The 72,089-nt window shown below is 40.5% G+C and overlaps 2 protein-coding genes across 2 annotated transcripts; one reads left to right on the forward strand and one right to left on the reverse strand.

Annotated features, from left to right (window-relative positions):
- Nucleotides 1-3,935: 3,935 nt before the first annotated feature.
- Nucleotides 3,936-46,692, reverse strand: LOC113299946 (polygalacturonase inhibitor-like). The gene is made up of 2 exons (XM_026549077.1): nt 46,073-46,692; nt 3,936-4,544 (listed from the first exon to the last, which is right to left on the reverse strand). The coding sequence occupies exons 1-2, from the start codon at nt 46,620-46,622 to the stop codon at nt 4,210-4,212; spliced, it is 885 nt and encodes a 294-aa protein (XP_026404862.1). The 5' UTR covers nt 46,623-46,692; the 3' UTR covers nt 3,936-4,209.
- Nucleotides 46,693-55,430: 8,738 nt separating this feature from the next.
- On the forward strand, nt 55,431-56,882 carry LOC113299947 (polygalacturonase inhibitor-like). Its single transcript, XM_026549079.1, has one exon. It carries the CDS (start codon nt 55,522-55,524, stop codon nt 56,545-56,547), a length of 1,026 nt encoding a protein of 341 aa, XP_026404864.1. The 5' UTR covers nt 55,431-55,521; the 3' UTR covers nt 56,548-56,882.
- The last annotated feature ends 15,207 nt before the right edge of the window (nt 56,883-72,089 follow it).

A 72,089-nucleotide genomic window follows, 5' to 3' on the forward strand; every position in this document is an offset into this window, starting at 1 on the left:
ATTAAGGTGACAAGGTCTCTCCTAAGGAGTGCAGAAACTCGATCAAGGCGCCGAGGTACATGGTTGAGCCAAGGGTGCCTGGGGCGTCAGGAGCGTACCTGGCCGCTCTTGACAAGTCTTGACTATGATGCACTCGGTCCGAAGAAACCCCACTTAGGGTGCGGTCTTGTAACCATAAGACATATCGGTGGAGGGATAAGAGGCCAAGAAAACAACTGGTTGTTGTATTACTGGATGGGAGGAGCCCACCCTAACTCGGTAGGGGTACGCCTCCTTGAAGGGGAAATCATGGGGAATATAGGACGACACCCTCCATTAGGGAGCTGAATTGTGTCAAAAGATGTAAATGTTATGAGGATTTTTACTCACGGGATCATTAGGACTTGTCATATTCGCGCAATAATAAAACCTAAAGAGGCAATAATACAAGAAGATGATAAGGCGAGATCAATGGGTCATTGCGCGAAAACGTAAAGACGTCTTGCGATCTCGTCGCACACAAGAATTTAATACACTAGGAAAAATAAGACCTTTACTTAAGAAGGCACGATAAGACCTCATGAGAAAATACAAACTCACGCTAATATTATTTTGCATGTTACATAAGAGATGTTCAAAATTGCTTCACGTTTCTTTCCAGAAAAATAATACGAGGCAAGTATGGAGATTGAAAGAAAAGACATATTATCTTCCTTATAAAGAAAAAAATATGTAAAGTAAGCGAATGTTTGAAGTACCCCAAAATACATTTGCGAAAAGACAAGAAATTAAGAAAAGAAAAAAGTGAAGTATGATTAGAAGGCGAATCTTGAACATCTGCAGAAGTTTCGATGTTGACTTCACTCTCAGGATCTTTGGATAAAAATTCACCAAATTTGTCTTCCCCAAGTTGAATCTCTTGATGCGGAATGTTAAGAGATTCTTCCTCATCACTTACATGATCATAGTCACTATCAGGCTCAGGGAGCTTTTCATCATCACTTATCTCAAGAGGAGGAACAATAACCGGAAGAAGTGATTTGCTTAGAAGAATCTTATTGACAAGATTATGAGTTTTAGTGTGAGCTTGGAGAGCGATATTGTTTTCATCATTCCTTCTATCAACCTCCATAAAATCTTAAAGAAACGAAAACCTCCTTTCAGCTCGGTCACGAGAAGAACTGAGTGCAACTGAAAGATCTTTGGATATTTTTGTTTGCTTCGCAAGCTCTTTTCGAACCTTGGAAAGATCAGATCTTAGCTGGGAGATGGTAGACTGGTGCGACTTTTCAGAATCTGCATGAAGAAATTCAGAGTTATATAAAAGAAGAGAAGTTCTCGCAACGACAGAATTTAAGTAATAGCTAAAAAAGATAAGTAAATTAAGGCAGTCATCTCCATGTGACTACCTTCCCTTTGAGAAATGAGATATTGAGCTAAACCAAGACCATTATTCTTCATTTCTCCAAGCCTTATGAAAATTTTCAATCTGGTCAAGTGAATACGAGTGTTCATTGTTTAGTTGAGTTATCCGATTCTGTAACTTCTCATTATCAGAGCGAGCATCTTCAACAGAAAATTGAAACTCATATAACTCGATAACGCGTTTATGATTTAAATCTTAATGTGCATGCGAAGAAATTCAAAAAAGATAGATAGGAAAAGCAGATTACAATAAGAGAAAAGTATAAAGGAAAAAAGAAAGGCACCTCTTAGGTCTTGATTCCTCTTACGAAGATCATTAGATTCAAGAGTTGCGGTCTGAAGCTCTTCTTTCAATTTGTTAATTTCATTTCTTAGGATGGTGTTTTGATGAGAAAGTTCCATTGTGGAATTATGGAATTCAAAATAGCATTCAGCTAAAATCATGCGACGACGAGCTTCCTAAAAGGGGAATAAAAAACAGGAATAAATACGAAGTAATATAAGGAGAATAAAAAGATGTGCGAAAAATGTTTACCATGACATCCAAAAGAATATGTACGCTTGGATCGATTTCAGAGAAGATTTCGCTCCTGGTTGGTTTGTTGGGTGGAGAATCGCACACCAATTTCTTCAGAGCACTACAGATATGAAGCTTAAAGGGGTCATCAGAAGATGAGAGAGCAGAGGCTATAAGCTCAGGTAAAGCTTGAGAAGTGGAACTCATATCTCCTAAAATCTCCTTATCAATAGAAAGGGATTCTAGAGAAAGGGGAGAAAATTTAGAAGAAAGGGAAGAAAAGTCCGTTAATATTGAGGGAGATTTGCCCATTACTGAAGGAGAGGTAATTTTCGCAGACAAAGGAATATTGACGAAGGTAGAAACAATGTGGACCACGGGTGGTGCGGATACTGAAGGAGAAAAGGGAATGTTCTTCGCTACTTCATCAGTAGGAGCATTCTCCTGAGAAGCGATAGTCTCATTTGGAGAAGTAGTTGAATCCAAAGAAATAGGAGCAGTCAAGTCTGGTGCAGGAGCGCCAGTATTGACGCGGGAAGAAGCATCAACCTCCTGGCAATCGAAGTCAGAAATTAAGAGATTCTTGCTGAGTGGAGTTGCTTTGCGAATTCTTCTCATCTTAGGTTTCTTACCACCATCAATCTCGCATTCAGACTCCTGGGAAATAACAAATAAGATAAGAAACATAGGCAACAATATTGTTTATACAAAAGAAAGTATTTCTTACTCCTTTGTTATGCGATGGCTTCCTCTTGAGAGATTCTTTATCCTTCAAGCTTGAAGAAGAATTAGGGTTTGGAATTATGAATTTGATACTCCTAAAAGAAGAATTTTTGCTGAAACAGAATAAGTATGGAGATTAATATGACGACAAATCGATAACATAAAGAAATATCAGATCAGTTCCAACAAAAGATCAGATCAGTTCCAGCAAAATATACAAACCTTTGATCAGGATCCATGGGAACAACCGTAAATTTAAAGATGAAGCCTTGAAAGAATGATGGAGGAATCTGGAGAAGATAAAGATTTGCAGAGAATTTGCAGAGAAAAGAAGGGAAGATGAAATGGAGAGAAAAGATTATCTCTCCTCAAATTTGGTTAATAAATAGATGAAAAAAGAGACCGGTTAAATTCGAACGTGCCGGTAAAAAGGGAGAAAAACAGTACGTGTAGAAGGTTACACTCAAATCACGGAAACTTGTCGGCTGATAAGAATATGAAGAGGTGAATGAGTGCGGCATTGTAAATTGGAGTTTCTCATATCGCTCCCTTTCCAAAGAAACGACATGAGAATAGGTAAAATGTAGATACTAAATACCGCACATCTATTACGTATGCGAAGAAATGGTTCGATGAATGAGCAAAGGCTATCGCGTACAATATATTTAAGATGACGCATCAGATGAAGTCAGAAGAATCACGAGAAAAGTGTGATGATCGTGCGAAGTTATAGAGTATGTGCGAGAAGAGTCAGAGTAAGCGTGCGTTAATTACGCACGCCAGATCCGAAAATAAGGGCTTTATTAGCTGTCATCCACTATGTAAAATCCCTATATAAGGGATAGAGCGACCACATAAAGGGATAGATCTTTTTGAGAGTTTAGACTTGGAATTTAGGAGAGAGAAAAATATTGTTTGTTCTCCAAGTTAGAGTTCATCTCAAATCTTGTAACCATATTGAAGATTCTATGAATAAATGCATGAATTTAAGATGATTACTTGAGTTGATATTATGATTATATTAAGGGTGTGGTTGTAGGATTTCCTGCAACTACAAGTGTCCAATTCCGTTTCACCAGAACCACAACGGCAAGGTTCCGACCAAAAGTTTATTTTGCGTCTCCATAACTGCTCACGGTCTGACATGACGTCGGACTACATACCTCATCAATGGGCATATTTTTGGTTTAAGATGCTAGACTATACTAAGATTGATTTGTTAGGAGCACACTAAACACACTTACAATCATTATCTGATATGTTTTCTAATTCAAAGATTAACCCTTGAAAATGAAGAACATTGCACAACCTCGGCATAATATGATCATTAAACAAAATAAAATTACTAATAGATTAACCCCATGACAGGAAATATTACATGACAACACAACAGTCCAAGATCATCTCCGAAAATCCTTTCTAGGACAACTTATTCTACATTCCGAGCTACTAAACAGACTTAAATTACCGAAACATTCATAATCATAATCTTGCAACATCTTCTTCCATCATTCATTACAAACGTACTAAGACATCAATTCAAAATGTTACTCCAACCAGTCACTTCATGCATTCAATTTCTTACAGCCCGTCATTGGTGGTCCGCACAAGCACTTGTTATGGAAATAAGCAGTGTTTTGGAAACTCTGCATCTTCCCTCCATATGGTATTTTTCCACACAAGTTATTGTAACTCACATTCAGCATATGCAAATCCAAACCCTTCATTTCTTCAGGGATTGTACCGAAGATTTTGTTATCTGATAAATCCAACCAAGTTAAACTCTTTGGAAACTTGACTTTTGCCAGATCAAACTCGAGCTGATTAGCAGAGAGGTCAAGGTAGTTGAGATTAGTAAGCTGGTTCAGGAAGTTGGGAACGGGACCAGAGAGGCTCAAATGTGTTGAGAATAATACTAATAAAGTAACTGAGAAGAAGATACTTAGCACAAAATAATGTTGCTGATGTTGCTGCACAGAGAATGTAGAGGCACGTAGACTACGCTGTCCTAAAGGCAATATCGCCTGCCACTCCTCTGAGATGCTACAGCAGTTGGCGAGTCACCTCCAGGATACAACTACAGTTAGTACCCCTCAATGTAGCATACAATGAGGGTACCCTTAGAGCTTGGCAGAACTTAAAACAATAGAAGAGATGTTTATAGAAAAACTGAGGGAGAGTAGAAGAGATATTTCTCTGTGGTATGTCTTATGAGATTACAACTACTCTCTTATATAGTGTTTGTGTAGTTACAAACAAGAAAGAAAACCCATGCGTATGACAGGAAAAACTGGTTATGTTGGGTTAAAGATAGTGCAAGAAAAGTTGTTTTGACAGGCATGGAGCAGTGTGTTGCTGCCAAGCCAAATACGTACATACAAGAGAGCCAGGACAAAACACGTACAGACAAAGAAGCCAAGACAAGCACGTTCAGACAAAGAAGTCAGGAGAAAACTCGTGCAGACAAAGAAGCCAAGACAAGCACGTTCAGACAAAGAAAAGATTCTTCTACTTGTGTGGAAAACACGTACCAAAAATTTCAGCAAAAAGATAGGATCTAATGAACCCACACCCACACCCGAACCCGAACCCGAACCCGAGCCCGAGCCCGACCCGACCGACCGACCGGACGGACGGCGGCGGCGTGCGTGCTTCTGTGCGAAGCACCGCGCGTACGGGAAAGGCAACCTTGCCCTAGTCTAAGCCTCCCCCCCAAGCACAAAAGTCTAATGACCCAAGGGCCATGCCCTTATAGCCAACTCTATGGTATTTATGTCTAAAACTCTTTAGATTTTAGTCAATGTGGGACTATTGTTTTATCTATTCAAAAGAAAAAACAACTAATGGGAAATAGGTCTAGGGATCAAAACACATTCCATGGAAAAATTGGTAATTTTAAAGCGTTTTTTCTAACAATCCCCCACATGAATGATAAAACATATCGACGAAATACGAGAAAACATAATACATCAATATTAGGCTAAGGTGTCCCAGAGATTGAACCTTAACATAGTGAGAGGTTACCGGAACTGCTTGTTGTTTCGGTGAACACAATGTCTTGAACCGTCAACAGTGAGTGCAATTCAGAAATAACAACCACACTTTGATGTCTCAAAGAAAAAGAAAGCTGCCAAGCTCTTGCCGTTGTGCCCGTTTTGGCCGTGGGCTAAATCCCGGACTTAATGAATGTCTCTAGAGAAAAAGCTCAAATTCTCATAGGAAGCGGCCCCACTTCCAACATCCACATAGGTGAGTCCATTAAGAGTGTCCTGCCACACTCCGCTTTAAGTAAAGCCATGGAACTCATTAAGATCCTGACAGATCATCCTAAAACATGCAGGCAACACTATCATACGGTTACACCATAGGGAGGGACAAAGATAGTGCTTTCTCTCGACATCACCAAAAATTAGTTATCTCATTGAACCTTGATCTTGGAGCTCCATTCACAAGGTTGAGTGTCCTTCATGGCGATTTATTCTATGAGCTTGAGTCCCATCCCCTTCGATGTGGATCTAACTACCTCTCTAGATAACCCTTTCGTCAAAGGATCTGCAATATTCTCTTTAGACCTTACAAAGTCTATAGAGATGATGCCAGTAGAGAGTAGTTGTTTCACTGTCTTGTGTCTTCTTCGAAGATGTATAGACTTTCCGTTGTATACACTATTCTTTGCGCATCCAATAGCAGCTTGACTGTCACTGTGGATTGCGATCGAAGACACAGGCTTGGGCCAGAGTGGAATTCCACCCAGGAAACCTCGTATCCATTCAGCTTCCTCTCCAGCTTTCTCCAAGGCTATAAACTCAGACTCCATGGTGGATCGGGCTATACATGTCTGTTTGGTAGACTTCCATGACACAGACGCACCACCAAGTGTGAAGATGTACCCGCTAGTGGATTTGCACTCATCTGAGTCTGATATCCAGTTAGCATCACAATACCCTTCTAGCACAGCAGGATACTTCCCAAAACTTAGGCAATAGTTTGAAGTTCCTCTCAGGTACCGTAGAACTCTGTAGAGAGCATTCCAGTGATCCTGCCTAGGGTTGCAAGTGTACCTGCTTAATCTACTCACAGTATAAGCAATATCAGGTCTTGTACAGTTCATTAAATACATAAGACTGCCAATAACACGAGAATACTCAAGTTGATCAATACCCTCACCCTTGTTCTTTTTCAATTTGCAATTGGGATCATAAGGAGTAGTTGCAGGTTTAGCATTTTCATGATTAAATCTCTTAAGAACAGTTTCAACATAATGAGATTGACTAAGACTATATCCATCAGACATCTTTCTGATTTTCATCCCTAAGATTACATCAGCAGGCCCTAAGTCTTTCATGTCAAAGTTTTCGTTAAGCATGATTTTAGTGGTATTGATACTATCAAGGTTACTTCCTAATATGAGCATATCATCAACATATAGGCACACAATAACATGAGAATCATCCACAGATTTAATGTACACACATTTATCAGATTCATTAACCTTGAAGTCATTAGATATCATTACATGATTAAATTTGTCATGCCACTGTTAGGTGCTTGTTTTAAACCATACAAAGATTTTTTCAGTTTGCATACTTTATCTTCAAAACCTTTCACAACAAAACCTTCCGGTTGGTCCATATAAATTTCTTCATTCAAATCACCATATAAAAAAGCAGTTTTAACATCCATCTGATGTATATGCAAATCATAAATAGAAGCAATAGCAATCAGCATCCGGATAGAAGTGATTCTAGTGACCGGTGAATAGGTATCAAAGAAATCTAATCCTTCCTGTTGTTTGTACCCCTTAGCTACCAACCTAGCTTTGTGTTTTTCTATAGTTCCATCTGTTCTAAGTTTCCTTTTGAAGACCCACTTGCAACCTATGGTTTTACTACCAGGAGGTAAGTCTACAAGCTCCCAAGTTTCATTTTGTTGAATGGAATCCCACTCATTATTTGAAGCTTCTTCCCAGAAGGGAGCTTCCGTAGAAGTCATAGCTTCCTTATAGGTTTGGGGTTCAGACTCTACCGTAAGAGTCACAAAATCTGGACCGAAACCTTTCTCGGTTCTGACCCTCTTACTTCTTCTAGGTTCGGTTTCAGCATCTAGAGACGGGGGTTGACTAGTCGAAGGAACATCTGAGAGATCATCGCGGACCCTTTTATGAGGTCCAGACCCTAAAGGGAAAATGTGTTCGAAAAACACTGCATCTCTGGATTCCATTATGGTGTTCTCACCAATTACCATGAACCTATAAGCACTAGTGTGCTCAGGATATCCTAGGAAAACACAATCTACAGTTTTAGGTCCTATTTTGGTTTTCTTGGAACGAGGAGTGGCCACCTTGGCCAAACACCCCCACACTTTAAAGTATGCATAGGACGGTTGTCTTCCTTTCCATAACTCATATGGAGTTTTGTCGGATTTCTTAAATGGAACTCGGTTCAAGATATAGCAAGCAGAGAGAATTGCTTCCCCCCACAGGTTCGAAGGTAGCCCTGAACTAGCTAACATAGCGTTCACCATATCTATGAGTGTTCGGTTTTTCCTTTCAGCTACTCCATTCGACTCAGGTGAATAAGGTGCAGTAGATTCATGAATGATGCCATTAAGTTTGCAGAATTCTCATATAGGTATCACATACTCACCGCCTCGGTCCGACCTAAGAGTTTTAATAGTAACACCTCTTTGGTTTTCTACTTCAAGTTTATATAATTTGAAAGCGTCTAGGGCTTCATCTTTACTTCTAAGAAGATAAACCTGACAGTATCTTGAGTGATCATCTATAAAAGTGATGTACCATTTTTTCCCACCTCTAGTTGGTGTTGATTTCAAATCTCCCAAATCGGAGTGGATTAGTTCTAGGGGAGTTGTACTACGTTCAACCTTTTTGTTAAAGGGTTTTCTAGCATATTTAGATTCAACACAAATTTCACATTTATGACCTCTGTCAAAGTTTATTTTAGGAATGCAGCCTAATTTAGCAAGTCTTTCAATAGATTTGAAATTAACATGTCCTAGTCTATCATGCCAAACATGTGAGGAGTCACAAACATAAGCAGAAGAAGATGCATTATCATTCAAGTTCAAAGAAAGTACACTAAGCTTAATCATGTTATCAGTGACATATCCTTTTCCTACGAAGTCACCACCTTTAGAGATTACAACTTTGTTAGACTCAGCTACAAATTTAAAACCTTTTCCAAGTAAGATGGTTTCTGAGATAAGATTCTTGCATATGTCCGGGACGTGATACACACCCACACCCACACCCACACCCGAACCCGAGCCCGACCCGACCCGACCCGACCGACCGACCGGACGGACGGTGGCGGCGGCGTGCGTGCTTCTGTGCGAAGCACCGCGCGTACGGGAAAGGCAACCTTGCCCTAGTCTAAGCCTCCCCCCCAAGCACAAAAGTCTAATGACCCAAGGGCCATGCCCTTATAGCCAACTCTATGGTATTTATGTCTAAAACTCTTTAGATTTTAGTCAATGTGGGACTATTGTTTTATCTATTCAAAAGAAAAAACAATTAATGGGTAATAGGTCTAGGGATCAAAACATAGTCCATGGAAAAATTGGTAATTTTAAAGCGTTTTTTCTAACAATCCCCCACATGAATGATAAAACATATCGACGAAATACGAGAAAACATAATACATCAATATTAGGCTAAGGTGTCCCAGAGATTGAACCTTAACATAGTGAGAGGTTACCGGAACTGCTTGTTGTTTCGGTGAACACAATGTCTTGAACCGTCAACAGTGAGTGCAATTCAGAAATAACAACCACACTTTGATGTCTCAAAGAAAAAGAAAGCTGCCAAGCTCTTGCCGTTGTGCCCGTTTTGGCCGTGGGCTAAATCCCGGACTTAATGAATGTCTCTAGAAAAAAAGCTCAAATTCTCATAGGAAGCGGCCCCACTTCCAACATCCACATAGGTGAGTCCATTAAGAGTGTCCTGCCACACTCCGCTGTAAGCAAAGCCATGGAACTCATTAAGATCCTGACAGATCATCCTAAAACATGCAGGCAGCACTATCATACGGTTACACCATAGGGAGGGACAAAGATAGTGCTTTCTCTCGACATCACCAAAAATTAGTTATCTCATTGAACCTTGATCTTGGAGCTCCATTCACAAGGTTGAGTGTCCTTCATGGCGATTTATTCTATGAGCTTGAGTCCCATCCCCTTCGATGTGGATCTAACTACCTCTCTAGATAACCCTTTCGTCAAAGGATCTGCAATATTCTCTTTAGACCTTACAAAGTCTATAGAGATGATGCCAGTAGAGAGTAGTTGTTTCACTGTCTTGTGTCTTCTTCGAAGATGTATAGACTTTCCGTTGTATACACTATTCTTTGCGCATCCAATAGCAGCTTGACTGTCACAGTGGATTGCGATCGAAGACACAGGCTTGTGCCAGAGTGGAATTCCACCCAGGAAACCTCGTATCCATTCAGCTTCCTCTCCAGCTTTCTCCAAGGCTATAAACTCAGACTCCATGGTGGATCGAGCTATACATGTCTGTTTGGTAGACTTCCATGACACAGACGCACCACCAAGTGTGAAGATGTACCCGCTAGTGGATTTGCACTCATCTGAGTCTGATATCCAGTTAGCATCACAATACCCTTCTAGCACAGCAGGATACTTCCCAAAACTTAGGCAATAGTTTGAAGTTCCTCTCAGGTACCGTAGAACTCTGTAGAGAGCATTCCAGTGATCCTGCCCAGGGTTGCAAGTGTACCTGCTTAATCTACTCACAGTATAAGCAATATCAGGTCTTGTACAGTTCATTAAATACATAAGACTGCCAATAACACGAGAATACTCAAGTTGATAAATACCCTCACCCTTGTTCTTTTTCAATTTGCAATTGGGATCATAAGGAGTAGTTGCAGGTTTAGCTTTTTCATGATTAAATCTCTTAAGCACAGTTTCAACATAATGAGATTGACTAAGACTATATCCATCAGACATCTTTTTGATTTTCATCCCTAAGATTACATCAGCAGGGCCTAAGTCTTTCATGTCAAAGTTTTCGTTAAGCATGCTTTTAGTGGTATTGATACTATCAAGGTTACTTCCTAATATGAGCATATCATCAACATATAGGCACACAATAACATGAGAATCGTCCACAGATTTAATGTAAACACATTTATCAGATTCATTAACCTTGAAGCCATTAGATATCATTACATGATTAAATTTTTCATGCCACTGTTTAGGTGCTTGTTTTAAACCATACAAAGATTTTTTCAGTTTGCATACTTTATCTTCAAAACCTTTCACAACAAAACCTTCCGGTTGGTCCATATAAATTTCTTCATTCAATTCACCATATAAAAAAGCAGTTTTAACATCCATCTGATGTATATGCAAATCATAAATAGAAGCAATAGCAATCAACATCCGGATAAAAGTGATTCTAGTGACCGGTGAATAGGTGTCAAAGAAATCTAATCCTTCCTGTTGTCTGTACCCCTTAGCTACCAACCTAGCTTTGTGTTTTTCTATAGTTCCATCTGTTCTAAGTTTCCTTTTGAAGACCCACTTGCAACCTATGGTTTTACTACCAGGAGGTAAGTCTACAAGCTCCCAAGTTTCATTTTGTTGAATGGAATCCCACTCATTATTTGAAGCTTCTTCCCAGAAGGGAGCTTCCGGAGAAGTCATAGCTTCCTTATAGGTTTGGGGTTCAGACTCTACCGTAAGAGTCACAAAATCTGGACCGAAACCTTTCTCGGTTCTGACCCTCTTACTTCTTCTAGGTTCGGTTTCAGCATCTAGAGACGGGGGTTGACTAGTCGAAGGAACATCTGAGAGATCATCGCGGACCCTTTTATGAGGTCCATACCCTAAAGGGAAAATGTGTTCGAAAAACACTGCATCTCTGGATTCCATTATGGTGTTCTCACCAATTACCATGAACCTATAAGCACTAGTGTGCTCAGGATATCCTAGGAAAACACAATCTACAGTTTTTGGTCCTATTTTGGTTTTCTTGGAACGAGGAGTGGCCACCTTGGCCAAACACCCCCACACTTTAAAGTATGCATAGGACGGTTGTCTTCCTTTCCACAACTCATATGGAGTTTTGTCGGATTTCTTAAATGGAACTCGGTTCAAGATATAGCAAGCAGAGAGAATTGCTTCCCCCCACAGGTTCGAAGGTAGCCCTGAACTAGCTAACATAGCGTTCACCATATCTATGAGTGTTCGGTTTTCTTTCAGCTACTCCATTCGACTCAGGTGAATAAGGTGCAGTAGTTTCATGAATGATGCCATTAAGTTTGCAGAATTCTCCTATAGGTATCACATACTCACCGCCTCGGTCCGACCTAAGAGTTTTAATAGTAACACCTCTTTGGTTTTCTACTTCAAGTTTATATAATTTGAAAGCGTCTAGGGCTTCATCTTTACTTCTAAGAAGATAAACCTGACAGTATCTTGAGTGATCATCTATAAAAGTGATGTACCATTTTTTCCCACCTCTAGTTGGTGTTGATTTCAAATCTCCCAAATCGGAGTGGATTAGTTCTAGGGGAGTTGTACTACGTTCAACCTTTTTGTTAAAGGGTTTTCTAGCAAATTTAGATTCAACACAAATTTCACATTTATGACCTCTGTCAAAGTTTATTTTAGGAATGCATCCTAATTTAGCAAGTCTTTCAATAGATTTGAAATTAACATGTCCTAGTCTATCAAGCCAAACATGTGAGGAGTCACAAACATAAGCAGAAGAAGATGCATTATCATTCAAGTTCAAAGAAAGTACACTAAGCTTAATCATGTTATCAGTGACATATCCTTTTCCTACGAAGTCACCACCTTTAGAGATTACAACTTTGTTAGACTCAGCTACAAATTTAAAACCTTTTCCAAGTAAGATGGTTTCTGAGATAAGATTCTTGCATATGTCCGGGACGTGATACACGTCATTCAATGCGAGAGTTTTTCCTGAAGTGAGATTCAATTCAACCTTGCCTTTTCCTACCACTTTAGAGGTAGAAGAGTTTCCCATAAACAATTTCTCATCGTCTCCTACTTTGTTATAGGAGGAGAAAGCATTTCTGAACTTACAGACATGCCTAGTGGCTCCAGAATCAAGCCACCAGTCTCTCACATTGGTCACATTAGAGACAAGGTTGACTTCAGACACCATGCCAGTAAAATATCCAGAATCATCTACTACGTTTGCCTTATTTTTCTGTTTAGGATCATTTTTGGTCTTTTTAGGTGCCCTACAGTCCTTGGCCATATGACCAGTTTTCCCACAGTTATAGCAGTCGCCTTTGATGGTGTTTTTGGAGACACCACCCTTTGGCTTAAGATGGTTACCTTTGGAGTTACGCTGTTTGTTACGTTTACCATTTTTGCTGGATTCTCCGTGCCTTTTCTTTGACGCAGCATTATCGTCCAGGACACGAGCTTTGTTTGACATGTCTTTGCTCAGCATCAGGCTCTTGTCTTTGCAGCACAGAAGTTCCTCCACCTGGATCTTTTTCCCCAGCTCCACCATGGTGATTTCACGATTCTTGTGTCGCAGCCTCCTCTTGTACTCGTTCCATGAGGGTGGTAGCTTTTCAATCACTGCAGATACTTGTAGAGATTCATCAATATGCATGCCTTCAGCAAGAATTTCGTTGATGAGTAGCTGGAGTTCGACGAATTGTTCTACAACAGGCTTTTCATCAGTCATCTTATATTCCAGGAACCTAGCCACCAAGAACTTCTTTCTTCCAGCAGCTTCAGCAAGATATTTTTCTTCTAGGGCTTCCCATAAATCAAAAGCAGTAAAATTCTCTTTTGCATTATAAAAGTCGTACAAGGAGTCATCCAGACAGTTAAGAATATGGTTTTTGCACATGTAATTTTTCCTAGTCCACCTATCCAGTCTATCTTCATAACCACGGTCATGAAGCCTTCTTGAGGGTCTTTCTAAGGCAACTTCATCTAGCCTTTGGTCTTTTAAGAAGAATAACATTTTGGACTGCCATCGTTTAAAGTCTTTGCCACTAAACTTTGGGGGTTTTTCTACAGTACTCTTTCCCATGTTGTTACAAAATATAGTAAAGAGGATATTGCCTTTAGATTGTTGGGTATATTACTAATAAAGTAACTGAGAAGAAGATACTTAGCTCAAAATAATGTTGCTGATGTTGCTGCACAGAAAATGTAGAGGCATGTAGACTACGCTGTCCTAAAGGCAATATCGCCTGCCACTCCTCTGAGATGCTACAGCAGTTGGCGAGTCACCTCCAGGATACAACTACAGTTAGTACCCCTCAATGTAGCATACAATGAGGGTACCCTTAGAGCTTGGCGTAGAAGAGATGTTTACAGAAAAACTGAGGGAGAGTAGAAGAGATATTTCTCTGTGGTGTGTATTTTCTGAGATTACAACTACTCTCTTATATAGTGTTTGTGTAGTTACAAACAAGAAAGAAAACCCATGCGTATGACAGAAAAAACTGGTTATGTTGGGTTAAAGATAGTGCAACAAAAGTTGTTTTGTCAGGCATGGAGCAGTGTGTTGCTGCCAAGCCAAATACGTACATACAAGGGAGCCAGGACAAAACACGTACAAACAAAGAAGCCAAGACAAGCACGTTCAGACAAAGAAGTCAGGACAAAAATCGTGCAGACAAAGAAGCCAAGACAAGCACGTTCAGACAAAGAAGTCAGGACAAAAGAAAAGATTCTTCTACTTGTGTGGAAAACACGTACCAAAAATTTCAGCAAAAAGATAGGATCTAACACACCCACACCCACACCCGAGCCCGACCGCCCGACCAGACGGACGGCGGCGGCGGCGTGCGTGCTTCTGTGCGAAGCACCACGCGTACGGGAAAGGCAACCTTGCCCTAGTCCAAGCCTCCCCCCCAAGCACAAAAGTCTAATGACCCAAGGGCCATGCCCTTATAGCCAACTCTATGGTATTTATGTCTAAAACTCTTTAGATTTTAGTCAATGTGGGACTATTGTTTTATCTATTCAAAAGAAAAAACAATTAATGGGCAATAGGTCTAGGGATCAAAACATAGTCCATGGAAAAATTGGTAATTTTAAAGCGTTTTTCTAACAATCCCCCACATGAATGATAAAACATATCGACGAAATACGAGAAAACATAATACATCAATATTAGGCTAAGGTGTCCCAGAGATTGAACCTTAACATAGTGAGAGGTTACCGGAACTGCTTGTTGTTTCGGTGAACACAATGTCTTGAACCGTCAACAGTGAGTGCAATTCAGAAATAACAACCACACTTTGATGTCTCAAAGAAAAAGAAAGCTGCCAAGCTCTTGCCGTTGTGCCCGTTTTGGCCGTGGGCTAAATCCCGGACTTAATGAATGTCTTTAGAGAAAAAGCTCAAATTCTCATAGGAAGCGGCCCCACTTCCAACATCCACATAGGTGAGTCCATTAAGAGTGTCCTGCCACACTCCGCTTTAAGTAAATCCATGGAACTCATTAAGATCCTGACAGATCATCCTAAAACATGCAGGCAGCACTATCATATGGTTACACCATAGGGAGGGACAAAGATAGTGCTTTCTCTCGACATCACCAAAAATTAGTTATCTCATTGAACCTTGATCTTGGAGCTCCATTCACAAGGTTGAGTGTCCTTCATGGCGATTTATTCTATGAGCTTGAGTCCCATCCCCTTCGATGTGGATCTAACTACCTCTCTAGATAACCCTTTCGTCAAAGGATCTGCAATATTCTCTTTAGACCTTACAAAGTCTATAGAGATGATTCCAGTAGAGAGTAGTTGTTTCACTGTCTTGTGTCTTCTTCGAAGATGTATAGACTTTCCGTTGTATACACTATTCTTTGCGCATCCAATAGCAGCTTGACTGTCACAGTGGATTGCGATCGAAGACACAGGCTTGGGCCAGAGTGGAATTCCACCCAGGAAACCTCGTATCCATTCAGCTTCCTCTCCAGCTTTCTCCAAGGCTATAAACTCAGACTCCATGGTGGATCGGGCTATACATGTCTGTTTGGTAGACTTCCATGACACAGACGCACCACCAAGTGTGAAGATGTACCCGCTAGTGGATTTGCACTCATCTGAGTCTGATATCCAGTTAGCATCACAATACCCTTCTAGCACAGCAGGATACTTCCCAAAACTTAGGCAATAGTTTGAAGTTCCTCTCAGGTACCGTAGAACTCTGTAGAGAGCATTCCAGTGATCCTGCCCAGGGTTGCAAGTGTACCTGCTTAATCTACTCACAGTATAGGCAATATCAGGTCTTGTACAGTTCATTAAATACATAAGACTGCCAATAACACGAGAATACTCAAGTTGATAAATACCCCCACCCTTGTTCTTTTTCAATTTGCAATTGGGATCATAAGGAGTAGTTGCAGGTTTAGCATTTTCATGATTAAATCTCTTAAGCACAGTTTCAACATAATGAGATTGACTAAGACTATATCCATCAGACATCTTTCTGATTTTCATCCCTAAGATTACATCAGCAGGGCCTAAGTCTTTCATGTCAAAGTTTTCGTTAAGCATGCTTTTAGTGGTATTGATACTTTCAAGGTTACTACCTAATATGAGCATATCATCAACATATAGGCACACAATAACATGAGAATCATCCACAGATTTAATGTAAACACATTTATCAGATTCATTAACCTTGAAGCCATTAGATATCATTACATGATTAAATTTTTCATGCCACTGTTTAGGTGCTTGTTTTAAACCATACAAAGATTTTTTCAGTTTGCATACTTTATCTTCAAAACCTTTCACAACAAAACCTTCTGGTTGGTCCATATAAATTTCTTCATTCAATTCACCATATAAAAAAGCAGTTTTAACATCCATCTGATGTATATGCAAATCATAAATAGAAGCAATAGCAATCAGCATCCGGATAGAAGTGATTCTAGTGACCGGTGAATAGGTATCAAAGAAATATAATCCTTCCTGTTGTCTGTACCCCTTAGCTACCAACCTAGCTTTGTGTTTTTCTATAGTTCCATCTGTTCTAAGTTTCCTTTTGAAGACCCACTTGCAACCTATGGTTTTACTACCAGGAGGTAAGTCTACAAGCTCCCAAGTTTCATTTTGTTGAATGGAATCCCACTCATTATTTGAAGCTTCTTCCCAGAAGGGAGCTTCCGTAGAAGTCATAGCTTCCTTATAGGTTTGGGGTTCAGACTCTACCGTAAGAGTCACAAAATCTGGACCGAAACCTTTCTCGGTTCTGACCCTCTTACTTCTTCTAGGTTCGGTTTCAGCATCTAGAGACGGGGGTTGACTAGTCGAAGGAACATCTGAGAGATCATCGCGGACCCTTTTATGAGGTCCAGACCCTAAAGGGAAAATGTGTTCGAAAAACACTGCATCTCTGGATTCCATTATGGTGTTCTCACCAATTACCATGAACCTATAAGCACTAGTGTGCTCAGGATATCCTAGGAAAACACAATCTACAGTTTTAGGTCCTATTTTGGTTTTCTTGGAACGAGGAGTGGCCACCTTGGCCAAACACCCCCACACTTTAAAGTATGCATAGGACGGTTGTCTTCCTTTCCATAACTCATATGGAGTTTTGTCGGATTTCTTAAATGGAACTCGGTTCAAGATATAGCAAGCAGAGAGAATTGCTTCCCCCCACAGGTTCGAAGGTAGCCCTGAACTAGCTAACATAGCGTTCACCATATCTATGAGTGTTCGGTTTTTCCTTTCAGCTACTTCATTCGACTCAGGTGAATAAGGTGCAGTAGTTTCATGAATGATGCCATTAAGTTTGCAGAATTCTCCTATAGGTATCACATACTCACCGCCTCGGTCCGACCTAAGAGTTTTAATAGTAACACCTCTTTGGTTTTCTACTTCAAGTTTATATAATTTGAAAGCGTCTAGGGCTTCATCTTTACTTCTAAGAAGATAAACCTGACAGTATCTTGAGTGATCATCTATAAAAGTGATGTACCATTTTTTCCCACCTCTAGTTGGTGTTGATTTCAAATCTCCCAAATCGGAGTGGATTAGTTCTAGGGGAGTTGTACTACGTTCAACCTTTTTGTTAAAGGGTTTTCTAGCATATTTAGATTCAACACAAATTTCACATTTATGACCTCTGTCAAAGTTTATTTTAGGAATGCAGCCTAATTTAGCAAGTCTTTCAATAGATTTGAAATTAACATGTCCTAGTCTATCATGCCAAACATGTGAGGAGTCACAAACATAAGCAGAAGAAGATGCATTATCATTCAAGTTCAAAGAAAGTACACTAAGCTTAATCATGTTATCAGTGACATATCCTTTTCCTACGAAGTCACCACCTTTAGAGATTACAACTTTGTTAGACTCAGCTACAAATTTAAAACCTTTTCCAAGTAAGATGGTTTCTGAGATAAGATTCTTGCATATGTCCGGGACGTGATACACACCCACACCCACACCCACACCCGAACCCGAGCCCGACCCGACCCGACCCGACCGACCGACCGGACGGACGGTGGCGGCGGCGTGCGTGCTTCTGTGCGAAGCACCGCGCGTACGGGAAAGGCAACCTTGCCCTAGTCTAAGCCTCCCCCCCAAGCACAAAAGTCTAATGACCCAAGGGCCATGCCCTTATAGCCAACTCTATGGTATTTATGTCTAAAACTCTTTAGATTTTAGTCAATGTGGGACTATTGTTTTATCTATTCAAAAGAAAAAACAATTAATGGGTAATAGGTCTAGGGATCAAAACATAGTCCATGGAAAAATTGGTAATTTTAAAGCGTTTTTTCTAACAATCCCCCACATGAATGATAAAACATATCGACGAAATACGAGAAAACATAATACATCAATATTAGGCTAAGGTGTCCCAGAGATTGAACCTTAACATAGTGAGAGGTTACCGGAACTGCTTGTTGTTTCGGTGAACACAATGTCTTGAACCGTCAACAGTGAGTGCAATTCAGAAATAACAACCACACTTTGATGTCTCAAAGAAAAAGAAAGCTGCCAAGCTCTTGCCGTTGTGCCCGTTTTGGCCGTGGGCTAAATCCCGGACTTAATGAATGTCTCTAGAAAAAAAGCTCAAATTCTCATAGGAAGCGGCCCCACTTCCAACATCCACATAGGTGAGTCCATTAAGAGTGTCCTGCCACACTCCGCTGTAAGCAAAGCCATGGAACTCATTAAGATCCTGACAGATCATCCTAAAACATGCAGGCAGCACTATCATACGGTTACACCATAGGGAGGGACAAAGATAGTGCTTTCTCTCGACATCACCAAAAATTAGTTATCTCATTGAACCTTGATCTTGGAGCTCCATTCACAAGGTTGAGTGTCCTTCATGGCGATTTATTCTATGAGCTTGAGTCCCATCCCCTTCGATGTGGATCTAACTACCTCTCTAGATAACCCTTTCGTCAAAGGATCTGCAATATTCTCTTTAGACCTTACAAAGTCTATAGAGATGATGCCAGTAGAGAGTAGTTGTTTCACTGTCTTGTGTCTTCTTCGAAGATGTATAGACTTTCCGTTGTATACACTATTCTTTGCGCATCCAATAGCAGCTTGACTGTCACTGTGGATTGCGATCGAAGACACAGGCTTGGGCCAGAGTGGAATTCCACCCAGGAAACCTCGTATCCATTCAGCTTCCTCTCCAGCTTTCTCCAAGGCTATAAACTCAGACTCCATGGTGGATCGGGCTATACATGTCTGTTTGGTAGACTTCCATGACACAGACGCACCACCAAGTGTGAAGATGTACCCGCTAGTGGATTTGCACTCATCTGAGTCTGATATCCAGTTAGCATCACAATACCCTTCTAGCACAGCAGGATACTTCCCAAAACTTAGGCAATAGTTTGAAGTTCCTCTCAGGTACCGTAGAACTCTGTAGAGAGCATTCCAGTGATCCTGCCTAGGGTTGCAAGTGTACCTGCTTAATCTACTCACAGTATAAGCAATATCAGGTCTTGTACAGTTCATTAAATACATAAGACTGCCAATAACACGAGAATACTCAAGTTGATCAATACCCTCACCCTTGTTCTTTTTCAATTTGCAATTGGGATCATAAGGAGTAGTTGCAGGTTTAGCATTTTCATGATTAAATCTCTTAAGAACAGTTTCAACATAATGAGATTGACTAAGACTATATCCATCAGACATCTTTCTGATTTTCATCCCTAAGATTACATCAGCAGGCCCTAAGTCTTTCATGTCAAAGTTTTCGTTAAGCATGATTTTAGTGGTATTGATACTATCAAGGTTACTTCCTAATATGAGCATATCATCAACATATAGGCACACAATAACATGAGAATCATCCACAGATTTAATGTACACACATTTATCAGATTCATTAACCTTGAAGTCATTAGATATCATTACATGATTAAATTTGTCATGCCACTGTTAGGTGCTTGTTTTAAACCATACAAAGATTTTTTCAGTTTGCATACTTTATCTTCAAAACCTTTCACAACAAAACCTTCCGGTTGGTCCATATAAATTTCTTCATTCAAATCACCATATAAAAAAGCAGTTTTAACATCCATCTGATGTATATGCAAATCATAAATAGAAGCAATAGCAATCAGCATCCGGATAGAAGTGATTCTAGTGACCGGTGAATAGGTATCAAAGAAATCTAATCCTTCCTGTTGTTTGTACCCCTTAGCTACCAACCTAGCTTTGTGTTTTTCTATAGTTCCATCTGTTCTAAGTTTCCTTTTGAAGACCCACTTGCAACCTATGGTTTTACTACCAGGAGGTAAGTCTACAAGCTCCCAAGTTTCATTTTGTTGAATGGAATCCCACTCATTATTTGAAGCTTCTTCCCAGAAGGGAGCTTCCGGAGAAGTCATAGCTTCCTTATAGGTTTGGGGTTCAGACTCTACCGTAAGAGTCACAAAATCTGGACCGAAATCTTTCTCGGTTCTGACCCTCTTACTTCTTCTAGGTTCGGTTTCAGCATCTAGAGACGGGGGTTGACTAGTCGAAGGAACATCTGAGAGATCATCGCGGACCCTTTTATGAGGTCCAGACCCTAAAGGGAAAATGTGTTCGAAAAACACTGCATCTCTGGATTCCATTATGGTGTTCTCACCAATTACCATGAACCTATAAGCACTAGTGTGCTCAGGATATCCTAGGAAAACACAATCTACAGTTTTAGGTCCTATTTTGGTTTTCTTGGAACGAGGAGTGGCCACCTTGGCCAAACACCCCCACACTTTAAAGTATGCATAGGACGGTTGTCTTCCTTTCCATAACTCATATGGAGTTTTGTCGGATTTCTTAAATGGAACTCGGTTCAAGATATAGCAAGCAGAGAGAATTGCTTCCCCCCACAGGTTCGAAGGTAGCCCTGAACTAGCTAACATAGCGTTCACCATATCTATGAGTGTTCGGTTTTTCCTTTCAGCTACTCCATTCGACTCAGGTGAATAAGGTGCAGTAGTTTCATGAATGATGCCATTAAGTTTGCAGAATTCTCCTATAGGTATCACATACTCACCGCCTCGGTCCGACCTAAGAGGTTTAATAGTAACACCTCTTTGGTTTTCTACTTCAAGTTTATATAATTTGAAAGCGTCTAGGGCTTCATCTTTACTTCTAAGAAGATAAACCTGACAGTATCTTGAGTGATCATCTATAAAAGTGATGTACCATTTTTTCCCACCTCTAGTTGGTGTTGATTTCAAATCTCCCAAATCGGAGTGGATTAGTTCTAGGGGAGTTGTACTACGTTCAACCTTTTTGTTAAAGGGTTTTCTAGCATATTTAGATTCAACACAAATTTCACATTTATGACCTCTGTCAAAGTTTATTTTAGGAATGCAGCCTAATTTAGCAAGTCTTTCAATAGATTTGAAATTAACATGTCCTAGTCTATCATGCCAAACATGTGAGGAGTCACAAACATAAGCAGAAGAAGATGCATTATCATTCAAGTTCAAAGAAAGTACACTAAGCTTAATCATGTTATCAGTGACATATCCTTTTCCTACGAAGTCACCACCTTTAGAGATTACAACTTTGTTAGACTCAGCTACAAATTTAAAACCTTTTCCAAGTAAGATGGTTTCTGAGATAAGATTCTTGCATATGTCCGGGACGTGATACACATCATTCAATGCGAGAGTTTTTCCTGAAGTGAGCTTCAATTCAACCTTGCCTTTTCCTACCACTTTAGAGGTAGAAGAGTTTCCCATAAACAATTTCTCATCGTCTCCTACTTTGTTATAGGAGGAGAAAGCATTTCTGAACTTACAGACATGCCTAGTGGCTCCAGAATCAAGCCACCAGTCTCTCACATTGGTCACATTAGAGACAAGGTTGACTTCAGACACCATGCCAGTAAAATATCCAGAATCATCTACTACGTTTGCCTTATTTTTCTGTTTAGGATCATTTTTGGTCTTTTTAGGTGCCCTACAGTCCTTGGCCATATGACCAGTTTTCCCACAGTTATAGCAGTCGCCTTTGATGGTGTTTTTGGAGACACCACCCTTTGGCTTAGGATGGTTACCTTTGGAGTTACGCTGTTTGTTACGTTTACCATTTTTGCTGGATTCTCCGTGCTTTTTCTTTGACGCAGCATTATCGTCCAGGACATGAGCTTTGTTTGACATGTCTTTGCTCAGCATCAGGCTCTTGTCTTTGCAGCACAGAAGTTCCTCCACCTGGATCTTTTTCCCCAGCTCCACCATGGTGATTTCACGATTCTTGTGTCGCAGCCTCCTCTTGTACTCGTTCCATGAGGGTGGTAGCTTTTCAATCACTGCGGATACTTGTAGAGATTCATCAATATGCATGCCTTCAGCAAGAATTTCGTTGATGAGTAGCTGGAGTTCGACGAATTGTTCTACAACAGGCTTTTCATCAGTCATCTTATATTCCAGGAACCTAGCCACCAAGAACTTCTTGATATTTTTCTTCTAGGGATTCCCATAAATCAAAAGCAGTAAAATTATCTTTTGCATTATAAAAGTCGTACAAGGAGTCATCCAGACAGTTAAGAATATGGTTTTTGCACATGTAATTTTTCCTAGTCCACCTATCCAGTCTATCTTCATAACCACGGTCATGAAGCCTTCTTGAGGGTCTTTCTAAGGCAACTTCATCTAGCCTTTGGTCTTTTAAGAAGAATAACATTTTGGACTGCCATCGTTTAAAGTCTTTGCCACTAAACTTTGGGGGTTTGTCTACAGTACTCTTTCCCATGTTGTTACAAAATATAGTAAAGAGGATATTGCCTTTAGATTGTTGATAAAAATACTAATAAAGTAACTGAGAAGAATACTAATAAAGTAACTGAGAAGAAGATACTTAGCACAAAATAATGTTGCTGATGTTGCTGCACAGAGAATGTAGAGGCACGTAGACTACGCTGTCCTAAAGGCAATATCGCCTGCCACTCCTCTGAGATGCTACAGCAGTTGGCGAGTCACCTCCAGGATACAACTACAGTTAGTACCCCTCAATGTAGCATACAATGAGGGTACCCTTAGAGCTTGGCAGAACTTAAAACAGTAGAAGAGATGTTTATAGAAAAACTGAGGGAGAGTAGAAGAGATATTTCTCTGTGGTATGTCTTATGAGATTACAACTACTCTCTTATATAGTGTTTGTGTTTACAAACAAGAAAGAAAACCCATGCGTATGACAGGAAAAACTGGTTATGTTGGGTTAAAGATAGTGCAAGAAAAGTTGTTTTGACAGGCATGGAGCAGTGTGTTGCTGCCAAGCCAAATACGTACATACAAGAGAGCCAGGACAAAACACGTACAGACAAAGAAGCCAAGACAAGCACGTTCAGACAAAGAAGTCAGGAGAAAACTCGTGCAGACAAAGAAGCCAAGACAAGCACGTTCAGACAAAGAAGTCAGGAGAAAACTCGTGCAGACAAAGAAGCCAAGACAAGCACGTTCAGACAAAGAAAAGATTCTTCTACTTGTGTGGAAAACACGTACCAAAAATTTCAGCAAAAAGATAGGATCTAATGAACCCACACCCACACCCACACCCGAACCCGAACCCGAGCCCGAGCCCGACCCGACCGACCGGACGGACGGACGGCGGCGGCGGCGTGCGTGCTTCTGTGCGAAGCACCGCGCGTACGGGAAAGGCAACCTTGCCCTAGTCTAAGCCTCCCCCCCAAGCACAAAAGTCTAATGACCCAAGGGCCATGCCCTTATAGCCAACTTTATGGTATTTATGTCTAAAACTCTTTAGATTTTAGTCAATGTGGGACTATTGTTTTATCTATTCAAAAGAAAAAACAACTAATGGGCAATAGGTCTAGGGATCAAAACATAGTCCATGGAAAAATTGGTAATTTTAAAGCGTTTTTTCTAACAATCCCCCACATGAATGATAAAACATATCGACGAAATACGAGAAAACATAATACATCAATATTAGGCTAAGGTGTCCCAGAGATTGAACCTTAACATAGTGAGAGGTTACCGGAACTGCTTGTTGTTTCGGTGAACACAATGTCTTGAACCGTCAACAGTGAGTGCAATTCAGAAATAACAACCACACTTTGATGTCTCAAAGAAAAAGAAAGCTGCCAAGCTCTTGCCGTTGTGCCCGTTTTGGCCGTGGGCTAAATCCCGGACTTAATGAATGTCTCTAGAGAAAAAGCTCAAATTCTCATAGGAAGCGGCCCCACTTCCAACATCCACATAGGTGAGTCCATTAAGAGTGTCCTGCCACACTCCGCTTTAAGTAAAGCCATGGAACTCATTAAGATCCTGACAGATCATCCTAAAACATGCAGGCAGCACTATCATATGGTTACACCATAGGGAGGGACAAAGATAGTGCTTTCTCTCGACATCACCAAAAATTAGTTATCTCATTGAACCTTGATCTTGGAGCTCCATTCACAAGGTTGAGTGTCCTTCATGACGATTTATTCTATGAGCTTGAGTCCCATCCCCTTCGATGTGGATCTAACTACCTCTCTAGATAACCCTTTCGTCAAAGGATCTGCAATATTCTCTTTAGACCTTACAAAGTCTATAGAGATGATGCCAGTAGAGAGTAGTTGTTTCACTGTCTTGTGTCTTCTTCGAAGATGTATAGACTTTCCGTTGTATACACTATTCTTTGCGCATCCAATAGCAGCTTGACTGTCACAGTGGATTGCGATCGAAGACACAGGCTTGGGCCAGAGTGGAATTCCACCCAGGAAACCTCGTATCCATTCAGCTTCCTCTCCAGCTTTCTCCAAGGCTATAAACTCAGACTCCATGGTGGATCGGGCTATACATGTCTGTTTGGTAGACTTCCATGACACAGACGCACCACCAAGTGTGAAGATGTACCCACTAGTGGATTTGCACTCATCTGAGTCTGATATCCAGTTAGCATCACAATACCCTTCTAGCACAGCAGGATACTTCCCAAAACTTAAGCAATAGTTTGAAGTTCCTCTCAGGTACCGTAGAACTCTGTAGAGAGCATTCCAGTGATCCTTCCCAGGGTTGCAAGTGTACCTGCTTAATGTACTCACAGTATAGGAAATATCAGGTCTTGTACAGTTCATTAAATACATAAGACTGCCAATAACACGAGAATACTCAAGTTGATAAATACCCTCACCCTTGTTCTTTTTCAATTTGCAATTGGGATCATAAGGAGTAGTTGCAGGTTTAGCATTTTCATGATTAAATCTCTTAAGCACAGTTTCAACATAATGAGATTGACTAAGACTATATCCATCAGACATCTTTCTGATTTTCATCCCTAAGATTACATCAGCAGGGCCTAAGTCTTTCATGTCAAAGTTTTCGTTAAGCATGCTTTTAGTGGTATTAATACTATCAAGGTTACTACCTAATATGAGCATATCATCAACATATAGGCACACAATAACATGAGAATCATCCACAGATTTAATGTAAACACATTTATCAGATTCATTAACCTTGAAGCCATTAGATATCATTACATGATTAAATTTTTCATGCCACTGTTTAGGTGCTTGTTTTAAACCATACAAAGATTTTTTCAGTTTGCATACTTTATCTTCAAAACCTTTCACAACAAAACCTTCAGGTTGGTCCATATAAATTTCTTCATTCAATTCACCATATAAAAAAGCAGTTTTAACATCCATCTGATGTATATGCAAATCATAAATAGAAGCAATAGCAATCAGCATCCGGATAGAAGTGATTCTAGTGACCGGTGAATGGGTATCAAAGAAATCTAATCCTTCCTGTTGTCTGTACCCCTTAGCTACCAACCTAGCTTTGTGTTTTTCTATAGTTCCATCTGTTCTAAGTTTCCTTTTGAAGACCCACTTGCAACCTATGGTTTTACTACCAGGAGGTAAGTCTACAAGCTCCCAAGTTTCATTTTGTTGAATGGAATCCCACTCATTATTTGAAGCTTCTTCCCAGAAGGGAGCTTCCGGAGAAGTCATAGCTTCCTTATAGGTTTGGGGTTCAGACTCTACCGTAAGAGTCACAAAATCTGGACCGAAACCTTTCTCGGTTCTGACCCTCTTACTTCTTCTAGGTTCGGTTTCAGCATCTAGAGACGGGGGTTGACTAGTCGAAGGAACATCTGAGAGATCATCGCGGACCCTTTTATGAGGTCCAGACCCTAAAGGGAAAATGTGTTCGAAAAACACTGCATCTCTGGATTCCATTATGGTGTTCTCACCAATTACCATGAACCTATAAGCACTAGTGTGCTCAGGATATCCTAGGAAAACACAATCTACAGTTTTTGGTCCTATTTTGGTTTTCTTGGAACGAGGAGTGGCCACCTTGGTCAAACACCCCCACACTTTAAAGTATGCATAGGACGGTTGTCTTCCTTTCCACAACTCATATGGAGTTTTGTCGGATTTCTTAAATGGAACTCGGTTCAAGATATAGCAAGCAGAGAGAATTGCTTCCCCCCACAGGTTCGAAGGTAGCCCTGAACTAGCTAACATAGCGTTCACCATATCTATGAGTGTTCGGTTTTTCCTTTCAGCTACTCCATTCGACTCAGGTGAATAAGGTGCAGTAGTTTCATGAATGATGCCATTAAGTTTGCAGAATTCTCCTATAGGTATCACATACTCACCGCCTCGGTCCGACCTAAGAGTTTTAATAGTAACACCTCTTTGGTTTTCTACTTCAAGTTTATATAATTTGAAAGCGTTTAGGGCTTCATCTTTACTTCTAAGAAGATAAACCTGACAGTATCTTGAGTGATCATCTATAAAAGTGATGTACCATTTTTTCCCACCTCTAGTTGGTGTTGATTTCAAATCTCCCAAATCGGAGTGGATTAGTTCTAGGGGAGTTGTACTACGTTCAACCTTTTTGTTAAAGGGTTTTCTAGCAAATTTAGATTCAACACAAATTTCACATTTATGACCTCTGTCAAAGATTATTTTAGGAATGCATCCTAATTTAGCAAGTCTTTCAATAGATTTGAAATTAACATGTCCTAGTCTATCATGCCAAACATGTGAGGAGTCACAAACATAAGCAGAAGAAGATGCATTATCATTCAAGTTCAAAGAAAGTACACTAAGCTTAATCATGTTATCAGTGACATATCCTTTTCCTACGAAGTCACCACCTTTAGAGATTACAACTTTGTTAGACTCAGCTACAAATTTAAAACCTTTTCCAAGTAAGATGGTTTCTGAGATAAGATTCTTGCATATGTCCGGGACGTGATACACGTCATTCAATGCGAGAGTTTTTCCTGAAGTGAGCTTCAATTCAAACTTGCCTTTTCCTACCACTTTAGAGGTAGAAGAGTTTCCCATAAACAATTTCTCATCGTCTCCTACTTTGTTATAGGAGGAGAAAGCATTTCTGAACTTACAGACATGCCTAGTGGCTCCAGAATCAAGCCACTAGTCTCTCACATTGGTCACATTAGAGACAAGGTTGACTTCAGACACCATGCCAGTAAAATATCCAGAATCATCTACTACGTTTGCCTTATTTTTCTGTTTAGGATCATTTTTGGTATTTTTAGGTGCCCTACAGTCCTTGGCCATATGACCAGTTTTCCCACAGTTATAGCAGTCGCCTTTGATGGTGTTTTTGGAGACACCACCCTTTGGCTTAAGATGGTTACCTTTGGAGTTACGCTGTTTGTTACGTTTACCATTTTTGCTGGATTCTCCGTGCCTTTTCTTTGACGCAGCATTATCGTCCAGGACATGAGCTTTGTTTGACATGTATTTGCTCAGCATCAGGCTCTTGTCTTTGCAGCACAGAAGTTCCTCCACCTGGATCTTTTTCCCCAGCTCCACCATGGTGATTTCACGATTCTTGTGTCGCAGCCTCCTCTTGTACTCGTTCCATGAGGGTGGTAGCTTTTCAATCACTGCAGATACTTGTAGAGATTCATCAATATGCATGCCTTCAGCAAGAATTTCGTTGATGAGTAGCTGGAGTTCGACGAATTGTTCTACAACAGGCTTTTCATCAGTCATCTTATATTCCAGGAACCTAGCCACCAAGAACTTCTTGCTTCCAGCAGCTTCAGCAAGATATTTTTCTTCTAGGGCTTCCCATAAATCAAAAGCAGTAAAATTCTCTTTTGCATTATAAAAGTCGTACAAGGAGTCATCCAGACAGTTAAGAATATGGTTTTTGCACATGTAATTTTTCCTAGTCCACCTATCCAGTCTATCTTCATAACCACGGTCATGAAGCCTTCTTGAGGGTCTTTCTAAGGCAACTTCATCTAGCCTTTGGTCTTTTAAGAAGAATAACATTTTGGACTGCCATCGTTTAAAGTCTTTGCCACTAAACTTTGGGGGTTTGTCTACAGTACTCTTTCCCATGTTGTTACAAAATATAGTAAAGAGGATATTGCCTTTAGATTGTTGAGATAAAATACTAATAAAGTAACTGAGAAGAAGATACTTAGCACAAAATAATGTTGTTGATGTTGCTGCACAGAGAATGTAGAGGCACGTAGACTACGCTGTCCTAAAGGCAATATCGCCTGCCACTCCTCTGAGATGCTGGCGAGTCACCTCCAGGATACAACTACAGTTAGTACCCCTCAATGTAGCATACAATGAGGGTACCCTTAGAGCTTGGCAGAACTTAAAACAGTAGAAGAGATGTTTATAGAAAAACTGAGGGAGAGTAGAAGAGATATTTCTCTGTAGTATGTCTTATGAGATTACAACTACTCTCTTATATAGTGTTTGTGTAGTTACAAACAAGAAAGAAAACCCATGCGTATGACAGGAAAAACTGGTTATGTTGGGTTAAAGATAGTGCAAGAAAAGTTGTTTTGACAGGCATGGAGCAGTGTGTTGCTGCCAAGCCAAATACGTACATACAAGAGAGCCAGGACAAAACACGTACAGACAAAGAATCCAAGACAAGCACGTTCAGACAAAGAAGTCAGGAGAAAACTCGTGCAGACAAAGAAGCCAAGACAAGCACGTTCAGACAAAGAAGTCAGGAGAAAACTCGTGCAGACAAAGAAGCCAAGACAAGCACGTTCAGACAAAGAAAAGATTCTTCTACTTGTGTGGAAAACACGTACCAAAAATTTCAGCAAAAAGATAGGATCTAATGAACCCACACCCACACCCGAACCCGAGCCCGAGCCCGAGCCCGACCCGACCGACCGACCGACCGACCGGACGGACGGCGGCGGCGTGCGTGCTTCTGTGCGAAGCACCGCGCGTACGGGAAAGGCAACCTTGCCCTAGTCTAAGCCTCCCCCCCAAGCACAAAAGTCTAATGACCCAAGGGCCATGCCCTTATAGCCAACTCTATGGTATTTATGTCTAAAACTCTTTAGATTTTAGTCAATGTGGGACTATTGTTTTATCTATTCAAAAGAAAAAACAACTAATGGGCAATAGGTCTAGGGATCAAAACACAGTCCATGGAAAAATTGGTAATTTTAAAGAGTTTTTTCTAACAATCCCCCACATGAATGATAAAACATATCGACGAAATACGAGAAAACATAATACATCAATATTAGGCTAAGGTGTCCCAGAGATTGAACCTTAACATAGTGAGAGGTTACCGGAACTGCTTGTTGTTTCGGTGAACACAATGTCTTGAACCGTCAACAGTGAGTGCAATTCAGAAATAACAACCACACTTTGATGTCTCAAAGAAAAAGAAAGCTGCCAAGCTCTTGCCGTTGTGCCCGTTTTGGCCGTGGGCTAAATCCCGGACTTAATGAATGTCTCTAGAGAAAAAGCTCAAATTCTCATAGGAAGCGGCCCCACTTCCAACATCCACATAGGTGAGTCCATTAAGAGTGTCCTGCCACACTCCGCTGTAAGCAAAGCCATGGAACTCATTAAGATCCTGACAGATCATCCTAAAACATGCAGGCAGCACTATCATACGGTTACACCATAGGGAGGGACAAAGATAGTGCTTTCTCTCGACATCACCAAAAATTAGTTATCTCATTGAACCTTGATCTTGGAGCTCCATTCACAAGGTTGAGTGTCCTTCATGGCGATTTATTCTATGAGCTTGAGTCCCATCCCCTTCGATGTGGATCTAACTACCTCTCTAGATAACCCATTCGTCAAAGGATCTTCAATATTCTCTTTAGACCTTACAAAGTCTATAGAGATGATGCCAGTAGAGAGTAGTTGTTTCACTGTCTTGTGTCTTCTTCGAAGATGTATAGACTTTCCGTTGTATACACTATTCTTTGCGCATCCAATAGCAGCTTGACTGTCACAGTGGATTGCGATCGAAGACACAGGCTTGGGCCAGAGTGGAATTCCACCCAGGAAACCTCGTATCCATTCAGCTTCCTCTCCAGCTTTCTCCAAGGCTATAAACTCAGACTCCATGGTGGATCGAGCTATACATGTCTGTTTGGTAGACTTCCATGACACAGACGCACCACCAAGTGTGAAGATGTAACCGCTAGTGGATTTGCACTCATCTGAGTCTGATATCCAGTTAGCATCACAATACCCTTCTAGCACAGCAGGATACTTCCCAAAACTTAGGCAATAGTTTGAAGTTCCTCTCAGGTACCGTAGAACTCTGTAGAGAGCATTCCAGTGATCCTGCCCAGGGTTGCAAGTGTACCTGCTTAATCTACTCACAGTATAAGCAATATCAGGTCTTGTACAGTTCATTAAATACATAAGACTGCCAATAACACGAGAATACTCAAGTTGATAAATACCCTCACCCTTGTTCTTTTTCAATTTGCAATTGGGATCATAAGGAGTAGTTGCAGGTTTAGCTTTTTCATGATTAAATCTCTTAAGCACAGTTTCAACATAATGAGATTGACTAAGACTATATCCACCAGACATCTTTCTGATTTTCATCCCTAAGATTACATCAGCAGGGCCTAAGTCTTTCATGTCAAAGTTTTCGTTAAGCATGCTTTTAGTGGTATTGATACTATCAAGGTTACTTCCTAATATGAGAATATCATCAACATATAGGCACACAATAACATGAGAATCGTCCACAGATTTAATGTAAACACATTTATCAGATTCATTAACCTTGAAGCCATTAGATATCATTACATGATTAAATTTTTCATGCCACTGTTTAGGTGCTTGTTTTAAACCATACAAAGATTTTTTCAGTTTGCATACTTTATCTTCAAAACCTTTCACAACAAAACCTTCCGGTTGGTCCATATAAATTTCTTCATTCAATTCACCATATAAAAAAGCAGTTTTAACATCCATCTGATGTATATGCAAATCATAAATAGAAGCAACAACAATCAACATCCGGATAGAAGTGATTCTAGTGACCGGTGAATAGGTGTCAAAGAAATCTAATCCTTCCTGTTGTCTGTACCCCTTAGCTACCAACCTAGCTTTGTGTTTTTCTATAGTTCCATCTGTTCTAAGTTTCCTTTTGAAGACCCACTTGCAACCTATGGTTTTACTACCAGGAGGTAAGTCTACAAGCTCCCAAGTTTCATTTTGTTGAATGGAATCCCACTCATTATTTGAAGCTTCTTCCCAGAAGGGAGCTTCCGGAGAAGTCATAGCTTCCTTATAGGTTTGGGGTTCAGACTCTACCGTAAGAGTCACAAAATCTGGACCGAAACCTTTCTCGGTTCTGACCCTCTTACTTCTTCTAGGTTCGGTTTCAGCATCTAGAGACGGGGGTTGACTAGTCGAAGGAACATCTGAGAGATCATTGCGGACCCTTTTATGAGGTCCAGACCCTAAAGGGAAAATGTGTTCGAAAAACACTGCATCTCTGGATTCCATTATGGTGTTCTCACCAATTACCATGAACCTATAAGCACTAGTGTGCTCAGGATATCCTAGGAAAACACAATCTACAGTTTTAGGTCCTATTTTGGTTTTCTTGGAACGAGGAGTGGCCACCTTGGCCAAACACCCCCACACTTTAAAGTATGCATAGGACGGTTGTCTTCCCTTCCCTAACTCATATGGATTTTTGTCGGATTTCTTAAATGGAACTCGGTTCAAGATATAGCAAGCAGAGAGAATTGCTTCCCCCCACAGGTTCGAAGGTATCCCTGAACTAGCTAACATAGCGTTCACCATATCTATGAGTGTTCGGTTTTTCCTTTCAGCTACTCCATTCGACTCAGGTGAATAAGGTGCAGTAGTTTCATGAATGATGCCATTAAGTTTGCAGAATTCTCCTATAGGTATCACATACTCACCGCCTCGGTCCGACCTAAGAGTTTTAATAGTAACACCTCTTTGGTTTTCTACTTCAAGTTTATATAATTTGAAAGCGTCTAGGGCTTCATCTTTACTTCTAAGAAGATAAACCTGACAGTATCTTGAGTGATCATCTATAAAAGTGATGTACCATTTTTTCCCACCTCTAGTTGGTGTTGATTTCAAATCTCCCAAATCGGAGTGGATTAGTTCTAGGGGAGTTGTACTACGTTCAACCTTTTTGTTAAAGGGTTTTCTAGCAAATTTAGATTCAACACAAATTTCACATTTATGACCTCTGTCAAAGTTTATTTTAGGAATGCAGCCTAATTTAGCAAGTCTTTCAATAGATTTGAAATTAACATGTCCTAGTCTATCATGCCAAACATGTGAGGAGTCACAAACATAAGAAGATGCATTATCATTCAAGTTCAAAGAAAGTACACTAAGATTAATCATGTTATCAGTGACATATCCTTTTCCTACGAAGTCACCACCTTTAGAGATTACAACTTTGTTAGACTCAGCTACAAATTTAAAACCTTTTCCAAGTAAGATGGTTTCTGAGATAAGATTCTTGCATATGTCCGGGACGTGATACACGTCATTCAATGCGAGAGTTTTTCCTGAAGTGAGCTTCAATTCAACCTTGCCTTTTCCTACCACTTTAGAGGTAGAAGAGTTTCCCATAAACAATTTCTCATCGTCTCCTACTTTGTTATAGGAGGAGAAAGCATTTCTGAACTTACAGACATGCCTAGTGGCTCCAGAATCAAGCCACCAGTCTCTCACATTGGTCACATTAGAGACAAGGTTGACTTCAGACACCATGCCAGTAAAATATCCAGAATCATCTACTACGTTTGCCTTATTTTTCTGTTTAGGATCATTTTTGGTCTTTTTAGGTGCCCTACAGTCCTTGGCCATATGACCAGTTTTCCCACAGTTATAGCAGTCGCCTTTGATGGTGTTTTTGGAGACACCACCCTTTGGATTAAGATGGTTACCTTTGGAGTTACGCTGTTTGTTACGTTTACCATTTTTGCTGGATTCTCCGTGCCTTTTCTTTGACGCAGCATTATCGTCCAGGACATGAGCTTTGTTTGACATGTCTTTGCTCAGCATCAGGCTCTTGTCTTTGCAGCACAGAAGTTCCTCCACCTGGATCTTTTTCCCCAGCTCCACCATGGTGATTTCACGATTCTTGTGTCGCAGCCTCCTCTTGTACTCGTTCCATGAGGGTGGTAGCTTTTCAATCACTGCAGATACTTGTAGAGATTCATCAATATGCATGCCTTCAGCAAGAATTTCGTTGATGAGTAGCTGGAGTTCGACGAATTGTTCTACAACAGGCTTTTCATCAGTCATCTTATATTCCAGGAACCTAGCCACCAAGAACTTCTTGCTTCCAGCAGCTTCAGCAAGATATTTTTCTTCTAGGGCTTCCCATAAATCAAAAGTAGTAAAATTCTCTTTTGCATTATTAAAAGTCGTACAAGGAGTCATCCAGACAGTTATGAATATGGTTTTTGCACATGTAATTTTTCCTAGTCCACCTATCCAGTCTATCTTCATAACCACGGTCATGAAGCCTTCTTGAGGGTCTTTCTAAGGCAACTTCATCTAGCCTTTGGTCTTTTAAGAAGAATAACATTTTGGACTGCCATCGTTTAAAGTCTTTGCCACTAAACTTTGGGGGTTTGTCTACAGTACTCTTTCCCATGTTGTTACAAAATATAGTAAAGAGGATATTGCCTTTAGATTGTTGGGTATATTACTAATAAAGTAACTGAGAAGAAGATACTTAGCTCAAAATAATGTTGCTGATGTTGCTGCACAGAAAATGTAGAGGCACGTAGACTACGCTGTCCTAAAGGCAATATCGCCTGCCACTCCTCTGAGATGCTACAGCAGTTGGCGAGTCACCTCCAGGATACAACTACAGTTAGTACCCCTCAATGTAGCATACAATGAGGGTACCCTTAGAGCTTGGCGTAGAAGAGATGTTTACAGAAAAACTGAGGGAGAGTAGAAGAGATATTTCTCTGTGGTGTGTATTTTCTGAGATTACAACTACTCTCTTATATAGTGTTTGTGTAGTTACAAACAAGAAAGAAAACCCATGCGTATGACAGAAAAAACTGGTTATGTTGGGTTAAAGATAGTGCAACAAAAGTTGTTTTGTCAGGCATGGAGCAGTGTGTTGCTGCCAAGCCAAATACGTACATACAAGGGAGCCAGGACAAAACATGTACAAACAAAGAAGCCAAGACAAGCACGTTCAGACAAAGAAGTCAGGACAAAAATCGTGCAGACAAAGAAGCCAAGACAAGCACGTTCAGACAAAGAAGTCAGGACAAAAGAAAAGATTCTTCTACTTGTGTGGAAAACACGTACCAAAAATTTCAGCAAAAAGATAGGATCTAATACACCCACACCCACACTCGAACCCGAACCCGAGCCCGAGCCCGAGCCCGACCCGACCGACCGACCGACCGGACGGCAGCGGCGGCGTGCGTGCTTCTGTGCGAAGCACCGCGCGTACGGGAAAGGCAACCTTGCCCTAGTCTAAGCCTCCCCCCCAAGCACAAAAGTCTAATGACCCAAGGGCCATGCCCTTATAGCCAACTCTATGGTATTTATGTCTAAAACTCTTTAGATTTTAGTCAATGTGGGACTATTGTTTTATCTATTCAAAAGAAAAAACAATTAATGGGCAATAGGTCTAGGGATCAAAACATAGTCCATGGAAAAATTGGTAATTTTAAAGCGTTTTTTTCTAACAATCCCCCACATGAATGATAAAACATATCGACGAAATACGAGAAAACATAATACATCAATATTAGGCTAAGGTGTCCCAGAGATTGAACCTTAACATAGTGAGAGGTTACCGGAACTGCTTGTTGTTTCGGTGAACACAATGTCTTGAACCGTCAACAGTGAGTGCAATTCAGAAATAACAACCACACTTTGATGTCTCAAAGAAAAAGAAAGCTGCCAAGCTCTTGCCGTTGTGCCCGTTTTGGCCGTGGGCTAAATCCCGGACTTAATGAATGTCTCTAGAGAAAAAGCTCAAATTCTCATAGGAAGCGGCCCCACTTCCAACATCCACATAGGTGAGTCCATTAAGAGTGTCCTGCCACACTCCGCTTTAAGTAAAGCCATGGAACTCATTAAGATCCTGACAGATCATCCTAAAACATGCAGGCAGCACTATCATATGGTTACACCATAGGGAAGGACAAAGATAGTGCTTTCTCTCGACATCACCAAAAATTAGTTATCTCATTGAACCTTGATCTTGGAGCTCCATTCACAAGGTTGAGTGTCCTTCATGGCGATTTATTCTATGAGCTTGAGTCCCATCCCCTTCGATGTGGATCTAACTACCTCTCTAGATAACCCTTTCGTCAAAGGATCTGCAATATTCTCTTTAGACCTTACAAAGTCTATAGAGATGATGCCAGTAGAGAGTAGTTGTTTCACTGTCTTGTGTCTTCTTCGAAGATGTATAGACTTTCCGTTGTATACACTATTCTTTGCGCATCCAATAGCAGCTTGACTGTCACAGTGGATTGCGATCGAAGACACAGGCTTGGGCCAGAGTGGAATTCCACCCAGGAAACCTCGTATCCATTCAGCTTCCTCTCCAGCTTTCTCCAAGGCTATAAACTCAGACTCCATGGTGGATCGAGCTATACATGTCTGTTTGGTAGACTTCCATGACACAGACGCACCACCAAGTGTGAAGATGTACCCGCTAGTGGATTTGAACTCATCTGAGTCTGATATCCAGTTAGCATCACAATAACCTTCTAGCACAGCAGGATACTTCCCAAAACTTAGGCAATAGTTTGAAGTTCCTCTCAGGTACCGTAGAACTCTGTAGAGAGCATTCCAGTGATCCTGCCCAGGGTTGCAAGTGTACCTGCTTAATCTACTCACAGTATAAGCAATATCAGGTCTTGTACAGTTCATTAAATACATAAGACTGCCAATAACACGAGAATACTCAAGTTGATAAATACCCTCACCCTTGTTCTTTTTCAATTTGCAATTGGGATCATAAGGAGTAGTTGCAGGTTTAGCTTTTTCATGATTAAATCTCTTAAGCACAGTTTCAACATAATGAGATTGACTAAGACTATATCCATCAGACATCTTTCTGATTTTCATCCCTAAGATTACATCAGCAGGGCCTAAGTCTTTCATGTCAAAGTTTTCGTTAAGCATGCTTTTAGTGGTATTGATACTATCAAGGTTACTTCCTAATATGAGCATATCATCAACATATAGGCACACAATAACATGAGAATCGTCCACAGATTTAATGTAAACACATTTATCAGATTCATTAACCTTGAAGCCATTAGATATCATTACATGATTAAATTTTTCATGCCACTATTTAGGTGCTTGTTTTAAACCATACAAAGATTTTTTCAGTTTGCATACTTTATCTTCAAAACCTTTCACAACAACCTTCCGGTTGGTCCATATAAATTTCTTCATTCAATTCACCATATAAAAAAGCAGTTTTAACATCCATCTGATGTATATGCAAATCATAAATAGAAGCAATAGCAATCAACATCCGGATAGAAGTGATTCTAGTGACCGGTGAATAGGTGTCAAAGAAATCTAATCCTTCCTGTTGTCTGTACCCCTTAGCTACCAACCTAGCTTTGTGTTTTTCTATAGTTCCATCTGTTCTAAGTTTCCTTTTGAAGACCCACTTGCAACCTATGGTTTTACTACCAGGAGGTAAGTCTACAAGCTCCCAAGTTTCATTTTGTTGAATGGAATCCCACTCATTATTTGAAGCTTCTTCCCAGAAGGGAGCTTCCGGAGAAGTCATAACTTCCTTATAGGTTTGGGGTTCAGACTCTACCGTAAGAGTCACAAAATCTGGACCGAAACCTTTCTCGGTTCTGACCCTCTTACTTCTTCTAGGTTCGGTTTCAGCATCTAGAGACGGGGGTTGACTAGTCGAAGGAACATCTGAGAGATCATCGCGGACCCTTTTATGAGGTCCAGACCCTAAAGGGAAAATGTGTTCGAAAAACACTGCATCTCTGGATTCCATTATGGTGTTCTCACCAATTACCATGAACCTATAAGCACTAGTGTGCTCAGGATATCCTAGGAAAACACAATCTACAGTTTTTGGTCCTATTTTGGTTTTCTTGGAACGAGGAGTGGCCACCTTGGCCAAACACCCCCACATTTTAAAGTATGCATAGGACGGTTGTCTTCCTTTCCACAACTCATATGGAGTTTTGTCGGATTTCTTAAATGGAACTCGGTTCAAGATATAGCAAGCAGAGAGAATTGCTTCCCCCCACAGGTTCGAAGGTAGCCCTGAACTAGCTAACATAGCGTTCACCATATCTATGAGTGTTCGGTTTTTCCTTTCAGCTACTCCATTCGACTCAGGTGAATAAGGTGCAGTAGTTTCATGAATGATGCCATTAAGTTTGCAGAATTCTCCTATAGGTATCACATACTCACCGCCTCGGTCCGACCTAAGAGTTTTAATAGTAACACCTCTTTGGTTTTCTACTTCAAGTTTATATAATTTGAAAGCGTCTAGGGCTTCATCTTTACTTCTAAGAAGATAAACCTGACAGTATCTTGAGTGATCATCTATAAAAGTGATGTACCATTTTTTCCCACCTCTAGTTGGTGTTGATTTCAAATCTCCCAAATCGGAGTGGATTAGTTCTAGGGGAGTTGTACTACGTTCAACCTTTTTGTTAAAGGGTTTTCTAGCAAATTTAGATTCAACACAAATTTTACATTTATGACCTCTGTCAAAGTTTATTTTAGGAATGCAGCCTAATTTAGCAAGTCTTTCAATAGATTTGAAATTAACATGTCCTAGTCTATCATGCCAAACATGTGAGGAGTCACAAACATAAGCAGAAGAAGATGCATTATCATTCAAGTTCAAAGAAAGTACACTAAGCTTAATCATGTTATCAGTGACATATCCTTTTCCTACGAAGTCACCACCTTTAGAGATTACAACTTTGTTAGACTCAGCTACAAATTTAAAACCTTTTCCAAGTAAGATGGTTTCTGAGATAAGATTCTTGCATATGTCCGGGACGTGATACACGTCATTCAATGCGAGAGTTTTTCCTGAAGTGAGCTTCAATTCAACCTTGCCTTTTCCTACCACTTTAGAGGTAGAAGAGTTTCCCATAAACAATTTCTCATCGTCTCCTACTTTGTTATAGGAGGAGAAAGCATTTCTGAACTTACAGACATGCCTAGTGGCTCCAGAATCAAGCCACCAGTCTCTCACATTGGTCACATTAGAGACAAGGTTGACTTCAGACACCATGCCAGTAAAATATCCAGAATCATCTACTACGTTTGCCTTATTTTCTGTTTAGGATCATTTTTGGTCTTTTTAGGTGCCCTACAGTCCTTGGCCATATGACCAGTTTTCCCACAGTTATAGCAGTCGCCTTTGATGGTGTTTTTGGAGACACCACCCTTTGGCTTAAGATGGTTACCTTTGGAGTTACGCTGTTTGTTACGTTTACCATTTTTGCTGGATTCTCCGTGCCTTTTCTTTGACGCAGCATTATCGTCCAGGACATGAGCTTTGTTTGACATGTCTTTGCTCAGCATCAGGATCTTGTCTTTGCAGCACAGAAGTTCCTCCACCTGGATCTTTTTCCCCAGCTCCACCATGGTGATTTCACGATTCTTGTGTCGCAGCCTCCTCTTGTACTCGTTCCATGAGGGTGGTAGCTTTTCAATCACTGCAGATACTTGTAGAGATTCATCAATATGCATGCCTTCAGCAAGAATTTCATTGATGAGTAGCTGGAGTTCGACGAATTGTTCTACAACAGGCTTTTCATCAGTCATCTTATATTCCAGGAACCTAGCCACCAAGAACTTCTTGCTTCCAGCAGCTTCAGCAAGATATTTTTCTTCTAGGGCTTCCCATAAATCAAAAGCAGTAAAATTCTCTTTTGCATTATAAAAGTCGTACAAGGAGTCATCCAGACAGTTAAGAATATGGTTTTTGCACATGTAATTTTTCCTAGTCCACCTATCCAGTCTATCTTCATAACCACGGTCATGAAGCCTTCTTGAGGGTCTTTCTAAGGCAACTTCATCTAGCCTTTGGTCTTTTAAGAAGAATAACATTTTGGACTGCCATCGTTTAAAGTCTTTGCCACTAAACTTTGGGGGTTTGTCTACAGTACTCTTTCCCATGTTGTTACAAAATATAGTAAAGAGGATATTGCCTTTAGATTGTTGAGAATAATACTAATAAAGTAACTGAGAAGAAGATACTTAGCACAAAATAATGTTGCTGATGTTGCTGCACAGAGAATGTAGAGGCACGTAGACTACGCTGTCCTAAAGGCAATATCGCCTGCCACTCCTCTGAGATGCTACAGCAGTTGGCGAGTCACCTCCAGGATACAACTACAGTTAGTACCCCTCAATGTAGCATACAATGAGGGTACCCTTAGAGCTTGGCAGAACTTAAAACAGTAGAAGAGATGTTTATAGAAAAACTGAGGGAGAGTAGAAGAGATATTTCTCTGTGGTATGTCTTATGAGATTACAACTACTCTCTTATATAGTGTTTGTGTAGTTACAAACAAGAAAGAAAACCCATGCGTATGACAGGAAAAACTGGTTATGTTGGGTTAAAGATAGTGCAAGAAAAGTTGTTTTGACAGGCATGGAGCAGTGTGTTGCTGCCAAGCCAAATACGTACATACAAGAGAGCCAGGACAAAACACGTACAGACAAAGAAGCCAAGACAAGCACGTTCAGACAAAGAAGTCAGGAGAAAACTCGTGCAGACAAAGAAGCCAAGACAAGCACGTTCAGACAAAGAAAAGATTCTTCTACTTGTGTGGAAAACACGTACCAAAAATTTCAGCAAAAAGATAGGATCTAATGAACCCACACCCGAACCCGAACCCGAACCCGAGCCCGAGCCCGACCCGACCGACCGACCGGACGGACGGCGGCGGCGTGCGTGCTTCTGTGCGAAGCACCGCGCGTACGGGAAAGGCAACCTTGCCCTAGTCTAAGCCTCCCCCCCAAGCACAAAAGTCTAATGACCCAAGGGCCATGCCCTTATAGCCAACTCTATGGTATTTATGTCTAAAACTCTTTAGATTTTAGTCAATGTGGGACTATTGTTTTATCTATTCAAAAGAAAAAACAACTAATGGGAAATAGGTCTAGGGATCAAAACACATTCCATGGAAAAATTGGTAATTTTAAAGCGTTTTTTCTAACAATCCCCCACATGAATGATAAAACATATCGACGAAATACGAGAAAACATAATACATCAATATTAGGCTAAGGTGTCCCAGAGATTGAACCTTAACATAGTGAGAGGTTACCGGAACTGCTTGTTGTTTCGGTGAACACAATGTCTTGAACCGTCAACAGTGAGTGCAATTCAGAAATAACAACCACACTTTGATGTCTCAAAGAAAAAGAAAGCTGCCAAGCTCTTGCCGTTGTGCCCGTTTTGGCCGTGGGCTAAATCCCGGACTTAATGAATGTCTCTAGAGAAAAAGCTCAAATTCTCATAGGAAGCGGCCCCATTTCCAACATCCACATAGGTGAGTCCATTAAGAGTGTCCTGCCACACTCCGCTGTAAGCAAAGCCATGGAACTCATTAAGATCCTGACAGATCATCCTAAAACATGCAGGCAGCACTATCATACGGTTACACCATAGGGAGGGACAAAGATAGTGCTTTCTCTCGACATCACCAAAAATTAGTTATCTCATTGAACCTTGATCTTGGAGCTCCATTCACAAGGTTGAGTGTCCTTCATGGCGATTTATTCTATGAGCTTGAGTCCCATCCCCTTCGATGTGGATCTAACTACCTCTCTAGATAACCCTTTCGTCAAAGGATCTGCAATATTCTCTTTAGACCTTACAAAGTCTATAGAGATGATGCCAGTAGAGAGTAGTTGTTTCACTGTCTTGTGTCTTCTTCGAAGATGTATAGACTTTCCGTTGTATACACTATTCTTTGCGCATCCAATAGCAGCTTGACTGTCACAGTGGATTGCGATCGAAGACACAGGCTTGGGCCAGAGTGGAATTCCACCCAGGAAACCTCGTATCCATTCAGCTTCCTCTCCAGCTTTCTCCAAGGCTATAAACTCAGACTCCATGGTGGATCGAGCTATACATGTCTGTTTGGTAGACTTCCATGACACAGACGCACCACCAAGTGTGAAGATGTACCCGCTAGTGGATTTGCACTCATCTGAGTCGGATATCCAGTTAGCATCACAATACCCTTCTAGCACAGCAGGATACTTCCCAAAACTTAGGCAATAGTTTGAAGTTCCTCTCAGGTACCGTAGAACTCTGTAGAGAGCATTCCAGTGATCCTGCCCAGGGTTGCAAGTGTACCTGCTTAATCTACTCACAGTATAAGCAATATCAGGTCTTGTACAGTTCATTAAATACATAAGACTGCCAATAACACGAGAATACTCAAGTTGATAAATACCCTCACCCTTGTTCTTTTTCAATTTGCAATTGGGATCATAAGGAGTAGTTGCAGGTTTAGCTTTTTCATGATTAAATCTCTTAAGCACAGTTTCAACATAATGAGATTGACTAAGACTATATCCATCAGACATCTTTCTGATTTTCATCCCTAAGATTACATCAGCAGGGCCTAAGTCTTTCATGTCAAAGTTTTCGTTAAGCATGCTTTTAGTGGTATTGATACTTTCAAGGTTACTACCTAATATGAGCATATCATCAACATATAGGCACACAATAACATGAGAATCATCCACAGATTTAATGTAAACACATTTATCAGATTCATTAACCTTGAAGCCATTAGATATCATTACATGATTAAATTTTTCATGCCACTGTTTAGGTGCTTGTTTTAAACCATACAAAGATTTTTTCAGTTTGCATACTTTATCTTCAAAACCTTTCACAACAAAACCTTCCGGTTGGTCCATATAAATTTCTTCATTCAATTCACCATATAAAAAAGCAGTTTTAACATCCATCTGATGTATATGCAAATCATAAATAGAAGCAATAGCAATCAGCATCCGGATAGAAGTGATTCTAGTGACCGGTGATTAGGTATCAAAGAAATCTAATCCTTCATGTTGTCTGTACCCCTTAGCTACCAACCTAGCTTTGTGTTTTTCTATAGTTCCATCTGTTCTAAGTTTCCTTTTGAAGACCCACTTGCAACCTATGGTTTTACTACCAGGAGGTAAGTCTACAAGCTCCCAAGTTTCATTTTGTTGAATGGAATCCCACTCATTATTTGAAGCTTCTTCCCAGAAGGGAGCTTCCGGAGAAGTCATAGCTTCCTTATAGGTTTGGGGTTCAGACTCTACCGTAAGAGTCACAAAATCTGGACCGAAACCTTTCTCGGTTCTGACCCTCTTACTTCTTCTAGGTTCGGTTTCAGCATCTAGAGACGGGGGTTGACTAGTCGAAGGAACATCTGAGAGATCATCGCGGACCCTTTTATGAGGTCCAGACCCTAAATGGAAAATGTGTTCGAAAAACACTGCATCTCTGGATTCCATTATGGTGTTCTCACCAATTACCATGAACCTATAAGCACTAGTGTGCTCAGGATATCCTAGGAAAACACAATCTACAGTTTTTGGTCCTATTTTGGTTTTCTTGGAACGAGGAGTGGCCACCTTGGCCAAACACCCCCACACTTTAAAGTATGCATAGGACGGTTGTCTTCCTTTCCACAACTCATATGGAGTTTTGTCGGATTTCTTAAATGGAACTCGGTTCAAGATATAGCAAGCAGAGAGAATTGCTTCCCCCCACAGGTTCGAAGGTAGCCCTGAACTAGCTAACATAGCGTTCACCATATCTATGAGTGTTCGGTTTTTCCTTTCAGCTACTCCATTCGACTCAGGTGAATAAGGTGCAGTAGTTTCATGAATGATGCCATTAAGTTTGCAGAATTCTCCTATAAGTATCACATACTCACCGCCTCGGTCCGACCTAAGAGTTTTAATAGTAACACCTCTTTGGTTTTCTACTTCAAGTTTATATAATTTGAAAGCGTCTAGGGCTTCATCTTTACTTCTAAGAAGATAAACCTGACAGTATCTTGAGTGATCATCTATAAAAGTGATGTACCATTTTTCCCACCTCTAGTTGATGTTGATTTCAAATCTCCCAAATCGGAGTGGATTAGTTCTAGGGGAGTTGTACTACGTTCAACCTTTTTGTTAAAGGGTTTTCTAGCAAATTTAGATTCAACACAAATTTCACATTTATGACCTCTGTCAAAGTTTATTTTAGGAATGCAGCCTAATTTAGCAAGTCTTTCAATAGATTTGAAATTAACATGTCCTAGTCTATCATGCCAAACATGTGAGGAGTCACAAACATAAGCAGAAGAAGATGCATTATCATTCAAGTTCAAAGAAAGTACACTAAGCTTAATCATGTTATCAGTGACATATCCTTTTCCTACGAAGTCACCACCTTTAGAGATTACAACTTTGTTAGACTCAGCTACAAATTTAAAACCTTTTCCAAGTAAGATGGTTTCTGAGATAAGATTCTTGCATATGTCCGGGACGTGATACACGTCATTCAATGCGAGAGTTTTTCCTGAAGTGAGCTTCAATTCAACCTTGCCTTTTCCTACCACTTTAGAGGTAGAAGAGTTTCCCATAAACAATTTCTCATCGTCTCCTACTTTGTTATAGGAGGAGAAAGCATTTCTGAACTTACAGACATGCCTAGTGGCTCCAGAATCAAGCCACCAGTCTCTCACATTGGTCACATTAGAGACAAGGTTGACTTCAGACACTATGCCAGTAAAATATCCAGAATCATCTACTACGTTTGCCTTATTTTTCTGTTTAGGATCATTTTTGGTCTTTTTAGGTGCCCTACAGTCCTTGGCCATATGACCAGTTTTCCCACAGTTATAGCAGTCGCCTTTGATGGTGTTTTTGGAGACACCACCCTTTGGCTTAAGATGGTTACCTTTGGAGTTACGCTGTTTGTTACGTTTACCATTTTTGCTGGATTCTCCGTGCTTTTTCTTTGACGCAGCATTATCGTCCAGGACATGAGCTTTGTTTGACATGTCTTTGCTCAGCATCAGGCTCTTGTCTTTGCAGCACAGAAGTTCCTCCACCTGGATCTTTTTCCCCAGCTCCACCATGGTGATTTCACGATTCTTGTGTCGCAGCCTCCTCTTGTACTCGTTCCATGAGGGTGGTAGCTTTTCAATCACTGCGGATACTTGTAGAGATTCATCAATATGCATGCCTTCAGCAAGAATTTCGTTGATGAGTAGCTGGAGTTTGACGAATTGTTCTACAACAGGCTTTTCATCAGTCATCTTATATTCCAGGAACCTAGCCACCAAGAACTTCTTGCTTCCAGCAGCTTCAGCAAGATATTTTTCTTCTAGGGCTTCCCATAAATCAAAAGCAGTAAAATTCTCTTTTGCATTATAAAAGTCGTACAAGGAGTCATCCAGACAGTTAAGAATATGGTTTTTGCACATGTAATTTTTCCTAGTCCACCTATCCAGTCTATCTTCATAACCACGGTCATGAAGCCTTCTTGAGGGTCTTTCTAAGGCAACTTCATCTAGCCTTTGGTCTTTTAAGAAGAATAACATTTTGGACTGCCATCGTTTAAAGTCTTTGCCACTAAACTTTGGGGGTTTGTCTACAGTACTCTTTCCCATGTTGTTACAAAATATAGTAAAGAGGATATTGCCTTTAGATTGTTGAGAATAATACTAATAAAGTAACTGAGAAGAAGATACTTAGCACAAAATAATGTTGCTGATGTTGCTGCACAGAGAATGTAGAGGCACGTAGACTACGCTGTCCTAAAGGCAATATCGCCTGCCACTCCTCTGAGATGCTACAGCAGTTGGCGAGTCACCTCCAGGATACAACTACAGTTAGTACCCCTCAATGTAGCATACAATGAGGGTACCCTTAGAGCTTGGCAGAACTTAAAACAGTAGAAGAGATGTTTATAGAAAAACTGAGGGAGAGTAGAAGAGATATTTCTCTGTGGTATGTCTTATGAGATTACAACTACTCTCTTATATAGTGTTTGTGTAGTTACAAACAAGAAAGAAAACCCATGCGTATGACAGGAAAAACTGGTTATGTTGGGTTAAAGATAGTGCAAGAAAAGTTGTTTTGACAGGCATGGAGCAGTGTGTTGCTGCCAAGCCAAATACGTACATACAAGAGAGCCAGGACAAAACACGTACAGACAAAGAAGCCAAGACAAGCACGTTCAGACAAAGAAGTCAGGAGAAAACTCGTGCAGACAAAGAAGCCAAGACAAGCACGTTCAGACAAAGAAAAGATTCTTCTACTTGTGTGGAAAACACGTACCAAAAATTTCAGCAAAAAGATAGGATCTAATGAACCCACACCCGAGCCCGAGCCCGAGCCCGACGGCGGCGGCGTGCGTGCTTCTGTGCGAAGCACCGCGCGTACGGGGAAGGCAACCTTGCCCTAGTCTAAGCCTCCCCCCCAAGCACAAAAGTCTAATGACCCAAGGGCCATGCCCTTATAGCCAACTCTATGGTATTTATGTCTAAAACTCTTTAGATTTTAGTCAATGTGGGACTATTGTTTTATCTATTCAAAAGAAAAAACAACTAATGGGCAATAGGTCTAGGGATCAAAACACAGTCCATGGAAAAATTGGTAATTTTAAAGCGTTTTTTCTAACAAAATGGCTGAGTTCCAACATCGTGAGATGCTTTAACTTGGTGACAGATTGTGGGATCGGACCAGTGACATTTTTAAAGCTCCTGAAAATTATTGTTTCAAGGTAAGGAAGGTCACCTATTGAGGATGAAATTTGGCCAGAGAGTCCACCTACGCCTTGGAACAAGCTGAACTCCTTGATGCGGTTGGTTTTGATATCACATTTGACCACATACCACTCACAACAGTCTGTATTTGGTTTCCATGAAGTTAACTCGTAAGGGTTGTGTAGAGACTTCTTGATATTCATAAGACCTTTGTAGTCACTGGGGTTGCATTTTCCTAAAGCCCCATGAGAAGGTGATACTAGGGTAGTAGTAATAGCTAAGAAGAGAAGAAAGAGGGAGAAGTAGCGAGAAAATGAGTGCTGGGTTTTCATGGTGTTTGGCTTTGTTTTGCTTTGTTTCTGTGAAGAGAGAATCGAGTAGTAGGGACTTATATTTATAGAACCAGCAGCCAGCTTGACACACATACAGTTTGCACTTTGCACATGTATATGCATGATTTCATTATTCATGCGCGCAATTAAATCACATTCTTAGTCCTAATGGACGCGGAGAACAAACCCTAATTTTTCATGCCCTGCTGCATGTGAACTTGCACCAATACCAACTCAAGCAGTTACCATCCATGACATAGGCTGTGAAATTTCCTTGTTGCTTCTTCTCACTTTAGGCATCGATATCATCATTTACGGACTGAAACATCAGTGGCCATCACTTTATTTGAGTGCCGCATCAATGATTGTCCTGGAAAGAATAAAGGAAGCCCCAAATAAACTGCAGCAAAAAACGTCAGATGTATTATCGCATCCATATCATTTTAGGCTGACTGGGACCAGCAATTATTTTGCGATAGACATGTGAAACATGCAAGGCACTTATTAGGGTTTGGACAAAACTGCTTTCTACACAACAATATTTATACACTAAAAATCTTGTACCCACATGTGTCGATTACTTACTGGTTTAGGTAACACTTCCGGTCAAAACCTATAGACGCAATTCGTAGGCCACTGCATCAAGCCTAATTTTTATCATGTCTCTTCTCTGTCTATAATTTCAAATTAAAGTTCTCATTATTGTGAAAAACATCATTTTCAAAGGCCATTTTCATTTGTACTAGAAGCATGAAATGTACTTCTTTGTTTTAAGACTCCATCAAATAAATAATGTATGCTGTCGAAACTGAAATCTTTGGCATCCATTGGACGTATATCACTAAATCCCATCAATTGAACTTACTTCGTCCCTTAAAAAAAAAAAAGACATCATAAATGGGATATATTACATGTACATAAAGCAGTGTAAGGGCATTCCACTTATGGTGACTTATTTTTTTTCCATTCCACATGTACATTTTGTAAATGAAAAATGCAAGTCTTGTAGATGTAGTGCATCCATAAGCTTAGAAGCACTGCTTTCTCGATTCGTTCCAGGGACGTATGGACCGAAATCCAGAAAATCTAGTGCAGATTTTGGAATCATATCATTTAGATTTGACAAATGAAAAGGAAACATTTAAGAACCTTCGTTTTTTATTCATAAGTTGGCATCTCTGCATACGGCTCCTTCTTATACGAATGAAAGCCAACATCTTCTTTTATTCATCTTATTAGGCACCATCTTGTCCTTTTGCTTTCAAAGGAAGCGCAGAAAGGGTTACAAGGTTGCCACTTGCCTAATATTTTAGATTTTTTACATAGGATGCAAGATAAATGCCAAAGACTTTTTATGCCGGTGGGCTGGCATGTGTAAAACTTGGTTGTGAATGGTAAGACTCGTCTGCTGCCCATACTACAAAAGAGGCACGTCTGTTATCAAGTGTTTTATGCAATACAACCGTGGAAACATCCACCCCCAGACTCATGCAAGTTTCACATGTCTATCAACTCATAATGGCTGGTCCCAGTAAGCACATCACCAGCCAATGAAATATGACGATTAAATCGTTACTCTTAAAGATGTTCTGGCAACTGCAATATATATTGCATATTTTTCTTCTAGTACACTTGCTCACATGGTGTGAAGATAAAGTGCAGGCCCATCTGCATCAGTTCGCACTCCGTAGATGATGTTATCGATGACTAAATTGAGGAAGCAACAAGGCAAATTCGAACCGTAGGTCGTGGTGACTAATTGAGTTAGCAGATAGGCACTTTCGCATCATTGATCTGATCATGGTTACTAAATGATCTGATCTTGATTCCATTATTTTTGCAATTAAATCACTAAAGCATACTGGATGCGGAGAACAAACTCTCCATGTTGTGCTGCATGTGAACGAGCTTCTATACCAACTCAAAGAGTCACATCCGCGACCTATGATGTGAAATTTCCTTGTTGCTTTTTCTCACTTTAGTCATCGGTATCATCATCTACGGATTGCAACATCAGCTGGGCCATCACTTCATCCAGTTCCGCGTCAATAATTGTACTAGAAAGAATAACGGAAGCCCCAAACAAACAAAAACCTTGAACAAAAAACGTCAGATGTATTATTGCATCCGTAGCATTTAGCGCTGACTGGGACCAGCAATTATTTTGTGATAGACATGTGAAACATGCAAGGCACTAATTAGGATTTGGACGAAAATGCTTTCTACACAACAAGATCTATACACCAAAATCTTGTACCAACATGTGTTAATTACTTACTACTGGTTATGCACCTTGGTTTCAGGTAACACTTCCGGTTAAACCTATAGATAAGACGCAATTCGTAGGCCACTGCCTCAGGCATAGCTTTTATCATGTCTCTTCTCTGTCCATAATTTCAAATTAAAGTTCTCATTATTGTGATAAACGACATCATTTTCATAGGCCATTTTCATCTGTACCAGAAGCATGAAATGTACTTCTTTGTTCTAAGACTTCATCATATAAATAAGGTATGCTAGCTGTTGCCTCTGAGAATCTTTGGCATCAATGATCACACTAAATTCCATCAATTGAATCATACTCCTTTTCTTAAAATCTAAAATTTGTCGGCCAATAATTAAAAAACACCTCTACGTTTGTGCAGATTTTAGAATCAGACGATTCAGATCATTTAGATTTGAGAAGAAAAAGAGACAAATTAAGAACTCTCGTTTTTTATTCATAAATTGACGTGCATGGCTGTGGTTTGTTCTTACAGATGAAAACCAACATCTTCTTTTATTGGTTTTGGTTTTCTTTTTATTCATCTTAGGCTCCATCTAGCTCTTGTGCTTTCAAAAGAAATGCGGAGAGAGTTATAAATGGTACTCTGGTTATCCATTATTCCAAGATAAATGCTACTCTGGTTATCCATTATTGGAGGAATTAAATTTAGAGTTTTTAAGAGTAGAAATGTAGTAAAGATAGTTTCACTCTGCACCTACGAATTGAAAGTAGAAGGGACTTATTGTGATCATACATAAATGCCAAAGACTTTTTATCCCAATAACTAGCATACCTAATTTATATGGTGCGGTCATCATGGATACAGGTATGTGTAGAACTTATCTTGAATGCCTAAATCTCAGCTACTGCCCATCCTACAAAAGAGGCAGGGCTACTGATATGTGTTTAATTACATGATACAACCAAGGAAACCTCCTAACTGGACTCATGTTTCACATGTCGTCTATCAAAATTATTATTGCTGGACCCCCAGTACCCACATCACCACCAGCTAGCCAGTGAAATATGACGACATATGTATACAAATCTGGCTAAACGATTGAATCGTACTCTTAAAGGTGCTATGGTAATTGTTGCAATATATTGCATATTATTCTTCTAGTACACTTGTTCACATGGTGTGGAGACAAAAGTGAAGAAGCAACCAGGCAATTTCGCACCCTAGGTCATGGTGAGTAGGGAAAAATACGGTTTAGTCCGAAATCCATCCAAATATGCTAATTAGTCCTAACCCATTCAACTAGGTACAAATTAGTCCATTTTTATGGAAAGTACACTAATAACTTTCCTGGTATACAATTTAGTCCAAATATATGCATTTTAGTCCAAAATGACTCATGATGATGTCAGCAGTTTTAAATAATATAAAAGAAAATTAAAATCAATTTATCTTTCGAACCGTGTGTCCAAAATTCACAAACATTATATATTCGGAAAGCTCTTTATGAGAGCTACAAAAAGAGTACCCATATGACTATATAATTCTCATTTTTTAAAAAACATAGTTTACGTTGGTGCATAAACATGTATACATCTACAAAAACACAACCAGTTAACAACCCAAACTCATTACCAATACCATCTCCAACGCTCAACCGCTTTTAACCCTGCTGCTGCAAACAACTACAACACCTCAACCATTCAACTCAAATTTTCATCTGTTTCTGTAGCTTTCCAATCTTACCAGCACTTCTCTACAGTCCAACGATAGTGTTTCACCTGTTGATACAAATTCCAGTCTACCATTATCAAATTTGCATGCCGAATTGAAAACTTTAAATCAAATCAAAAGTATACGAGTAATAATAGTTGTACACATATTGAAATTTTCAACATGTGTACAACTATATGCCTATTAACAATTATCAAGAACAACTACAGTGTACAATAATGTACATATGATTTTGCTATATATCATATGAAATAAAAGTAAAATAAGGTTCTACCAATAATGAAGATGTTTTATCCCAAAATAAACCTTTTGTTTGCGGACGTTGTCCAGCCCCCCGAATCTAATAATCTACTACTTCAGGCATTCAGGATTTTAACAAAGTGCTTACTTGGATAAGTACGTCTTGTTGCCCTGTATGTAGTATTCAAATAAGTATTATGCATAACTAAAGATTTAATATTCAAATAAGTATTTTGCTTCATGCACTCACTATTTGTAAGTCTGACATAAATATGTGGTTTGTCCTTCTTGTGACATGAGGGCTACTTCAGGTGCACTACTGTCAAAAAGAGTACACACGACATTTCACAAGTTTTTCTACGAATAAACATGGTGTACAACTATGTACACACCTAAAAAAATCAACTGAAGTTCGGAATGAAGTTACTAACCAAATGAAGACGTTCATTTGCTTTAAAATCAACTAAATATTCTCTCACATACAATCCTTTAAACAATAATGTATCACTGCAACTCGTCTAAACCCTGTAAAATCATTATAACAATAAATATTATGCATAGTAAAAGATCACGATGACTATAAATATGCTCTGACTCATAGTATGTTGTAATTCTAGCAACTCATTTCTATAAATATGGTGCACACATAAAGGGTCACAATAACTGATAACATTTTCATAAAATCTAAACCAAAACGATCAAGAATCAACCAAAATCAATATGTTAAAAAATATTTTAGCCTTAATGAGAGAAGCTAATCTGTTGTAAGATTGCTTCACAGGAAAGTGACTAAACTGCAATCTTGTGAGTAGGAAATTACCTTCTATGTGTGTCGACATTGAATAGGAAATACAAAAGAATAAACAATGCACATAAAATGCATTATATATAACTAGTATACACCTAGTATAACAAGCATAAAACAGTGCACTTTTATGTGCACCCATATAACCGGTGTACAAGAAAATACACCAGTTAATTCCTACTATTAGGATTACGCATAATCATTAAACACAGTAAATTGACATGAAAGAACAACAAGCAATCAGATGATCAAAAAGGGACAATAAAGAAATAATGATTAGGGGATGTCATGCCATGGTCATTTATACCTGTAATATTTTTACTAGTATGAGAAGTTCCCTCCATAGACGTTTGACAACCATTTCAGTATCATCATGCAATCATGGTTCAAGCAGCTTCAGCATTTGGGATGGATTGTTATGTTTTCTGATGACGCCGAAGACCTGATGACAACCACATTAGCCTTTTCCTTCTTAAAAATCTCTGTTAATTCAAATATTATCCAAAGTTTGATTTTCTCATGTATCTTATGCTGTAAAATATTGTGTCCAAAAGGTAAAACGAAATAAGTTACGACTGGAGTATGTCAACCTCTAGTAAGCATCATTTGTTGTTAATTACGAATACTACTGATGAAAGTATAACAAATTATTTATATAATAACAATAAACAAGTGTACAACTGTATACACATTGAAAATATACAGGTGTATCATGTTGTACACATTAATATTCATCATGTGTACAACTATGTACACATATGCAACACACATCGACTGTTTCTATTTTGAGTAAAATATGACAGTGATAATGTTAAAGATGTGTGAATATGGCTTTCTTTTATATAATATAGTTTATGAAAGCATTTTTTGTGCACCTTAGAATCAAGCTTATGAAGTCATTTTTTCACATGTACACCAGATTGTACACCCTAATTATAGTCTATGTAATCATTACTTAGTGATTGTTTAGTTACTTCTCGCTCTATACTACATTGGTATACACTTTAGCTACACTTTTAACTACATGAACTAATGAACATAAGCATTTTTGTACTGGTCCAATGGATTCGACATGCTTAGAGTGATATTGTATGCACATTTTGATGTTATAGTTCGCAAACTAAATACAAGCTAAGTGTTGTAACTCGAAGAAGAGAAATGTACCTTCGTATGTAGATTTAAGAAGGAAATAGCAGGAAGACCAATGCCAACACCAGCAAAATTGTACCAACACTAAACCCAACACCTCAGCCAGCACCAACATAACCAATAACCTCCGTATAAAAACCAATACCCCAACCAACACCACATCCAATCCCTAATCCCATATCCCGAAATGCTCAAGTAGTTGGATGAACTAGATTTCATCTCTCATATCTCCTAAATAATCTATTATCATCAGGACCTACAAGCAAACACAACAAAAATAATCCCAAAATCAAACTTATATGCACATTAACGATTAACAGGTGTAAAACTATGTACACAAATAAAAATCAACATGTGTACAATTATATACACATCAAGAATCAATGCGTGTATAACTCTGTTGACATTAAAAACCATAGCATCAACTAAGGAATTCATTTCAAAATTTAAAGTACCTAAAAATGTAAGAACAATCCAAAGAAAATTAATCAATCTAAAATGTTGTAGAAGTATTCATGGTTTCTAAAGGCGGGTACGTACCGATATTACTAAAGAAATCAATCCTCCATGAATTTGAAGTCAATACCACCAACATAATGATTAACACATATAAAGGTAAAACTAGAGCTAGAGCTCCAACCAAAGAATCAAGGAGAAAAGAGTTGATATCTTGTGGTTACTGTTATTGATGCATGGACAAGGACAACGTTGGGAGTATGGAGTTGGCTAGATCTTCATTCATCTTCACTGGAAGTGGTGGATCTGCTTCATTATTCTTGGCATATCGTCCAATATGTGCAACATGCAAATGGAATGGAAAAATTAAAACACATATCAAAATAAAACACAGGACATCTTAGTTACAAATCGAGATTTTGAGTCTCAAATTCAACGTCATCCCTGGTCACGTGCCGGTTGACACTGAGACAGATACATAACTAAATATCAGCAACCCCATCATGATGGAGTATAGATAGGAACTTATGTAAGGTGAATGGGTGAATAGTTGAGTAAGAAACTGGTCACGGAAATAAGAAGAAAAAAAGGGAGGTTCAACAACTTATCGAAATTTAAGATTGGAGAAAAATCAACATGTATACAATTATGTACACATTAAGAATCAACATGTGTATAATTATGTGCACATTAACAATTCAATACAAAAATAGCTGAAAGTCAGATTTAATGTGAGACCTTCACTCAACACCTATATTTGAGCACATTAATCATATTTTTTATAACGGTATATATATAACAGTATCATGTCAGAGCGAAACGGAAATAATTAAGAGAAGCTAAATGCTCTTTCTAAATAAAACAAACAAGCCAAACAGTGTCAATACTCGACACCCAATAAAATTAATTAAACCAAGTACAGTACATACACACACAATTCCTAACATTTGACGATGCTTCCAATCACAAAAAATGGAATATATATAAAATAATGTGTATGCAAGTTATAATCACATTACTATCCACAGACCCCCATTAGAGTTGAGTCCTTATAAAAGTCATAGTACTAACCATCACATAACCATCACACTCAGGATCATTTACTCTTATAAGATTCATGACACTAATTAGTTAGTAGCTAGTGGCAGTTGAAACAAGGATCCAAATTGGATCATGAAATTATTGGAACAACACAACAAGCTTAGCTCCATATTAATATTCTGAGACTAATTGTTCAGTTAGCCTATACAATATTACCTCACTAGATCATGTGAAATCACATTCACACATGCTCATCCAAAGATATTTACTGTGTCGTAAACAAGAATAAAATGTTTCTAAATGGACATCATCCAATTCTTAACTCAATTTTCACCTATACACAATTTCGACCAAACAGTAGTCAAAACATTTCTACGAGCACTATACATGCACTATTAATTTAACCTTAAGTCCATATAAACAGTTTTAAGAGATTTCATTGTGCATATTAAATCAATTTAGTAGTTTAAGGGATACCTTACTAAATTAAAACTTGTCTGCTACAGATCCATTCTCAAGGATAAGAAAAGCAATTAATTAATTTAAACCAAGGAAAAAAACAGTAAAGAGATTCAGACTAGAAAATTTTATCTCGATAATTAAATATGAAGTTAATAACACGATTAACTGTATAGATCAGACATATCCACATGAAGTAATTAAGAAATCGAGAATTTAACTTATAGTGAACTCTTGGTGGGTTTGCGAAGAGACTTTAAAATGAGATCTAACGGAGTTTAATTTGGAGAATAATCGCTCGATAATTCTGAGAATGTTGACATTTCCGACACTCTAATTTCATCTCTTTTTACTCCGGCAATTTGAATTTGATTTTTCAATTCAGAAGAAGATTTAATAATGAAATCTCTGAAACGTTATCTCCTTAAATTTCCACCAATATTCTGTTATCGCCTCAAAATCACTCTCTGGCTCTCTCTCTCAATCTCTCCCAATGCTAAATTTGAGATCTAAAATTAAAAAAAAACTCGTTCTTATTTCTGAATCTCTCGTAAGGGTAATTTTGGGACTGATTTTTTTTGAATCGATACGAGTTTGGACTAACTCGATAAATTTTGGACCAAACTGTCTGAAACGGTTTTTTTTTTGGACTAACGTGTACCAGACTTGAGATGGCAGGACTAGCCCAGTAACTTTGGGACTAAACGTCAATTTGTACTGACTACTGGTGAGTAAAACCAGCTAGACACTTTCGCACCCTTCATAAATCGATGAATCAGTAGGTGCTCTACAAAGGGTTTGTGTTCTCGTCCAAGTAGAGCAGATAAGACATACATGTGCAAACTGCGTGTCAAGCTGGATGGTGCTATAAATACAAGTCCCTGCTACTCGATTCTCTTCTCAACATAGCAAAACAAAACCAAACACCATGAAAATCCAGCACTCATCTTCTCTCTACTACTCACTCATTCTTCTCTTCTTAGCTACTACTACTATCCTAGTATCACCTTCGCATGGAGCTTTGGGAAAATGCAGTCTTAGTGACTACAAAGCTCTTATGAATTTTAAGAAATCTCTAAGCCCTTACGAGTCTTCTTGGGAGTTTTCTTCATGGGTTCAAAATACAGATTGCTGTGACTGGCATGGAGTCACCTGTGATGAGAAAACCAACCGTGTAGAAGGACTCGACATCTCCGCAAGTGATACCTCTGGCCAAATTCCGTCCTCAGTAGGTGACCTTCCTTACCTCGTATCTTTTGCTTTCAGTAACTCCAAAAATGTCACTGGTTCAATCCCGCAGTCTATCACAAAGTTAAAGCATCTCAGAACGCTAGCACTCGGCTCTTTGAGTCTTTCCGGGCCGGTTCCGAACTTCCTTAACCAACTCAGTGCTCTAACTTACCTCGATCTCTCATACAATCAGTTCTCTGGTTCCATTCCTCCCAGTCTCTCTGACCTTAATAATATCGAAACTATCCATCTCGGCGGGAACAAACTCACGGGTTCAATCCCGGAGTCATTCGGGAGATTCACTGGTATGGATAGCCTTCAGTTGTCTGGCAATAAACTCACTGGTCCGATCCCGAAATCTGTAGGAGCTTTGAATATTCGCTATATTGACTTGTCAAGGAACAAACTTGTCGGAGATGCATCCATGCTCTTTAATCCTAACCATGGTTTGACTTCCCACATGGATTTGTCGCGGAACCAGTTTGAGTTCGATCTGTCAAAGGTTGAGTTTCCAAAGGATTTAAATTGGTTGGATATATCATATAACAAAATCTTTGGTGGAATCCCCAAAGAGATTCAGAGTTTGGATAATTTGTATAAGTTGAAGGTGGGTTACAACAAGTTGTGTGGTAAAATACCAGCTGGAGGGATCATGCAGCGTTTCAAAAGCACTTCTTTTATTCATAACAAGTGTCTGTGCGGCTCACCGTTGAGAAGCTGTTAGAGAAAGTGATGGGAATAACATTTTGAAGATCTTGTAAGAGATAGGGGTCTTGTAATATCTATCTCGATCAATTAGGGGTTAATCGAGTATTTTATGTTGTTGTTAGTGATCTACCGCTTAATGTATCTGTTAGTTTAATAGTCTCGTTTTGCTAATATTTGCTAATATAAGTATTACTGTTAACTTCATTAAACCTTGTAATGTACTTATCAGAGAGGAATCCTCCAATTAACGCAGGCGCACAAGATACAGTGGTTGAAGATGTTGCAAAATCCATGAGCAAAAAAAGACGCGTGATTTACAGTTATGATTTTAAATTCAAAGATATTCCAGATCATTTTCTTGTTCGTTTTGCTTAATGTTCTTAATTTTTAGGGAAGTAACTCTCTGACATTTATCAAGAAAAATTTTGGTCTAGCAAAATATCAAGGTCCAGCTGTCCTATAAGCATATGGGACAACTCTGATCTCTTATCTTCTGACACTGAATACAACTTTTCACAAATTCTGTCGAAACCCATAACACCATGAAAATGTAGTAGCTTAGAAGAGAAGAACGAGTGAGCAGTAGAGATAAAATGAGTGCTGGGTTTTCATGGTGTTTGGTTTTGTTACATGTACATGCATGGTTCAATTATCAATTCAATTAAAATATTAAATCACTCATCACTTGAGCCTAATGGACGCGTAGAATACACCCCCTACTTCTTCATGCTTATGTACCAACTCAAGGAGTCACCATCCATGGCCTAGGTTGTGAAATTTCCTTGTTGCTTCTTCTCACTTTGTTTAGCCATCGATATCATTATCAGCTGGGTCATCACTTTATCAGAGTTCCGCCTCAACAATTGTATTAGAAAGAAACCCCAAATCTGCAACAAAAACCCCTAATCTACATCATAGACATACTGCCCTTGATTCCCCTAATCGGTGTTACTTTTGTGGAAGTGTCTGAAGAAACTGAAGACCATTTGTTGTTACAATGCCATTTAGCCTCTCGTGTATGGAATTACTTCATCGATGCCGCGGGGGAACTTCTGTTGTGCTCAATTCTGTTAAAGAGGTTATAGTGGGTTGGAAAAGCTATCCTCTTACTGCTCAAGGAAACCAACTCTGGAATCGTCTTCCGGGGGCAATTCCTTGGGATTTATGGAAAGCTCGTAACGCCATCGCTTTTTCCGGTAAAACTTTTAAACACGTGAAGTTATTAGAGACATTAAAATTTATGCTTTCGACTGGTCTAAAAGCCTAAAATGCTTCAAGAGAATTATCACATCTAATGTAATTGTGGGTTAAGAACAATTCTTCTAAACCCACACTGATTTTTTGGTTTTTTGGGTTGTTTTTTCTTTTTCCTGGGTTCTCATTTTTTTCTTTTTTTTAAGCTTGTTGGGTTTCTCTATCCTCATTGGCTAGTTGTGTTTTATGTATTCTTTTTTTTCTTTCTTTCAATAAATCGTTCCTTGCTTGCCGACCAAAAAAAACAGAAAAAAAACATCGGATGCTTTATCGCATCCATAGCATTTTAGCGCTGACTTTGACCAGCAATTAATTTGTGATAGACATGTGAAACATGCATGAGCGCTTATTGGGACGAAAATGCTTTCTATACACCAAGATTTACGCACCAAAATCTTGCACCAACATGTGTCAATCACCTACTAGTTAATTATGCATCTTGGTTTAGACACAATTCACAAATTCGTAGGCTACTGCCTCAGGCATAACTTTTATCATGTCTCTTCTCAGTCCGTAATTTCAAATTAAAGTTCTCATTATTGTGAAAAACATCATTTTCATCGGCCATTTTCATTTGTACTAGAAGCATGAAATGTACTTCTTTGTTTTAACTACTCCACCATATAAACAAGGTATGCTAGCTGTTGACACTGAGAATCATTGGCATCAATGAGCACACTAAACTCCTTCCCTGAAAATTTAAAATTTGTAAGCCAATAATCACATAAAGCAGTGTAAGGGCATCTTATGGTGAAATTCTTTCTCCACATCCACATTTATAAGTGAAAACGCAAAGTGCATCCATAAGCTTATGAACACCGATTTCTAGATTATAAACATATACAACCGACGAACCTCCTAATTGGGACTCATGCAAGTTTCACATGTAGTCTATCAAAATTTTAAATGGCTGTTCGCAGTACCAACATAACCAGCTAGCCCGTGAAATATGGTGTCAAGCTGGATGGTGCTATAAATACAAGTATACAACACCAATTTCTTGTTTACTACTCACTCTTCCTTTTCTTATTAGCTACTTCTATCCTGATATCTCCTTCTCATGGTGCTTTAGGAAAATGCATTCCCGGTGACTACAAAGCTCTTACGAGTTATCTCACGAGTTAACTTCATGGGTTCAAAATACAGACTGCTGCGACTGGCACGGAATCAGCTGTGGTGAAAACCAAACGTGTAGACGGACTCGACATCTCTGCAGGTTATATCTCTGGCCAAATTCCATCCTCAGTAGGTGACCTTCCTTACTTCGTATCTTTAGGTTTCAAAAACTCCAAAAATATCACTGGTACCGTCCCGCAATCTATCACAAAGTTAAAGCATCTCTACCATCCCGCAATCTATCACAAAGTTAAAAGCATCTCACAATGCTGGAACTCGGCTCTTTGAGTCTGTCGGGGCCGGTTCCAAACTTCCTCAACCAACTCACTGCTCTGACTTACCTGGATCTCTCATACAATCAGTTCTCTGGCTCTATTCCGCCCAATCTCTCTGACCTGAAAAACATTGAAACTATCTGTCTCATTGGGAACAAACTCACAGGTTCAATCCCGGAGTCTTTCGGGAGACTTACTGGTATGGACAGTCTTTTCTTGTCTCAAAATAAACTCACTGGTTTGATTCCAAAATCTTTCGGAGCTATGGCTTTTCATCAGATCGACTTGTCAAGGAACAAACTTGTCGGAGATGCATCCATGCTCTTTAATCCCAACCATGGCTTGACTTCCCACATCGATTTGTCGCGGAACGAGTTGGAGTTCGATCTGTCAAAGGTTAAGTTTCCAGAGGATTTAAATTGGTTGGATATATCACATTGTAACTATTGAAACCCAGTAGCACACCCAAGTAAGAGAATAAACACATCTAAGACATGATAAGGTTTTGGATAAGAAATTCTTTATTGATTAACCATTCAAAGTAGTGAAAAATACAAGTTTTTGAGTACAAGGAAACCCTAATCCCTCACTCTAAGAAAAGCTCTCTCTCACCAAAGAATCCGACCCCTCATACATTGCCCAAGGACCCCTATTTATAGACTAATCAACCATAATGGTGTGCCGCTCATTTTTCTTCGCCTGGATCTCGTGTAGATGCTTTATACATCGCCCAGATCATTTTCCATGAAGTTTTCCCCTTTCTTTCGCGGACAACTTTGGGTGTTTGTCGGGACAACTGTCTCTTTTCTTGCTCCATAATTTACTGACTTCGCCAATTATCTTTTCAGCCAAGTAACCTTATTTCGCCAACCTTTACTTCGTGGCTGGTATCTTGCCGGGCACTCCAATTGATCCTTCGCGACTTAGACTCTTCAAGTGAGTTACCTCGCCTTAATATGATATCTCGCACATGGTTTTTCATTTCGTCAGTCACCTAATAATGACGTCCTTGACTTGATTTAACGAGTCACTGACGAGGATTTTCGGGGAGTAGTGCAAGATCTTTCGGCAGGATTCCCTTGAATGACACGGGTCTTCTCCTTCGTCCACGTGGCGAATCGTATCTTTGGTATCTACATTTTTCCTTTTCTTATTCTATTCGAACGAGGTGAGAGTGGAATAAGAACCTTCTGAAGTTATATAACCGACATATCTCCCCTCTCATGCTCTCCACGTGGTCTCTTTCCCCATGCAACCGCTGATTACCGGTTTGCATTCTTCGATGGTGGATAGCCTGGTTTGACCAGTTATAAATACCCTCATCCTTTTTTAGAATATTTTAAACTTTTTCTTCTTCTCTCCCTTTTATTGTGTTCTGCAAATTCTGGACTTGCTTCATTCTGCTTCAATGGCTCCCAAGAAGGTTCCTGCTCCTACCACATTTAAGACTTATGAGGAATTCAAAGCAGATCTTGAAGATAGGGGTTTCTCTCTGAATCCAGCGGTACTTCCGTACCCCCTCCTGCTCAAGGTCCCTCGAAGTGTCAACGCAGAGTTCTTGACTTGGATGGTTTAACTCAATCCAACCGTCCTACCCAGCCTGCCTTTCCTCAACACCAACAACCTTCCCTTTCTTGCGAGGTTACTCCTTCTCATATTTCCCCAAGTACCTCGTCAGATGAGCTTCCCAATGATAAAGGCCAAAACAAAGCTTACGAGGTGGAGGATCCATGTTACGTCCCTTACATAGATTTCTTAAGGGTGATCTTCATCTCTACTCGTCAGAACCCTTCCCTAAGGTCAGCTGCCGCTGAGTCTTTAGCCTCTTTCAGTTCTGATACCTTCTTGGTTGAGGATCAATCTTTTATAGTGAACGCTTCTTTGAACCTCTCCCTGCAGCAGCACGCCGCCATTATGGGTTTGGTGAGTTTAAAAACGTTAAGCCTGAATATTTTTTTTCTCTTACATATTTCTCAGAATTTATTGATATATCTTCAATTTAGGGGCACAATCGGGACGTGGCTCATCTCGTGGAACTTCGGGCGTCCCGCAAATTACTAGAGAAGGCTATTGTTCAAGTCTCCCAACTGAGGGGACAACTCGCAGATGAGAGAAGGAACTCGTCCAACTTGGAGAAGCAAATAAGTGAGCTTCGTGGTAGGTTCTATTTCTTGAATTTCTTTAATGTTGCTTTAGTTCTTTCAAAAGTAACGTGCCCATTCTCCCCTTTGGTTCGTACCTTCCCCTGCTTCTTTAGGGTCTGAGAAAGGGCTTAAGGAGCAGGTTTCTCTTCTGTCTCGCGAGAAAGACAATCTCTCGGAGAATATTTCTACTCTTCAGGAGATTAAACCCGACCATTGCGAAGCTTCAGCAGCCGCATTGGTCACAACGACGCCTGCTACATGCTCATCCTTCGCAATGGCAATATCAGGAGAAGAATAAACCATGGTAGAATCTTTTGGGGCACGATCAGGAGCAAGCATAGACAGGGGTTGAGGAGAAAGACTAGCTGTCATCTCACTTTTCGCTGACGCACCGGCAGCGACAGGCATCAGTGTCAATGGATTTACTACATGTACGAGGGCCCCGCTACGCGAACCTCTTCTCTTCAAAGGAGAATCCTCCCTACCAGGCGACAGTTTCCGCTTGCACGAATTCTTTCTCGTAACCTTTTCTGATCACCAGCAGGCTTTACCAGAGGCTTGGACGGAATGGATCTGTACCAACAGATGCAAGTATGGTAATGCTCAAATTAGGATGAATATCAAAAACATTAGCAGCAGAAACACGAAAAACCCAAACCCGTTGATCACTACAAATTCAAGCAAAGCATTAAGCAAAACACAAACATAGATGCTTACCGAAGGGGTCATTCATTGGAACGAGGGATAGTGGATTGACTTGACATAATAACAAAATCCCACAAATAAACAAACTTTATGGAGGAAGGTTCTTTGTACGCAGATAAGATGAAGAGTAAAATGAAGAAGATGAAGATGAGCCTCTCTCTTCAGGAGTATTTATTAAAACATGCGAACCGACTATAGCAGTAACCGGTCAAAATGGAAACCTAGATGTGTCAATCGAGAAAAAGAGAGGTAACTACACGTGGAAATAATTATACGGGAAAACCGGTAAAATGTCAGGAAAAAGAAGAAATAAAATCACAAACACGAAGCTAGAATTCTCGCATTATTCCACTTACAGAAGAACAACGCGAGAAGAGGAAAAATGTAGGGGCGAAATATCGCACAAGACAAATCCATAATTTCGCTCCAGCTAAAATAACGATGAGCACGAAGAAGAGACAAATTAGGCGAAGAGTAATTATGCGATAATAAGAAAGAAACGCGAGGATCAGTTACACGATGCCTACCACACGACATTCATAAAGAAGAACACGAAGCAGAAGCGCGAGAGACAACGACATTTCCCCAAAGCCTGGCGAATAAGACAAACTGAAATAAGTATCAGCCAACAGAGATTTTGCATGTGATCCTCAATTGTCTTCTACTTATGTATTTGCCTATATAAGGATTCAAATGGTAAAGAGAGAGAGAGTTTGAAAAAGAATTCATTATAGTAAGAGAGCTAAGAAATATTTATAGCGAAAAGAGAGAAGCCATTAAAGTTCAATCTTAGCTTTACTCCTCCATTGTTGTATACCAAATACCTTTGTAATCATTTGAAGAACATCATATATTTGATACAAAGTTCTTGAGAAGATCATACTAGTGTCAAATTGGTGTATAATATCATTAATGTTTGAGTTAATTTCATGACTTAGGATTTGTGTTATTATCATCTTTACGAGTGTAGTTGTGGGATTTCCCGCAACTACGTTCAGTGAGGCCACTCAGAGAATTAATTTCTTGATTTAACATAAGTTTCCATATGTAGGAAATGGAATAAGATTGATCAAAGAGAACTGAATGTAGTCACAGGCTTAATATAGCCGACAGTACCTGTAACTGTCAGTACAGCTAAGACAAGACAGCTAGGATACAACTAAGCAGATTATAGACCATACACACTATGACACATGGCATAATATTACAGGACACAATAACTCTCTTAACACTCCCCCTAAAATGATGTGCTATCACTTGAACTGCTGACTGATATAGTGCATCATTTGCTGTTGTAATCTGAAGAACAACTCTTTAGGCAGACCTTTCATAAACACATCATCTAGTTGATGCAGAGTTGGAACATAATGAACCTGCACAAAACCAACAGCTACCAAATCTCTAATAGTATGAAAATCTATTTCAATATGTTTTGTTATGGCATGGAAAATTGGATTGGCAGCAAGGCTTCTGGCTCCAAATTTATCACAATATAAAGTACATGGAGTAGTAACTGAAAAACCCAATTCATTTAACAGATAAGAAACCCATTGAACTTCAGTTGCAGTGACTGCTAATGCCTTGTATTCTTCCTCAGTATTAGACCTGGATATAGTTGGTTGCTTTTTAGAAGACCAAGCAACCATATTTGGACCCATAAAAACATAACATCCAGCGGTAGACTTTCTGGTGTCAGGGCATCCAGCCCAATCACTATCACTGTAAGCATAAAGAGTTGAAAAATCCCCAGATTGAAACTTAATGCCAGATCCCAAAAAGCCCTTCACATACCTCAAAATCCTTTTGGATAGCTGCAAATGAACACCAGTTGGCTGATGCATGAATTGGGACACATAATTAACAGCAAAGCTCAAATCTGGTTTGGACATAGTGAGATATTGAAGACCTCCTACAAGAGATCTATAACAAGAAGTGTTGATACGTGAAAAAAATACCCCCTTAACGAGTTGGGGGTTCCCCTAAGAACATAGGTAGGCTTGGGTCGCGGTATGGGGACTTGGGGACTAAACCCAAGTCCAAGTAGGAAATACCCATGAAGATGGGAGGACAAGAGAGGAATTAATGAAGAAGGGAAAGGTTATGTTAAGGAATGTCATTAAGGGTAATTAGGAGGTGTTAGGACATGTGTCATGATGTAGTAAAAAGAGGGGCTTTTAGGAAAGCCTATAAAAGAAAGGACAAGGTAAAATGGAAAGTCTACTTTCTCTCTTACCACATTTGGAAGTGTGAGGTCATTTGGTGTAGCTAGGACGGGTAGGATCAAGAAACAAATTCACCCCTCAACATTTGGCGACCACACCCGGAGGCTCGTGCCTAGCTCACCATGACACACCCGGAGGCTCGTGCTTAGCTCACCATGACACACCCGGAGGCTCGTGCCTAGCTCACCATGACACACCCAGAATCCAAACATCCCTCCGCTCAACCCTGAAGGCGAGAGATTAGGAATAGTAACAGACTCAATCACACAAGTAAGAAAATCAGGAGCCACTCGTGAAGAACACAAACAGCAGGAAACTGAGGAGGCGGCACCTACCCAGCCCTCTCTCAAAGAAATGCAAAAGGAGCTAGAAGACCACATACGCAGGGAGCATAAATTGAGAAAGCTTATGAAGGCACCCAACACGGCTAAAAGCGCCAAAAAAATAGCGGAGAATGCGGAGGTAAAAGAGGAGGAACCTGTAGTTATAACACATGAGGCAATGGCAAGATACTTAGAGATGAATTACATAGTCGTAAAACAAGACAACTACAAATTCATGGCGAGTCCTTATACCCCCAAAATCACAGAGTACCAGTATCCAGAGGAGTACACATCACCGAAGTTCAAAGTCTACAACGGCTAGGGTAACGCGAGGGAACACCTTAGACGATTCCTATACGCTATGAATGATCGGGGAACCGATGGGAAACTGTGTCTCAGAGAATTTCCAAAGTCGTTAACCGACACAACATTCTCGTGGTACGATAACCTAAGGCCTGGGAGTGTCAGCTCCTGGAAGACCATGTCCACGCTCTTCCTTAGAAAATTCTATTCAGCAAAAAGGAAAGTCACGACCATCGACCTGAGCAAATGTAACCAGCACCCAGGCGAGGAAATAGGAAAGTATATTGCCAGATTCCGCCTCTTCACTCTGGATTGCCACGAGGACGTCAAGGAGGATGCTCTAGTGGAGATCTTTGTACGAGGAATGACCCTATCCTTCAAGAAAAGTCTGGTCAATTTTCGCTTTCCCACATTCGTAAAATTAGAAGAAGCAGCCGCAAGAACCGCCGACTGCATCGAGGAACCAAGCTCAGACTACATTTGGCGGAACTCGGTTAACACTGTATCAACCGTACCCAGAAACACTCGTGCAAATAATAACCGAGAGGGTTGGGGAACACAGGCGCTTCCACCACCCTTGCCTTGCAGCAAGGAACATATCGTAGGATTATTAGAACAATGGATAGCGAACAAATAAATTCAACTTCCTCCAACAAAGATGGATCCGAGCACCATTGACACAAACGATGCTAGATATTTCCACTTCCACCGCAGGGTACAACACCCCATAATTGACTGCTTTAACCTTCGAAGAATGTTCCAGAAAAAATTGGAAGTCGGCGAGATTGAGATAGGTAACCCGGAGGGTGGTAAGGCAATCCAAAACCAAGTCATGATACTCACCCATGACCCAAGCGGAGATGAATGGAAGCCGTGGGATGACGACGAAGGAAAAGCATGCGCAGTTGAAGTAGAGAACCCAACATTTGCAAACACAGACAGCGTGGCTAGCCAGTTCGCTAAAACAGTATTAGCTCAACAGTTCTTCGACTCGCTCAACTTCAGCGAGGATCAGGTCAAAGAAGCGTCTAAGGATATAGAAGCCATAGCAGCAGGGAGGCCTTGCGGTCTCCTTCCCAAGGAAGCAATCGTATTCACAAACGAAGACATTTGTTACCCGGGGGAGCACCTCAGATCTCTATACCTCACAGCGCATATCAATAGGAAACCACTGAAGAGATCTTTTATCGATGGAGGCGCGTCTTTAAACCTAATTTCGGTACACACACTAGAAGTTATGGGAGTGCAACGGTCTGAGATCAGAATGCGGACCACGACGGTTAAAGGGTTTGGAGGCCACGTGCAGAAAACCATTGGAATTGTCAACCTGGTCATGAAGGTTGGATCCATACGAGGACCTACACCATTTTATGTACTAGAAGACGATACCACATTCCATGTGTTGTTGGGGCGAGGCTGGATGCTCAACCACAAGGTAGTTGCGTCGACATACCACCAACACGCAAAAACCAATATCGGAGGCAAACAGTAACGAATCCCCGCCACAAGCAAACCCTTCGACCCAGAGGAAGCATATATGGAGGATGCAATTTTCTACGACGTGCCAAAAGAAGAGAATGAGGTGCCGGAAGTGCAGCTTATCCCGTTACCAAAATGGGGAGAAGAGGAAAAACTGAAGCCAGTCAAGTCCGTGTTTATCCCTTCCACGCTAGTATTCCCGACAGAAAACAAGAGGAAGCAAGAAGAGCAGCCCAGTTTTCAACGCTTTTCCAAGCCATATGGGGGGCATGTATACCTCTTATAGCAATTATCCGAGGGAGCACCCGCAGATGAACCAGATTATGCTGATACAACAATGATGGAAGCGGAGGTTCCCGATGAAAGCGTTGAACAGGGCCTGTCGGAACTCCCTTATAACACAATTGACGACGATGAGCTACGAAACCAGTTGATATAGGCTACCGTCAAGACCACCGGAGAGTGAACACCAGAGGACCTCACTCTGGATGGGACAGAAGAAGTCAACATAGGGACACAAGAAGACGAGCGCCTTATCACAATAAGCAAGAGCCTAGACGAAAGGGAGAAGGCAGCTCCGATCGCGCTACTCAAGGATTACAAGGATGTCTTTGCATACGACTATGACGAAATTCCAGGTCTAGATAGCAATATGGTGGTACACAATCTTGGAGTCTCGCCAGAATTCAATCCCGTCAAACAAAAGAGCAGGGAATTCCCTAGGGATGCCGCACTCGTGATAAAAGAAGAAGTAGAACGATTTCTTAAAGACAAGTTTATTAAGCCTATCCAACACCCTACCTGGATATCCAATATCGTGCCCGTCACGAAAAAGAATGGAAAAGTCAGATGTTCCGCACACTACAGAGACCTGAACCGAGCATGTCCAAAGGACGATTTCCCGCTTTCGAATATCGACATGACGCTAGATGCGATAGGAGGGAAGGAGAGATATTCCTTCATGGATGGCTTCAGCGGATATAACCAAATAAAGATGGATCCTTCGGACGCCAGAAAGACCGCCTTCCAAACTCCATATGGGAACTTTTATTATGTGGTAATGTCGTTCGGCCTAAAGAATGCTGGCGCCACATACCAACGCGCCATGACGTCCATATTTCACGATTTGCTGCACCGGACGGTAGAAGTATACGTCGACGACATCGTAGTCAAGATGCAAGATGCCGAAGATCATACCTCCCACCTAAGAACGGCTTTTGAAAGATGCAGAAAGTTCAAGCTTAAAATGAACCCCCTCAAGTGCGCCTTTGAAGTAACATCGGGAAAGTTTCTAGGCTTCGTGGTGACTAATTATGGAATTCGAGTGGATCCAAGCAAAGTTCAAGCAATCACGACGATGGCGCCGCCATCTAACACAAAAGAATTGCAAGCTTTCATAGGACGAATATCGTACATAAGGAGCTTCGTGCCTGGTCTGGCGCAGTTAATGACGATGTTCCTCCCGCTACTAAAGAAATATGTCCCTTTCGTGTGGGGAGAAGCTCAGTGTGTTGCGTTCGAAAAACTAAGAAAATTCCTTGTAAGCCCCAAAATTCTGAGGCCTCCGGTGCAGGGGGTCCCCCTCTACCTTTACACGGCGTTCACTGATTCGGCGATAGGCGCAGTCCTGGCACAAGACATGGGATGAAACGATCTATCACCTATCTACTACGTCAGTCGAGTCCTACGGAATGTAGAGTTGAGGTACCCACGTGTAGAACAAGCGTTCCTAGACTTTATATACGTGACGCAAAATCTACGACCTTATCTTTTGATGCACGAAAATATCGTGGTGGCAGCAGCGAACCCCATAGCCTACTTGGCCTCCAAGCCCGTCCTGACAAGGAGAACCGCCCGTTGATTGCTACAATTGTCGGAGTTCGAGCTTAAGTATCAACCACCAAACGCGGTGCGAGGACAAGCGATAGACAATCTCATATTTATGTTTCTAGGACAAGGAGATGATGAAGTACATGAGTATGTACCCGGGGAAGTAGCGGCTGCAGACGCTGACAAACCTTGGACAATATTCTTTGATGGGTCATCATATGGCACCGTCGGAGGAGCCGGAGTGGTGTTCGAAGCGCCACGAGGGGAGCTACTCTCATACTCATTTAAACTGGACTTCTCCTGTAGAAACAATGTTGCAGAATACGAGACGTTGATCTTGGGACTCTGAATGGAAAAAGAGCTTAACCTAGGAAGCATAGAGGTTAAAGGAGATTCAAGACTTGTAACGAATCAGGTGAACAGTGATTTCCATGTCAAGGAGCCACACCTAGCACTCTACCGGGCGGAGGCTCAAAGATTGATGAACCAAACGGGATCGACTCTGGATCAGAGGCGGAAATAAGCACGCGGATTCCCTAGCAACCTTGGCGAGCAAAGTACAATTAAACGACGAGGAAGAGGGTACGGTCACGATAAGAAGAAAGGAGCTCCCCAGTACTTGGAAAGAATACCTGATCTTTCGAGGAGGCGGATGATTGGAGACGTTTTATATATCGAAGACTTAACCCGAATGGACGAAGGACGAGTGATACTCGTTCAGGATTTGAAGCAATTTATAATGATCCAGGGAGCCTTCTATTACAGGGAAGTCGGATGGTCCCTTGTGAGATGTGAAAATAAAAGAGAAGTTGAAAAGCTACTTCAAGAACTACACGCGGAAACATGCGGGCAAACCGGCGTCGTCCATCTTTATAGAAGACTCCAAAGGATGGGTGTGTACTGGCCAAGCATGTCAGCTCAAGCATCAGCGCTCCAGGACAACTGCGCTGACTGTCAAGCACCACCGCAACCAGCAGAGGTCTGCACTGTCGAAGAAATAGATTGGAGGCGACCCTACGTCGATTTCATCCAACACAAGAGATTACCAAGTGACAGGCAGACATCTCTCAACATCCAAAAGAAAACGGCACGTTTCTTCGTACACGAGGGCATCCTTTATCGCATAAGTTACGGTAATGCCGCACTGCGGTGTTTATCGGAACAGGAAGCAGTAGAAGTAATGACTCGGTCCCACGATGCCGAACACCAAGGGAGGAGGAAATTGTTTCTATAACTTTATGAAGGAGGCTTCTGTTGGCCAACTATGGAAAGCGATACCGCGGAGCACGTCCGGAAATTCCTGCACTGCCAGACACATGGAAACTTGATCCAAGCGCCGCATACCTTACTGCACAGCATAGTGACACATTGGCCATTCCATAGCTAGGGACTTGATCCAATAGGGCCGATCAACCCGCTGTCCTCGAAATGCTATAAATACATAATAATAGCCACGGAATACGCGTCCAAGTGGGTCGAAGCGATACCCCTCAAAGATTACGTCGGTTCTATGATAGCCGCGTTCATCAAAGAACACATCATTTACAGATTCCGCGCACCCATGATAATCAGAGCATACAATGCAAAATCGTTCTTAAACAAGGATGTGATCGACCTGCTCCGCCAATACAACATAAGGATCCACACATCGACTCCCTACTACCCTAAAGGGAACGGACAGGCGGAGGCAACAAATAAGATGCTTATCCGCATCCTTAGTAGGACAGTGCATGATCATCATAGAGAATGGCATGAACAATTGCCGGTGGCGCTCTGGGCGTACAGGAATTCAAAACGCAGTTCCACGGGAGAATCCCCTTATTCACTCGTCTATGGAGAAGACGCGATCTTTCTCGCAGAAATAGCAATGCCATCTGCGAGGGTAGCAATGTCTATCCACACCACGCCCGATGAAATAAGTCGCTTCACCCATCTAGATACGATAGAGGAAAGGAGAACGCGAGTAGAAAGATTCGCGGAAGCTTACAGAAAGCGCGCAGCTAACTATTATAACCAGAGCGTAAAAGAAAGAATATTCAAGGTGGACGAATTGGTTTTGAAAACTTCACCACACGTAGCCAGTGCTGGAAAGTTTGCCGCGAACTGGGAAGGCCCGTTTATGATAAGGAAAGTAGCAGAAAGCGGATACTATAAGCTCAGACGTATGAATGGAACCAAAGTCAAGACGCCCATCAATGGAAAGTGGCTGAAAAAATTCTACGCATGAGTCATGCCATGTAAACAAACGTTATGAGCAATAAAAGTAAGTTGATAAAAATAACGCGTCTGCAAAAGGTCTCAGAGCAGCCAAGGGCGCCTGATTGACTGATAAATTCACAAAAGGCCTCATGGTAGCCATAGGCGCCTGATCGACTGACAAATACAGAAAAGGTCTCAGGGCAACCAAAGGCGCCTGATTGACTGACAAAAGGTCTCAGAGCATCCAAAGGCGCCTGATCGACTGGTAAATTCACAAAAGGTCTCAGGGAAGCCAAAGGCGCCTGATCGACTGACAAATTCACAAAAGGTCTCAGGGCAGCCAAAGACAAATTCACAAAAGGTCTCAAGGCAGCCAAAGACGCCTGATTGACTGACAAAAGGTCTCAGAGCAGCCAAAGGCGCCTGATCGACTGACAAATTCCCAAATGGTCTTAGAGCATCCAAAGGTGCCTGATTGGATTACAAATTTACAAAAGGTCTCAGGGTAGCCAAAGGTGTCTGATTGACTAACAAAATTCACAAAAGGTCTCAGGGCAGCCAAAGGCGGCTGATTGACTGAAAAATTCACAAAAGGTCTCAGAGAAGCCAAAGACAGCCTGATCGACTGACATTCACAAAAGGTCTCAGGGAAGCCAAAGGCGCCTGATTGACCGTCAAATTCACAAAGGCCTCAGGGCATCCAAAGGCGCCAGATCGACCAAAAAATTCACAAAGGTCTCAGAGCAGCCAAAGGCGCCTGATTGACCGTCAAATTCGCAAAGGTCTCAGGACACCCAAAGACGCCTGATCGACCGACAAATTCGCAAAGGTCTCAGGACAGCAAAGAAGAGGGGGGAGTAGGCGCGTTTAACAAACGCCCGCCCCACCCAAAACCCCTCTGAAAAAACAAAAATGGGGGGAGCAGGCGCGCTTAACAAACTCCCGCCCCACCCAAAACCCCTTTGTAAGAATAAAAAAGGGGTAGTAGGCGTGTTTAACAAAAACCCGCCCCACACAAAACCCCTCGTAAAGAATAAATAAAAGGGGGAGTAAGCGCGTTTAACAAACACCCGCCCCACCCAAAACCCCTCTGAAAGAATAAAAAAGGGGGGGAGTAGGCGCGTTTAACAAACGCCCGCCCCACCCGAAACCCCTCTAAAAGAATAAATAAAAGGGGGGAGTAGGCGCGTTTAACAAACGCCCTCCCCACCCAGCACCCCTTTGAAACAATAAACAAAAAAAAGAGGGGGGAGTAGGCGCGTTTAACAAACGCCCGCCCCACCCAACACCCCTCTGAAAGAATAAAAAAAGGGGGGAAGTAGGCGCGTTTAACAAAGGCCCGCCCCATCCAATAAACCCTCTGAAAGAATAAATAAAAGGGGAGAGTACGCGCGTTTAACAAACGCCCGCCCCACCCAAAACCCCTTTGAAACAAAAAAAAGGGGGGTAATCGCATTTATAAAACGTCTTACCTTACCACCCTTGCAAAAAAAAAAGAGAGAGGGGAGAGAGGGAGGAAAGAGTAGGTGCGTTCAGCAAACGTCCACCCCACCCAGCAATTCTTTGCCACACAAACGAACATAACAATATTTTCAAATTAAAATAGCAAAGATCACTTACACCAATTCAAAAAAACAACAAAACAACAACAAACAACACACAAAAAGAACTAAACAAAAGACACCCCACAAAGGGACACACAACCTTA

Source organism: Papaver somniferum, chromosome 7, assembly GCF_003573695.1.
Source record: "Papaver somniferum cultivar HN1 chromosome 7, ASM357369v1, whole genome shotgun sequence".
Taxonomy (NCBI): domain Eukaryota; kingdom Viridiplantae; phylum Streptophyta; class Magnoliopsida; order Ranunculales; family Papaveraceae; genus Papaver; species Papaver somniferum.

Excerpts from the sequence above, each read along its gene's own strand:
- LOC113299946 (XM_026549077.1), bottom strand. The coding sequence starts at position 46,622 with ATGAATAATGAAATCATGCATATACATGTGCAAAGTGCAAACTGTATG. Across the intron at positions 4,545-46,072 it reads CACGATGTTGGAACTCAGCC|ATTTGAGCCTCTCTGGTCCC; the intron begins ATTTTGTTAGAA and ends TATTCTCAACAC.
- LOC113299947 (XM_026549079.1), top strand. The coding sequence starts at position 55,522 with ATGAAAATCCAGCACTCATCTTCTCTCTACTACTCACTCATTCTTCTC.